This window comes from Aegilops tauschii, chromosome 2 (genome assembly GCF_002575655.3).
Source record: "Aegilops tauschii subsp. strangulata cultivar AL8/78 chromosome 2, Aet v6.0, whole genome shotgun sequence".
In the NCBI taxonomy this organism is placed as follows: domain Eukaryota; kingdom Viridiplantae; phylum Streptophyta; class Magnoliopsida; order Poales; family Poaceae; genus Aegilops; species Aegilops tauschii.
The window spans coordinates 13,168,266-13,240,354 of NC_053036.3; the positions used below are offsets into that span (position 1 = coordinate 13,168,266).

General features: G+C 42.5%; 2 protein-coding genes and 1 pseudogene across 2 annotated transcripts; all 3 read right to left on the reverse strand.

Annotated features, from left to right (window-relative positions):
- Positions 1-6,587: 6,587 nt before the first annotated feature.
- Positions 6,588-12,268, reverse strand: LOC120974844 (disease resistance protein RGA5). The gene is made up of 4 exons (XM_073507706.1): positions 11,391-12,268; positions 7,240-9,212; positions 7,050-7,135; positions 6,588-6,872 (listed from the first exon to the last, which is right to left on the reverse strand). The coding sequence occupies exons 1-3, from the start codon at positions 12,215-12,217 to the stop codon at positions 7,077-7,079; spliced, it is 2,859 nt and encodes a 952-aa protein (XP_073363807.1). The 5' UTR covers positions 12,218-12,268; the 3' UTR covers positions 6,588-6,872; positions 7,050-7,076.
- A 13,324-nt stretch (positions 12,269-25,592) lies between these two features.
- Positions 25,593-31,806, reverse strand: LOC141040612 (uncharacterized). Its single transcript, XM_073506725.1, has 3 exons — positions 31,163-31,806; positions 30,658-30,786; positions 25,593-26,333 (listed from the first exon to the last, which is right to left on the reverse strand). Exons 1-3 carry the CDS (start codon positions 31,478-31,480, stop codon positions 25,593-25,595), a joined length of 1,188 nt encoding a protein of 395 aa, XP_073362826.1. The 5' UTR covers positions 31,481-31,806.
- A 20,493-nt stretch (positions 31,807-52,299) lies between these two features.
- LOC109752470 (disease resistance protein RGA5-like) lies at positions 52,300-57,770 on the reverse strand (annotated as a pseudogene).
- Between the last annotated feature and the right edge of the window lie 14,319 nt (positions 57,771-72,089).

Below are 72,089 nucleotides of genomic sequence, written 5' to 3' on the forward strand. Positions count from 1 at the left end.
AACTCGAAACAGGAAATAGCAGTTTTCGCATTTAACCCGATGCCGTAATAATATTTGATGTCACTAATTTCTCCCTGTACAAGAGAGAGTTCTCGTTGGCTAGCATATTATTGATCGGACCTACATGCTCGCCGAAGCTGGAAGGAAATATGTGTTGAACAAGCACACAATCAACACCCTCGACACATCGTTCTGCGTCACCACTCTATGCTCCGTGCTCTTGATCGCAATCTTAGAGTTCTTGTTTCGGTCGGCGGTGACAATGTTGATTTGGTTGCTTCAACTCAAAAAATATTACCCTTCGTCTCTACGAGGGTGAGAAGGCCTTTCATGTACACCTGGTCAGAGAGCAATTGCTCATGTCTTGGCGCCAACTCTCTCCGGAAGAGAACCGTCTGGATATCTGAAAGCGCCATACGTTGATCAAAACCGTCGTATGTAATCCCTTTTGCCTGTTCACGAGGATTTGATTTTGCAACCATTGTACGATTACTTGGTGGTCATGACCAGGAAATCTTCCGAATTTCCAAGGTCTCAATAACATATGCAAGTGCTGCTTTGGTTTAGCTGATGGCGGCCCAACAAACAAGACGATGCATTTGTATATGGCAGTAGGTAAACCCATGCATTGTGATGCCAGCCAAGCTTGCTGCTGTCCGCATGATGCTCGTCGATTTTATTTGACATTGCTCATCGAGCCATGTGTTCTGCCTTTTGCCAGAAGTACCTTGAGATGAATTAGTTAATACGACTCAGCTGCACAAAGACTTTGTGTTGCTTTGACTGAATAGAAAACCAGGACTCTGTGTTGGTCTTGAAAATATACAGGCACTTGGCAGTATAAAAACGTTCCACTGCTTAATAACTACTCAATTATGCAAGCCCGCTGTGTTTGTACTGACTGGTGATGGAACTGGGAAGTGTTTTTCAATACAGACCGAACGATTACAAAACAATCAACATGTTGTTGGACAAATTCTCCACCGAATACAAAATCGTACGGGTATTAATGAGCAGCACTGCCCCATGCTCTTGAAGGGTAATAGATCATCTAATCAAATTAGGCTCGGATACTAAGAAATACGCACCAATATTTGTTCATACATATCAATTGAGATCATTGCATACGTAGCCTAGCATACGTAGCCTTAACTCGTCACACACCTAAAAGGTCACATCTCAGTGTGTGAAACAAATGGGCGAAGCTGTCCCTTTTCAAAAAGGACACATATCTATTTGAATAAAGATATATTAAAAGTATAAAGTACCTCAACTATAATTAAAATCACATAGAGGGCTATGTACCATCGAATGATCACTGCGGTCGCCACAACAAACTGCTGACGCCCCACTATCGCCACTCTTATACTAGAGCCGGGTTGACCTTGTCGATGACATCCGGGAAGTCTTCGTGCACGCACTCCTAAGAACCAGCACCCTGGAGTCACAGCCGTCACCGTTGAATCCTTGAACTGATCTGTAGAACCTGACATCAAATCTTGCTGTCACGTACGCACAGGGAAAAATCATACCCTCGCTGCCCCAAGGAGCTGGCAGGAATCTACGTCGGAGCTCCACCTAATCGGCTTGTTCAAGCCGAGGCTTTTTCAGCAAGGATCATCCTGGATTCCGGTGTACCCACCTTCTAGGACAAAGTAAAAAAAATTATATTCTTAAGCTTTATTTAAAAAAAATCAAGTACATAGGTATTATTAACAAACATGCCCATGCCAATTTTTGTAAAATAATATGACCATATGTAGCCTGCACAAAGATGAGAAATCAAAGAGTCAAGTTTCAAAAGCTTTAGTTTTGCATAATATTTTTTATAACAAACGAAAGCATTTCTCTTTGAATATGTGGCCTTGTGTGCGTCCAGATCCAAGGGAGAGTGATCTGGTGGTCGTCGGATTTCCAAGCAAGCCCCTGGCCAGATCTGATGCCCGTTGGGCAGGACCTTTCTTTGGAGTTTGACTAGCAGTTTTTAGGGGTGTTTGACTAGTAGGTTTTCTTTTCTTTTTTTTGATGGAAATTTGACTAGTAGGTAGGCACATTAATCTTGAGGTAGTATGGGCTGGAGTGTCACGGACATGTCGAATCTGTGAGGCTACCTGGCAAGGGGGCGTGGCATGAGGCTTCTTATACTACACTCTTTGTGTCGAATTGTCATCCTATCGCATAAGCGGGAGCGACCGGGCAGGCCCATTGAGCTCCATTTAGTGCGTAGGCTCTAAATGTTTATGCCGTACCCATTAAACACTATAGCGACTCGGAACACTGCAGCAGGCTGGACACCGCATCACACTGTTTTTTCGGTTGGCTTTGGAAAATTTCTTTGAAAGTACGAACATTTGTCTTATCAAATGGAAACATTTTATAAATTTCTAAAAGCATGATTTTTTTGAAATTCCAATCATTTTTAGAAAATACAATCTTTTATAAAGGAAGGACACCATATTTTGAACGGTGAATAATTTTTTAAATTTCTAAACATTTTATAAAAAAGACGAACATTTTTTGAAACTGTGAGCAGTTTTAGAAAATGTGGCATTTGATGTATATATTTTTAAAACAGGAACACTTTTATATAAGAAGGACATTTTTAAAATTTCTTGAATTTTTTTTACGAAACATGAGCACTTTTGGAAAATGTGAACAGTTTTTGCAATCCCTTACTTTTATTGGACACCAAGATTTTTTTAATAAAAGGCAAACATTTTTCAAACGATAGCATTTTTCTAAAATTCCACATTTCTGAAAAATGAAATATCTTTTATGATTTGAATAATTTATGAATTTTTAACATTTTCCAAAAACGAAATCATTTTTTAAAAGGTGAACATTATAAAAAAAAGGAAATCAAATTTTGAAATTTCTTTTTTATTCTAAACATATTTTGAAAACACAAACATTTTTGTAAAAGGCAGGCATTTTTTGAAAATATGAATATTGTTTTAAAAATGCAAAGAAGTTTTGAAAATATGAATATTGGTGTGCAGGGTCCATGGCGCGCTTATTGTCGTGTCTATTTACATGAGGAATCTGCTCGTTCGCCAAAAAGAAAAGAAAATGGGGAACCTGCTGGTACGACGAAACAGAGGTCCTGTCATTGAGCACCTACATTAAAATTTAATAACATGATTTACCCATATAAAATTAATTAGCAGCACTCAGATACACGATCACTTCAGTAAGCAAGTTTTTTGTTTTCAGTTGGTTCCTTCAAATGCCACGAGGTCCAGCTGATTTTATCACTCGACTTATGCAACTGTGCTCTTTCAGGAAGCATAATTAAGCTCAACTTTTGAAAGATGGAAACTTTAGTTACTTATTCCGCTAAGCTGGAAGATCTGTGAATGCATGCGTCTATATACCACATTTGATATCGAAAGTTTGCATGTCATAACTGGAGAAGAAAATGTGCTGTCATCGGGTTAAAGGATGAGTGGTTCTATATTACCTTAGAATCTGTCAAATGAGAATATATAGTAATAAGTGGAAAGAGTTCCACAAGCGATGGAACAAATACAGATCCTGTGAAAACAGAGGAAGTCCCTGATTGTGGAAACTCTACTGTAGCAGAGCCTTCCTCTGTTTCCACTGTTTGTACAAACTCCTCCTCTGTTCAATACAGATCCTGTCACTACCAGAAACTGCACTTTTCCCCGCGGCCAGAAACCCACACGTGAAAACTCTTCACTATAGCAGAGCCTTCTCTGTTTCCACAGTTTGTAAAAGCTCCTCCTTTTAACAGTAATTAAGTGGAAAGAGTTTTATCAAACGATTGAATATATACAGATTCCATGAAGAATTTTCGAGTCTACTACTTGTTCTGATATAGTAAAATGCACCAGGACACCAAACTAGTGCACTCCTGTAGTACCATTTAGGTCTGCATTCAATATTCTGGTACTTGTACTGCCATTTTACTGTCACTTTTCTTAGCATTTCAAACTGCTCGACTATACATGATCCAGCTAGACTGGTATAGTCTATAATATGCTACCAGTACACAAACTCTACTTCACAATTCACAACCGGAAACCAGTTACAATGAAGGGTTTCCATCAGACAACAAGTCCTTGATCAGACCATACAACCAGATCAAGGCCGGGTGGAAATGTGTGTGAAAGAAGCATGTGATTGAGACCCTCGGCGCACAGTTCTTCGCCACCACCCTATGCTTCACGCTCTTCAACCCATCACTGGAAATCAGATGAATTTTCTTTTTTAAAGAGCCCAGCTGAATTTTTTGAACAAAACAATGAGTTTAGAATAATCAAGGATGCAAAAAAAAAAACACTTTGGGAGAATCGCAATGTATGTACCTATAAGGGATCACTGATGTTCACGATGAATGGCGTGACGTCTACCCATCAGTCCTCATGGAGGATTCGGAGGCCTCTGGTTTCATCTTGAAGAAGTATGCTGGCTTGTCCCAATGGAGACATTCAGGCTGGGGCAGGGATGGCAGTAATGGCAGTCTGTTCTGTTCTTGGTTGCACTCTATATTTCAAGTATCTTGATCTGAGCCCAAGAGCTTCCGAGGGCTGCTCGAACAAAGTGTTCCGAAAATTCCTAACTTGTCCAACGTATACAAACAGCCCATCGCTACAAATCAGCATGTTAGCACAGACTGGGTTTTTTCTGCAACAGGTGATTTAAGTACCCTTTCTGAAACTTCACAACAACGAAAATCCTATAGAAAGTAATTTCACTGCTAGTTCCTTTCATGTTATCATTAACCAAGGAAGAATTTACACTAATAGTACACACTCCATGTAGCTATAAATTATACAATTAGTACTAATTATGCATTGCTCGATTTGTAAAAGGGCACAGAAAGAGAGCAGCTGACATTGTTGTGGCAAGAGAAAAACATTTGCCCATCGACTCTATCATTTAGAAAACAGAGAATAGATAATTCTTAGTAAATAAATCAGTAATCCTTTTTTATGCTTATAAATCAGTAATATCATTACCCTGCTATGGATGAACAAGAAGTAATTTCATTTCAACAAGAAATAGCATACTCCAATGGAAATCTCACACTCTGTTCAACACTGTTCTTAAGAATATAAAGGTGGTTCCACTCCAACCATGAAAATCATACCAACATCAGTAGATCAGTACTAACTATAAATCAAACAATGCATCACTGCAATTCAACATATTAGCGCTGAGTGAGTTTCTTTGGAACATGTTTCACCTTTACTGAAAATTCACAACAAAAAGAAGGTCCTGTAGAAATACTTTCACTGCACAATTTAAATTTGCCGATTTTGTTAATAGCCAAGGAAGAACTTACACTAACACTACATACACCATATAGGTATAAATTAACCATTTGTAAAAAACCATGGAAGGTAATCAATTGACATCTGTTGCGGCATGAGAAATAAATTTGCACATAGCCTGTCTCCCACACTAATGAAAACAGAGAATGGACAATTAATAGTAAATCTCATTAAAGTATTATGTCTCAGCAATAATAAGTTATTTAATGTCAATAAGAAACACTCAAATAAATAGCACGGTCGAATGAAATAATTGCTATAGATACTATAAGGCGCGCGCGCACACACCGAGTTAACTTGCATAATTCAACTGTGCTGGGGAAATTACAGTCAGAGAACCAGCGGAGCACTCACCAGGCAGCTGTCCGGTAGGTCGCCGGAGGCAGGCGCCATGCGAAGGGTCGAAGTTGCAGTGGTACTTCATCGCCCTCGCCGGCTCGCCCGGGTAGAGCCTGGCCTGGTCTCTTCCCTCGCCGCCGCCGACCTCGTGGAATCCTAACATGTATCCGTTGCCTCGGACACCGGAGATGGTGGCCTCGAGCATGCGGAGCTCAGCCGTGCGGACATAGGCGCCAGTCATGGCAGACGCCATCGAGGTGTTGTTATCTTTTCTCTTGGTGTGGCAGGCAATGCGGCCAAAGACGGCTTGCAAGTTTGCAACCGTCTCCACTGCTCTGCTCTACTCTTCCTCAGCAATTTCTCTCTAGTATAAGATTTTTCAAACTTTGATTGTTTATCTTCTACAGTGAAGTTATAAAATGCTTCAAGAAAAAAATATATTCCTAGTCCTGCAAAACTATACAAATGACGGACTAGCAATGTAAAACCGAACAAATTTGGTGCCTTGAAACATTATGATGGAGATGTGTGTCAATGTAATGACAACCCCATCAAAACAGAAATGAGCAATATGATAAGAAAAAAAGGACATTATTAAAGAGTCATGATTTTTTTGTAAACATAAAGTTTATACGGTTGGACCCTCCTCCTTTATCCGGGCTTGGGACCGGCTATGAGTAATTTTATTAAGCATAAGCTTAGCATCAACATCATAGGCGGAGTTCCCCCACCTCCCACACCCCTAAAAATCCACCCACAGGCAAAAACCCAAACAAAAATAAAACTACAAATTGCATAAAAGCTCAAACCTGTTTTTTTTGGATTTTCTTTGCTTGAAGCAATATGACACCAGGCGTTACAAAGCAAAAAATACATTTTGGTTTAAAAGATATTTAAAAAACAATCAATAATAATTGAGAAAAATAAAATAGATAGACGCATAAGTTCTGGAAAAAGCAAGCCCCTCTTAAGCGAGAGAAAAAAGCACACGTAGAGCTATAAATTGTTTTTTTTTGGATTTTCATACACTCCCCGCACCCCTCCCACTGCCTTTTTTTGGTGTAAGACAAATAGTGCGTGATTTTTTTTTGTAATTTTCCTTTTTTTTGTCTTTTTCTTTTCTTTTGTCCCTCTAAGCCAAGAAAGAAGCTCAAGGAATAGCGAGTGTCGTCGATCCATGTTGCCATCGGCCATATTCCAGACGCGCCGCAAGTCGCCAGTAAACAATGACAGAGCCTACAAAAGAAGACGTCACAAAGTATAAGCATGGTTTTATGAATAAGAGAGGGAAACACATTCTTTGCATGTGGTGTATATATACATAGTCTGGTATCTTTTTCTTTTTGCGGGAACATAGTCTGGTATCTTTAAATTAGTTCTTTCCTAACGGGAAAATAAACTGTATGTAACAACCTGCAGGCTGGTTCTTCAGTCTGACACTCACTCCTCGCCGTCCCAGCCGTCGTCAGACTCTGACTCCCCGCCATCACTCTCTAAGTCTTGGGAAGAAAGAAAGAGGGAGTAAATGTCGATCAGTATATGAAGACAAGCATTAAAGGTAAATAAGGAAAGACAAGTATCATGGCACTCAGTAGTTACGTACCTGCTGCTGCGTAGACCTCGAGGCAGTGGATGCGAATGTTGGGACGCTTAGGATGGTCGTCGAGGGCGTTCTCCAGCGCATCCTCCGCTTGCTTGGCCTCCCCGACCGTCACTCCCGAACGGAAGAAGATGACACTGACATCCTGAAGGGACGGCAGGTTCTCCATGCCCAGGTCAAACCAATCGCCACCGTTGCCACCTGCTTCCTCTTTTGCTGCCCGCAAACCGATAAAGAGAAGAACTCGTTCGGCCTTGGGAAAAGCTCCTGGCTTGAACAATATTTTGCTCGGTGATTTGGAATGGAAGGTGACTGTTTCTAAACAACGGAATCCCTCGGCGCCGACGAGTAGCGACCTCTGGTTGTCGCTCTTTAACTCGAGAATCCGAAGAGCCGGTAACCTTCCAAGGAATCCCAGATCCTCCTGACGCATTTCCCCAACATATATTTCTAACCTGAAGAGCTGTGACAAATGATAGGGATTCCATGACGGCAGAGTAGATAATCTGACGCCTTTGTGCATGATAAACTCCCGGAGACTTGCAGGGGACTCCCAACGTTCCCCCGAGTGATCCATTGAAACTTCAAGCTCACACTTGGAACTGATTACAACATGCTGGATCTTTCGCATTTTCCCTAGTGACTCCACAAAAGCTTTCACAGGATCCGAGCTCTCAAACTGAATATTAAGCTCGCTCAGTCTGTCCATGTTGCCCAACTCTTTTGCAATGCTTACAGAGCCAACTTTGATCTTACTCAATACTTCCACTAATCTCAGGTTTCCAACACCATCTGGAGGTGGGAACCTCCCACCATTAATCAGTAGGCACATCAATCTTGTGAGCTTAATCACAGTCGCCGGCAGTCTTGTACCTCCAGGCAAATCCAACACCTGCAAAAACTGCAACTTTCCAATCTCTTTCGGCAACTCACCAATTCTTCTTCCAGATAGACGTAGGTACCTCAAGTGAAGCAAACTCCCCAACTCTTGAAGGTTGAGATGGTCCTCCTTAGTACCCCTATATGCATACAACTCCAAATCTAATACACGCAAAACAACAAAGCTCGAGAATGGTGGCATTAGATCAATAGCAGGTTCAAATGTAACAACAGACCTCACTTGTCTTATACTCTCAGATATGTGAGGCCTGGTTCGATCTTCTTCTTTTATACCATTTTGGAGGGATAACCTGCGCACATTGCCCTGAGAAGACATGTTATCGCTAGTACCATTCACTATAGTAACAAAGTTCTCTTCACTTGACAAGGAGCAAATTAGATCAAGTATACTATCGTGTACACGACAAGCATATACAAAGCCATAATAACCATATACCGGCTGTATCAAGCTTCTGTTCACAAGCTCATGGAAGTAAGTTTCTCCAACCTCAAAGAGACTAGTATTTGCTTTTCCACTTGGGACAAAGCTTTCAGCAATCCACATCCATATCAACCGATCTTTCATGATCTCGCTATCTTCCGGAAACATGCTTAGATATAATAAGCATGTCTTCATAGGGGAAGGCAGGTCATAATAGCTAAATGATAGTATCCTTATCATCTCCTTGGCAGTATGGTTTTCAGTAAGTCCACGACCAATAGAGTCTAGCAAAACATGCCACTCTTTCTTTGGTTTTACCCGCTGACCACTAGCCAAAAGACTAGCTATGGTAATGATGGCTAATGGAACACCACCACATTTCTTCAATATATCTCTAGATACTTCTTCAAAGTCAGGAGGACATCCACTCTCTAGAGAAAATATCCGTTTATAAAACAGCCTTTTCGAATCATCATCACTAAGAGGTTCCATTGTGTAAATTGAATCATTAGTAGACGAGCTGCATGATTCAGATACACTGACTATACGAGTTGTCGTGATTAACCGACTGCCAAATTTGTTACTACTAGAGAATGCACACTTGATAATTGTCCACAGTTTTTCATCCCATATATCATCAATTACAATGAGGTACCTACATTTAGTTATGTGATGATTAATGGAATGCCTGAAGATATGATTCTAAAAAAACTAAGTTTAATTAAACCGCAAGGGGCAAACAATAAGATGGTACAAATTGCTGGAAGATCATGTTTCAACCAAAGTACATTTATGTACACATCCTATATATACGTAAATAGTTTATCCCTACTACTTCTATTTATCTCAACATTCAGAAATCCCACTTCACCACACATGTACATCACCAACCTCACAATTTCTATTTCTCTCAACACGCATGGGAAATGCTATTTATACTATTTCTCCCAAATGCACATCTCACTTCATCAACCCTGCCATTTTATTTTGATCAACATGCACGAGAAATACTACTTACATTATGTAAATAGTTTATAACTATATAATAACCAAATACAATAAATCATATGTATTTTAAACCTTCATTCTCACCACCTCATCAACCTCACAATTCCTATTTCTCTCAACGTTCATGGAAAATGCCATTTAAACTGTCTCTCTGAGCATGCACACATTCTACTTCATCAACGTGAATGTTAAAAATCTGAAGTCGGATTTTTAAGCATGACAGATCTGATGCCCAGGATGAGAATTATGCTGTCGTGAGCATCACATTTCTTTCAGCACACATGGAAAATCCTGGCAAAATAAAACATGGCAAGGATTTTCCATGCTTACGGAAGTAAATTTTCATGCTCGTGACAACATCGTATGCCATCCCGGGTGTCAAATTTGTCATGATTAAAAATCCGACGTCCAGATTTGTAGCGAAATCCTTACCTCTATCAACACATAATAAATACTACTTAAATTCTACAAATATTTTGAAACTATATAATAATCTAATAAAATAAATCATATGTACTTTTAGTCTCCATTCTGATGTTCAAATTCGAGACAATCAAATTTCATCAAAATACATATTGCAACCAATTTGCGCAGCAACATGTGGGCTACCATCTAGTTTTCTATATGAATTGGAAAGGTGATTACCTTCCACGGTCAAGAAAGGTGTACTACAATAGTGATAAGATGTATAATTCAATAGTGCTAAGATTGAAATGAGATAAAACATTGACCCCATGAACCGTTAGTAAGTCATGTCATTGAATTAAAAACCGCTGCGAACTTTCTCAACGAAAAACATCAAAGATCAGATTATTTTCACTCTCTTGTAAAAAACAAGTCATGGATATTTTATAAATTAATGCAGACAAACACATGTAAATACCATGCCACATATATGTAGTAATATAGATAGATAGATAATTCCTATAAAAATTGTGAATGTAACTATACACGGTAGTAGTCTCCAGGTCTCAAATACTACCGTGTTGTAGTATGTATAGTACTTTATCATTCTCGGTACATGCATATTCTTTTTCTACTTTTGAGATACCACAAGTCCATGTACATGAAGAAAATTGCAAGTGAGACCATGCTCAGGACATTGTCATATTTTTTAATACCTTCGGATTTGTACATAAAAGCATAGCCGGAAAATTTCTCACCATAAGTGTAGTGTTTATAATGACTAGGTGGCCTCATATATTTCATAATACCGCTGCATATTCCTATTTAGATTAGATACTTCATATTGTATGAAATGCATATGTGCCCCGAAATGGTTCCTATATATAAAGTTCTCCCATTTTTTTAAAAAAAGTTGCTACATTTTACCACTTAGTTGTGGTCTTGTGATGGTTTTATCTCATTTTATTATTCTCAGAACTAACAAGACAGACCATTATGATAACGCTACACCTGGCTGGATTGTCAGTCAGGTCTATATACGGTAGGGGTCCATGAGCAGTATAGTGTAGTTGTGGCAATTGAGTTTATTTCATTAAATTGGATAGATTTCGTAAAATTGTCGCTAAGTCGACATAATATGCTAAGTCTGAAAAAACATGAGCTTCTCAGTTTGGAACAAACAATAAAATGAGGTCAAAGTTATCACAGTGCTAGAACAAAGAGTCACAAATGATAATGGGTTTTAAACGCTATATGACCTACCACATACATAGTCACAGTAGGTAGGAAAAAAATGGAAGCTGCTGTACAATATACAATATTTTTTTACCTCATGTTTTACACACTATTCCCCAAATACCAATGAAAAGAAAGTTTGGAGTGAGATAGTGGCCATCAAAAAGTGAGTGACCGGTGATACCTCTTGTTCTTGAGAAATTCCCGGAGTTTGTCGATGAGCAGTTGCTCATTCAACATGATGAGCTCACTTCCATTTATGCCAAGATTAAGAAGGATATTTGTGAAAACCGTCTTTGCCTCAGCCTTTCGACCGACTGGAACAAAAGCCTTGCAGTCGTAATCACCTCCGATCTTCTCATAGACCATTTTGACAAGAGTGGTCTTGCCCAATCCTCCGAATCCGACAACAGAGACAATCTTCAAATTCTTCTTGGACATGTCATCCCCCTCCGAGAGCAACTTCATTACCTCTTGGTCCCTTGTTCCGGCAATTCCAACAAGCCCTGTTGCTTCCGTGTACATAGCCCCAAGGCGAGGATCGATGGAAGTCACAGTAGGGAGGTTAGCGACGGTAATATCGACATTGTACCTTGCACGCCTTTCAGCAACCGCTTGGACTTGCTTATTGATGTCCTTGATCGCATCAGCGATCTCATGGCGAGCCTTCCCCTTGGTGAACAAGCTGGCCATCTTCTTCGTGAGCCGCTTGAGCTTATTAGAGTTTGCTGCAGGCTCAGAACCCTCGTCCACATGCACCAGGAACTTGTCAACGACGTCCTCCATGTCGAAGGACAGCTCCCTCACCTCCCCTGCCCAGAGCTTGACCTGCTCGTCAAGCTGCTCCCGTGGCACCTCCGCCACTTTGCGGAGGGCAGCGTACATGCTCCTCATCTCTTTCTCGAGAGACTTGACTCCTTCCCTGACGCCTTTCTGCAGCTTGTACTCCTCGCTGAGGAGCTCCAGCAGCTTGGGGAGCAGGGTGCCCATGGCGCCTGTTGCCAGATCCATGGCTCCCTTGCTAGTAAATTTTGTGTGTGTTGTTTGGTGGACGAGGGCACAGTGGTTGATGTACGTTTGGGTGCGCAGGGTTGCTGTTCTTTATAGGAACTCGGCCGGCCAGCCAAGTTCACATTTTTTAATGCATTTCGTCTACCAGGCCGCTCCGTAACGTGCGGTCATAATATTCAGTTATATAAATCACAATGATCTAGGCGTTAAATGAACATGGCATGACGTGCATTGATTCATGTAAACGCATAGATCAGCGCTGGCTTAACGTGCGTTTGTCTCTTCGTGCAGAATTGTGTAATTGTTAATGTAGAAGAGTACCACTTGGTTAAGGCCAAAAGCCATACATGTTTTGTTAACACCCAACGAGTGATTACTTAGCAGCGGGATAAGATCAAATCAATTTCTTTTACATGTTATTGTCAGATAAAATAAATCCACGCCTACTACTCCAGCATGATAAGGACATGGCGCGCCACAGCGGATATTCAAGTGCAATATATCTTTGCATCAAAATTCCACATAAAAAAATCAATAAAGCTGCACATATATTGAAACTTTTTGATACGATAAAATTTTCCCTTTCTCTGCTAGATAATTTGCCCACATGATAATAATAGATTTCAGTTTTAGTGCACTCCTCCCACTCACCGCTCCTTCATCCTGAATTTTACTGTGTGGTCCTGCTTTCCAACTAGATGATGTTGCATCAACCCGTAGTGTCAGCCAAACCCGTAAGTGTAGCACTACCCTTCGTTTAACCACTGAAAAAACAGCATGCTATAGCATCGCTAATAGCACGCCTATAGCATGCTATGCCGTACTGAGAATTGCCTCATTAAATATATTAGTGTACAACGTCTCGCTAATAGCATTGCTATTAGTGTGATATAGCATGCTAATAACATATTTTGATGTCGGCACTATTTTGGTATAGCGCTCTATTTTTCTCCTTGTGTTTAACTACCGACATGCTCAAACTTCTTCCTTCCTTCAGCTCTCTCTCTCTCTCCATTCTTTGCTTTGGCTACTGTGTGTCTAATGAGCATTTTGTATGAGGGCGCGATGACCTTGGAATACTACTCGATGAAAACCACTGTACATAATCCCTTCCGTTCCCTTTTACGGGTCTTTGGTTTGCCAACCGTTGTGCGATTACTCGGTGATCATCACCAGAAAATGCTCCAATAATTATCCAAGGTCAGAAAAAAAAACATATGCAAGTCTGCTTTAGTTTGGCTGCCGGCCCAACAAACAGGACGATGCATTTGTATACGACAGCAGTAGGTAAACCCACCGTGATGCCAGCCTATATGTTTATTTTGGGAGGCAAGCTGTTAAGCTGTCCACGTGAATAAAAGACCTGGACTCTGCATTGGTCTTCAAAATATACATGCACTTGGTAATATATAAGTGCGCCACTACTAAACAAGTAGTAGTACTCAATTATGCAAGCCTGTTGTGTTGTGTTTGTCGTGCCTCGTGATGCAATTGGGAGGTGTTCTTCGATACAAATCGAACGAGTGTAAAATAATCAACGTACCAAGATCTTTTCTTACGTACCAAGATCTGTATATTCATACATAGTCTTGATTCGTAGACACACCTAGAAGGCGACGTTTCAATGTGTGAAACAAATAAGCGAAGATGTCTGGCCTAGCAAGGAAACTGACTAGTTCAAGTGTAGAGACTTCTTCCCAAAATAATAGCATAATCCTGGACTCCGGTGTTGCCATTTTCCATAACACTAGTAAGATGCCCGTGCATTGCACGGAACACCAAGATACATTTATTTTACAAAACAATTGTTGTGACTGACCCATACGGCAGTAATTTCATGTGTAAAAACTAACAATATCTCAAGAAAGATGAGAGATAAGGTAAGGAGTTGGGCGTGGTGGTGATCGGTGGTCGGACTGAGCGGAGGCATGGGGATGGACGCCGATAGCGGCCACCATGCCAGATTGTTCTGCAGGCTTTCTTTTTTAATTACTCAACAATGGGGTTGTGAGAGATAAGGATGAACGAGGGAAGGCCTTATCTGTAAATGTGAAGAGAGGTGTGGGTATCTTATTGTAAAATTGTCATAATTTGTTGTCTATCCGTCAGATACAGATCGGATGGTCTATATTACAGGATGGCAGGCACATCATCATCATCAACTCGTTTTTTTTATAAGAGTAGAGATAGCGAAAAATATGTTAGTAAGTTTCAAAATTTTAAGAAAAAATAAATTCATGCACTGGTATTGGTTAGAAAGTTGACCATGCTAATTTTGTAGAACAATATGAAACTATATATGTGACTTACATGTGAATGAGACCTACAGTTTGAGTCTAGAAAACATAGATTTTCCATCAAAAATATTACATGGGTAAGTTTCTAACCTATAAATATGCGACGTGATTTTTTTGAATTTCTAAAACTTATAAATATTTTTTCACTATGTTTAAAGGGGTTTCGGTAGCATGTAGGATCCAAAAGTCCGCTCTCCGCTCTTTCTCACATTTTATCTACAAATGATGTCATGGCACGTGATCCTCTAATATGTGGCCTCGTGTCCGTGCAGATCCATGCTAGAGCGGCCTCGTGGTCGTCGGATTTCCAATCAAAGCCCCTGTCCAGATCCGATGATCGTCATAGTGTCGAAAGTCATGTTCTGCTCCCAAGCTCGTTTGAGCTCGGGATGAACAGTAAAATTGAAAAAATTGAAAAACATTTTATAAAATTCTGAATTTCTTTGGGTGGAAACATTGACAAAAGTTCTCACCGCTTGCGAAATTTCATCAAAAAATGACATTCGTACAATTCTTCGCAGAAAAAAACAAAATCAGTATTCCAAAATGTTTTTGGAAATAACATTTTTGGAGCATCAATTTTGTTTCTTTTGGTGCGACTTCCACGAATATTATTTTCTGATGAGATTTTGCGAGCATTGAGAACTTTTGTTAATGTTTGCACCCAAAAAAATCAGAATTTTTTTGAATTTTTCATATTGTTTTTGGGGTTACTGTTCACCCGAGCTCATTTGAGCTCGGGCTCAAATACATCACGTCCTCATAGTGTGCTAATCGTAGGCGGGTTGGTATATGGTTGTTGGCTGTGTTGATCCAAAGGTGGTATGGATATAGCAGGCCATTCAAGGTGGTGTTCAACAGGGTTGCCGCGCTGACAAGTCAAATCCTTGAGGCATTGGTTGGCCTGGCACGGTGACCACGCCGGGAGCGCCTATGTGTCGCTTATTGCGACAAGATGGCGACCAATCACACATACGCCACAACTGGGCACTCCGATTTGACGCTCTCCAGCAGTAGAGAGCCTTTGAGTGAATTATATTAGTTTTCTACCGTTTGATTTCTATTTGACATTGTTATCAATCGGTTTTTCATATGGTTTAAAAACAAACATTTCTATTTAGTTCTATAAAAATGATTATTTTATAAAATTTAATTTTTCTGGGAAGATGTGAACACATTTTAAGAACTTTTTCTAAAAAAATGAACATTTTTTGGATTTAATGAACATTTTCAAAACTTTGGTGAGTTATTTTAACTAAAATTTTAAATATTTTTTACTTTTTAAAAATGTAGAGATTTTTATAAATAGTCTAAATTAGTTTGAAATTTCTGGAATATTTGTTAGTTGTCAAAATTTTCATAAATAAAAAAATCATATACTTTAAAACTTTTTTGAACATTTTCCAAAATACTCGATATTTTGACGCAGTCCTCCCACTAGAGCGCGTCAAACTTCCTTTCTCACATTTCTAAAAAAAATTACTGTGTGGATCAAAATTCTGTTTTGACGAAAGGGAATATTTTCTACAAGATATTTTGCCCACATGATAATAATAGATTTCTATTTGACGCACTCATCCCACTCGGCCCCCCCTTCATCCTGAATTTTACTGTGTCGAAAAACTTCCTTTCTTCCTTCAACTCCCTCTTTTCTTTTCCTTCGTCTCCATTCTTTGCTCTAGATATTGTGTGTCTAATTAATGACCATCTCCTGTATGAGGGCGCGAAGACCTTGGAATCAGTACACTACTCGATGAAAACCAACGTACATAATCCCTTCCGTTCCCTTTCAAGGGCTTTGGTTTGCCAACCGTTGTGCGATAACTCAGTGATCATGAGCAGAAAATGCTCCAATAATTATCCAAGATCAGAAAAACATATGCAAGTCTGCTTTAGTTTGGCTGACTGCCCAATAAACAGGACGATGCATTTGTATACGACAGCAGTAGGTAAACCCAGCGTGATGCCACCCGCAAAAAAAGAAAAAGAAAAAAAAACCAAGACCAAGACTCTGCATTGTTCTTCAAAATATACATGCACTTGGTAATATAAAAGCACGCCACTACTACTCAATTATGCAAGTTCGTTGTGTTGTGTTTGTCGTGGCTCCTGACGCAATTGGGAAGTGTTTGTCAATAACAAATCGAACGAGTGTAAAATAATCAAAGTGCCAAGATCTTTTCTTACGTAGAAAGATCTGTATATTCATACATAGTCTTATAATTCGTAGAGACACCCAGAAGGCGACGTTTCAGTGTGTGAACTAAATAAACGAAGATGTCTTAACCTAGCTGGCAAGCTGACTCGTTCAAGTGGAGCTGGATTCTTCTTCCCAAAATACTGGCATATACCTGGATTCCGGTGTAGCCATTTTTTCCAGAACATAGTGAAAATTTTATCAGTAAGTCTTGAAAATTTAAGTGATAATAATCAAGCAAGTCTCACGCATATGAACAGCTCGGGTGGTAGACTGACTGGACCTGCTCCTCCCTCCCCACGGGTGGGTCAACTGACGACCTTCCCACCATGCATGTAAACCAAGCTGCAGTTTACGTATTGGCGAACTCAGAGGTTTCTCTCTGCATATTGGCCGAGTGCCCGCTAACAAGAATTCGGCAAATGAAAACATTGTCGATGTTTTCCCTGTCGAGTATGGAATTTGGCAAACACATTGTTGAGTTTGTTTGGCCCTTTGCCGAATGCTGCTAGTACTCGGCAAAGGGAGCAGCATTCGGGAAAGGGCCAAACAAACTCAACGTGTGTACATCTAGAAATGTCCGTCCATCGATTTCTCGCAAAGAAAAAAAAAAGAAATCTCCGTCGATGCCTCATTGGCACCTCTCGGAAGCTGACCATGGTCTGGCGACGCCTCGTTTGCTTTCCAAGAGGAGGACAAAACAAAGGTTTGTCCATGAAAACCTGCATCAAAATCTTATAACATGATCTATTTTCAAACGTACACCAGCATGATAAGGACATGTGAATTGAGCCTGAATTTTACTGTGTGGCTCAAACTTCCTTTATTCCTTCAGCTCTCTCTTTTTACCTTCATCTCCATTCTTTGCTCTGGCTACTGTGTGTCTAATAACCATTCTGTATGAGGGCGCGAAGACCTTGGAATTAGTACACTACTTGATGATAACTAACGTGCATAATCCCTTCGGTTCCCTTTCACGGGGCTTTGGTTTGGCCACCGTTGTGCGATTACTTGGTGATCATGCCCAGAAAATGCTCCAATGATTACCGAAGATCAGAAAAATATATGCAAGTCAGCAGTAGGTAAACCCATCGTGATGCCAGCCTATTTGTTTATTTTGGGAGGCAAGTTGTTAAGCTGTCCACGTGAATAAAAGACCAGGACTCTGCATTGGTCTTCAAAATATACATGCAGTTGGTTATAAAAGCACGCCACTACTAAACAGGTATAGTAGTAGTACTCAATTATGCAAGCCCGTTGTGTTGTGTTTGTCGTGACTCGTGATGCAATTGGGAAGCATTCTTCAATACAAATCAAACGAGTGTAGAATAATCAATGTAGCAAGATCTTTTCATACGTAGCAAGATCTGTATATTCATACATGGTCTTAATTCGTAGACATGCCCAGAAGGCGACGTTTCAGTGTGTGAAACAAATAAGCAAAGATGTCTGACCTAGCAAGGAAACTGAGTTGTTCAAGTGTAGAGACTTCTTCCCTAAATACGAACTTGTACTAAGGGTACATAAATTAATTTGGATCAGAGGGAGTAGCATAATCCTGGATTCCGGTGTTGCCATTTTCCAGAATTGATGAAAATAATTCAATTTTTTGATTTTTTTCCAAAATCGATGAACTTTTTATTCATATCCATGAACTTTTTTGAAAGTTGATGACCTTTTTTTCAAAATCAATGATTTTTTTCAATTTTGATGAATTTTCTTTAAAAATTCATGAACTTTTTTCCAAATTTAATGAAGTTATTTACAAAATTGATGAAATTTTATTCAATATCGATAAACATTTTTTCAAATTCTTGACTTTTATAAAAATCATGGACTTGTTTCAAAATTTGTTGAACTATTTTTCAATGTCGATGAACTTTTTATAATTTTCATAAACGTTTTTATGCACTGAACTTCTTCCAATTTTAGAAATTTGTGATCTTATTGTCAAAGTTGTGAACTTTTTCAAATTCACACTTTTTAAAATTGGTGATCGTTTTTCACATTTGCAAACTTCTTGAATTTATGAACTTTTTCAAATTTATTTTTTTATTGTCATGATCTTTTTTTTGGAAAATCAACAGTTTAACTGGTCAATGGGTCAACAGCAGAGAGCCGATCGAGCGAGTCAACCGAGCGAGCGAGCATGGAGCCAGCGACGAACCGATTGAGCGAAAATGATCTAGTTCGTGTCCCGGTCCATGCTAGCAGCACATGAGCGCCAGTTGGCTAGTATGGCGCTTAAGGCACTGATTAGGGACTCGCATTGCTTATTGCGATAAGATGGCAAGCAATCACACAAACGCCACAACTGGGCCCTCCAATTTGACGCTCGGGAGCTGTAACAAGCCTTTGAGTGGATTATATTAGTTTTCTAACATTTTTTTTCTGTTTTACATGGCTACCAAACAGTTTTTTCATATGGTTAAAAAAATATTTATATTTATTTCCTTCAAAAATGATCATTTCAAAATGTTATTTTTATGGAAAAACGTGAATATGTTTTCAAAACTTTTTTCTAAAAATAAATATTTTTAAAATTTTATGAACTTATTTCAAAACTTTAGTGAGATTTCTAAATGAAAATTTTATAATGTATTAATTTTAATATTTGTAAATATATTACCACAAAAAATATTTTTTTAAATATGAAGAGCTTTTTAGATAGTTTAAACTTTTTTCGGCAATTTCAGGAATAAATTTTAATTGAGTACATTTTCCGAAAGATAAAGCAAACATTTTAGATATTTTGTGGACATTTTTTTTCCAGAATTCAGGATATTTTTTGAAATTTATGAACATTTTCTAAATGGTATAAACTTTTTTCGAAGTTTAGGAATGTCATTTAAAAATTGTGAACATTTCTGAAAGCAAAAGCAAACGTTTTTAGAACTTTTGTAAACCTTACCAAAACTGTTTGTGTTGTACTGTAGTAATCTATCGAAAGGTCGATAAACAGGAATCCCCGGCCATGCCTAGGTTGTTTTTCCAAACTGACCTTTCTCGTCCCGTATTCTGTGTAGTTGGATGGACGTTGGATGAAGTTGTGCAAGGTCTCTGCCATTGTTGGCAGATGATGTTCTCTTCTTTCCTCCGACGGGCATGGCAGATCATGAGCCATCTGCATTCGCTTGTCTCTGCGCCTACATGATTCCACCTCCTTGCTATTCTCGTCGTCTTTCCAAGAGGACAAAACGAAGGTCTGTCCCTGGAACCAAGCGCCAATCAGCACCAGCAGACAGCAGCTTAATTGTCCAGGTAGCAAGGGAGATTGTGGTGAGTGTTTGAGTCACAGAGCATATATCATGCTTGTTTCTTTAGGTGTAATCCATCTTAGGAGAGTAATTTGGTTTGGGGGACCTGAGCATAACTCAGATGGTTAGGTTCAAATCCTAAACTTCGCAATGGTGCTAACATTTTTCTGAATTAATTTCTGTTTTTTTTTATGTTCATTCAGTGGGAGACATTCTATTATCTTGGAGATGTGGTGCGTATATGTTAGCATCTACATTGTACCATGTTTCAGAAAAGGAAAATTGGTTTAGCCACCTGTTTGTTGCTAGTACTACTAATTCTTGGATACAATACGGGGGGTAGACTGGCTAGACCTACTCCCTATGGGTGGGTAAACCAACGGCGTTCACACCATGTAACCAAGACACGGACCTCAGGCATCAAAGCCGATGCTTGAACAAATCCCGTAAATTCATCTAGCACTAGTACAACGCCCGCATATCCACTGTCCGTGTCTTCTCCAGTTGCTCCTCCAGATCCAAATTTGGCGATCTTCAAAATTAAACCAAGCAGGCATTTTTTTTAGAAGAGGAGGATGACTCCTATGCATCTGAGCCATGTATGTAGCGACTTTATTAATTATTCATAAAGAACTCTCACATGGGCCCTGTTATGTTATGCTCCAAATTCAAGTATAAAGAGGGAGGCTAACTTATGACGAGCGAGCGGAGCGAGGCCCGTCGCTGGTAGGCTTGGGCTGAAGCATTTGTAACCTCACCCGATATAGTGAAGTTTGGCTAGCTGGCACCCGTGGTTTTTCCCCTTCTCCTTGGAGGGGGTTTCCACGTTAAAATCTCATGTCCCCTGCTTATTCTTTGTTCTTCGTCGAGTTGTTTGCCCGTCGTATCTCTAACAAGTGGCATCAGAGCCTTTTTTTCTGTTTAGGGTTTCGACGACATGGCATCGGTGAAGTACGATCTTCCGTTGTTGGACTACGACACACGGTTTTCCTTGTGGCAGGTGAAGATGCGTGCTGTCCTGGCGCATCCCGATCTGGACGAGGCGCTAGATGGCTTTGGTGGAAAAGAACCGAAGGCCTGGACCGCGGATGAGAAGCGCAGAGATTGTAAGGTTTTGTCTATGATTCATCTTCATCTATCTAACAATATTTTGCAAGAAGTGCTCAAGGAGAAATCTGCAGCAGCTCTCTGGCTGAAACTGGAGTCGATCTGCATGTTCAAGGATCTGACCAGTAAGATGCACATGAAGATGAAGTTGTTGTTGGGGAACGTAGTAATTTAAAAAATTTCTACGCACACACAAGATCATGGTGATGCATAGCAACGAGAGGGGAGAGTGTGTCCACGTACCCTCGTAGACCGAAAGCGGAAGCGTTAGCACAACGCGGTTGATGTAGTCGTACGTCTTCACGATCCGACCGATCAAGTACCGAACACACGGCACCTCCGAGTTCTGCACACGTTCAACTCGATGACGTCCCTCGAACTCCGATCCAGCCGAGCTTTGAGGGAGAGTTTCGTCAGCACGACGGCGTGGTGACGATGATGATGTTCTACTGACGCAGGGCTTCGCCTAAGCACCGCTACGATATAATCGAGGTGGATTATGGTGGAGGGGGCACCGCACACGGCTAAGAGATCAAAAGATCAATTGTTGTGTCTCCAAGGGGTGCCCCCTGCCCCCGTATATAAAGGAGCAAGGGAGGAGGCGGCCGGCCTAGGAGGAGGGTGCGCCAAGGGGGGAGTCCTACTCCCACCGGGAGTAGGACTCCTCCTTTCCTTGTTGGAGTAGGAGAAGGGAAGGGAGAAGGAGAAGGAAGGAAGGGGCACCCCCCTCCCTAGTCCAATTCGGACTAGTCCATGGGGAGGGGTGCGGCCACCCTTTGGAGCCTTTCTCTCCTTTCCCGTATGGCCCATTAGGGCCCAATACGAATTCCCGTAACTCTCCGGTACTCCGAAAAATACCCGAATCACTCGGAACCTTTCCTATGTCCGAATATAGTCGTCCAATATATCGATCTTTACGTCTCAACCATTTCGAGACTCCTCGTCATGTCCTTGATCTCATCCGGGACTCCAAACTCCTTCGGTACATCAAAACACATAAACTCATAATATAACCGTCATCTAACTTTAAGCGTGCGGACCCTACGGGTTCGAGAACTATGTAGACATGACCGAGACACGTCTCCGGTCAATAACCAATAGCGGAACCTGGATGCTCATATTGGCTCCCACATATTCTACGAAGATCTTTATCGGTCAAACCGCATAACAACATACGTTGTTCTCTTTGTCATCGGTATGTTACTTGCCCGAGATTCGATCGTCGGTATCTCAATACCTAGTTCAATCTCGTTACCGGCAAGTCTCTTTACTCGTTCCGTAATACATCATCCCGCAACTAACTCATTAGTTACAATGCTTGAAAGGCTTATAGTGATGTGCATTACCGAGTGGGCCCAGAGATACCTCTCCGACAATCGGAGTGACAAATTCTAATCTCGAAATACGCCAACCCAACAAGTACCTTCGGAGACACCTGTAGAGCACCTTTATAATCACCCAGTTACATTGTGACGTTTGGTAGCACACAAAGTGTTCCTCCGGTAAACGGGAGTTGCATAATCTCATAGTCATAGGAACATGTATAAGTCATGAAGAAAGCAATAGCAGAATACTAAACGATCGTGTGCTAAGCTAACGGAATGGGTCAGGTCAATCACATAATTCTCCTAATGATGTGATCCCGTTAATCAAATGACAACTCATGTCTATGGCTAGGAAACTTAACCATCTTTGATTCAACGAGCTAGTCAAGTAGAGGCATACTAGTGACACTCTTTTTGTCTATGTATTCACACATGTATCAAGTTTCCGGTTAATACAATTCTAGCATGAATAATAAACATTTATCATGAAATAAGGAAATAAATAATAACTTTATTATTGCCTCTAGGGCATATTTCCTTCAGTCTCCCACTTGCACTAGAGTCAATAATCTAGTTCACATCGCCATGTGATTTAACACCAATAGTTCACATCACCATGTGATTAACACCCACAGTTCACATCGTTATGTGACCAACACTCAAAGGGTTTACTAGAGTTAATAATCTAGTTCACATCGCTATGTGATTCACACCCAAAGAGTACTAAGGTGTGATCATGTTTTCCTTGTGAGAGAAGTTTAGTCAACGGGTCTGCCACATTCAGATCCGTATGTATTTTGCAAATTTCTATGTCAACAATGCTCTGCACGGAGCTACTCTAGCTAATTGCTCCCACTTTCAATATGCATCCAGATTGAGACTTAGAGTCATCTGGATCAGTGTCAAAATTTGCATCGACGTAACCCTTTACGACAAACCTTTTGTTACCTCCATAATCGAGAAACATATCCTTATTCCACTAAGGATAATTTTGACCGCTATCCAGTGATCTACTCCTAGATCACTATTGTACTCCCTTTGCCAAACTCAGTGTAGGGTATACAATAGGTCTGGTACACAGCATGGCATACTTTATAGAATCTATGGCTGAGGCATAGGGAATGACTTTCATTCTCTCTCTATTTTCTGCCGTGGTCGGGCTTTGAGTCTTACTCAAATTTCACACCTTATAACACAGGCAACAACTCTTTCTTTGACTGTTCCATTTTGAACTACTTCAAAATCTTGTCAAGGTACATACTCATTGAAAATCTTATCAAGCGTCTTGATCTATCTCTATAGATCTTGATGCACAATATGTAAGCAGCTTCACCGAGGTGTTTCTTTGAAGAACTCCTTTCAAATACTCCTTTATGCTTTCCAGAAAATTCTACATCATTTCTGATCAACAATACGTCATTTACATATACTTTATCAGGAAGGATGTAGTGCTCCCACTCACTTTCTTGTAAATACAGGCTTCACCGCAAGTCTGTATAAAACTATATGCTTTGATCAACTTATCAAAGCGTATATTCCAACTCCGAGATGCTTGCACCAGTCCATAGATGGATCGCTGGAGCTTGCACACTTTGTTAGCATCCTTTGGATCGATAAAACCTTCAGGTTGCATCATATACAACTCTTCTTTCAGAAATCCATTCAGGAATGCAGTCTTTACATCCATTTGCCAGATTTCATAAAATATGGCAATTTGCTAACATGATTCGGACAGACTTAAGCATCGCTACGAGTAGGGCTGGACACGAGCCGAGCCGAGCCGAGCTTGATCCGAGCCTGGCTTTGGCTCGCTCTAGAGCGGCTCGGCTCGGCTCGGCTCACTCAGCCAACGAGCCTACTTCAACCGGCTCGGCTCGCTTTGGCTATGGCTCGGCTCAGACCGAGCCGGCTCGTAAGCCAGTTTCTCCCAGAACCATTTAATAGTACAGACCTCTGTATATAGTGCATATACTTGATTTTTTGCGGCAATTAAACCTATATTTTGGAAAACAAACAGTTTATACTATAAAAATGAACAATCCAGCAGTCTATTGTTTTAAGAAATGGTCATAGTAATGAAAAATAATGTTCTTATATGAATTCTTCTACAAAAATTGTAACAATGGAACACATATGAGAGAAAGAATTGGGCATCATTTCTATTGAATTTTGGACAGCACTTCAATTGAACTTTACACAGGAAAACATCAAATATTGACAGCCAAATAAGGAAATTTTGCATAGCATAACACTTACCACTTTGACATAAAACTGAGAAAATGTTGACAGCCAAACAATGACTAGTGAAAACCACATAATACAAAGTTCATAGTTCATCACAGGTTCACAACAACATTGGTGAAAGTGCATGGTTCATCACAACATCATTCAAGGTCCATAGTTCACCACAACAGCACACATAATTCGAAGTTCATCACAACAAAAGAAATGGCACGAGATGATCACGTTGACCTGAACAATCCACATGAGAAGATCATGTAGACATCCATCTTCAAAATAGCAAGAGCAACACCCACATGGCGAATATCTACATGTAACACAGATTTGTAAACTTGATATTCTCAATATGTCAAGATAGGAAAACTGAGACATGTAAAAACATTAGTTACCAATTGTTGTCACCCCCCACATCAACAATATTGGGCAACTTGATATTCTCAACATCGTCCTCCTCATCTTCATCCCTCTCCTAATTATTTGTAAGTTAGCCACATACAAGAAATAGACAGAAATCATAGAAGAAAAAGATAGGAATCATACCACCACATTGAAGTCCTTGTGAGAACCTTTGATATAACTAGCACCGCACAACAAGGCTTCCACCATTTCTGGTTTCAAAGAACTCCTGTAGTCATCTAAAACCGCACAAGTAGACATATCTAAGTTCAAGCATAGGATGACAAGTTGACAAGCTAACATCCAATGTAACAAGTAGACATAGCTAAAACTCTTCCACCCGTGCTGAAAGTTGATTTCGAAGACACGGCGGTAGCCGGCACAGTCAAGAACCTCTTTGCCATCATTGCCAATACGGGGTATCTAGGTGCATTCACCCTCCACCAATCAAGAAGATTGAACATAGGATCCATTGCCTCATTCAAGTCATCTAGATAGTTTCTAAGCTCACTTTTTGATGGTGTTGATGAAGTGGCTGATAAGAAGGACTGAAACTCACAAATCGGTTGTCAGACTAATGAAGTCCACATCCTTTAGGGCAACTTGAAGCAACTCCCTTTCTTTCTTGAAAACCCTCATGCATTCAGCTCTTATTGCCTTCCTTCCAATGGGTTGATAGTTTGGATTCAAGCACTTCATGAGAATGTTGAACCATTTATGTTCAACCATTCTAAATGAGTACTCATGGACGCAAATCATCTTTGCCATGACCTCCTTGATGAGGTCCTTATCATACTCAATGCACCGGACTGCTGGACCACTTGTTGTTGCATTGGTTTTTCTAAAAAATAGAGTAGCTTGGATGAGATCCCTATTAACCTTGTCCTTGTAATTCTTGCATGTGTCCATATGTCTTCCCATGGATGAGGTGCTTCCACCTTGGACATATGCATATTGATTGTCACAATAATTACATTGTGCCTTCAACTCCATCAAACCTTCTTTCGATGGCACCTTTACCTTATTAAAGAAGGTCCAAACCGCCGACCTCGACCTTGAAGGAGCTTGACCTCTTCGCTTCTTGGCACTCTTTCGTTGCACTTTTCTTGCTTCATCCTCACCCGAACTAAGAAGTACGGTTTCTTGCTCTTGAGGCGTAGGACCAAGGCCTAGACCATCCTCGGACATGTCATCACCTTGGAAGGCTTCTTCTTCACTATCCACAAACCCATCTGAATCTGATTTGTCACCAACCCCAGGTGGCACCTCAAACAAAGTATCTTTCTCTTCCTCGCACTACTAGGAAAATGGCTATAGATGGAATGGCCACTAATGGCGCACCAGACATGTGGTGCGCCATTGCTATATAGCAATGGCGCACCATGTGCTGGTGCGCCATTAGTGTGAAAAACACTAATGGCGCACCAGACAAACGGTGCGCCATTAGTAACAAATTTTTTATTTTTTTATTTTTCCAAACATACTAATGGCGCACCAGGACACAGTGCGCCATTACTAGTTCTAACTAGTAATGGCGCACTAGCCACATAGTGCGCCACTACTATATATTTTTATTTTTTATTTTTTTGCAAAACTACTAATGGCACACCAGGGAACAGTGCACCATTACTAGCGATCCCCCTCCATCTCGATCGCTATCCCACCTCGCCAGATCCGGCCCCCCTCGCCGCCGAGCAGCCCCGCACCCTCTACCCCGCTCCACCGGGCGCCGCCGCCGACCCCCCGCACCCTCCCCCGCTCCACCGCCGCCGCCGACCCACCGCACCCTTCCCTGCTCCACCGCCGCCGCCGACGACCCACCGCACCCTCCCCCGCTCCACCGCCGCCGACGACCCACCGCACCCTAGCTCCCCTGCTCCACCGCCGCCGATGACCCACCGCACCCTCCCCCGCTCCACCGCCGCCGAGCACCCCCCGCACCCTGTTTTTATAAAAATTATTACTGTTTTTATAAAAAATATTACTGTTATGATTTAAACAAGTTTCAACATATTTAAACACAAATAAATATCAAACAGCATTTTAAATGCATTTTTTATAAAAATTATTACTGTTTTTATAAAAAATATATTACTGTTATGATTTAAACAAGTTTGAACATATTTAAACACAAATAAATATCAAACAGTATTTTAAATGCATAAAAAAAATTGGGGAGCCTGGGAATCGAACCCAGGACCTCCTAGTGTGTGTGCTGCGTGCTGACCAGTCGGGCTAGTGGGCGTGTTCTAATGGAGATAGGGTTAGGTGGGATATAACCTGACCAGTCGGGCTAGTAAGTAAAACAAAATTCTAATGGCGCACCAGGGGGAGGTGCGCCATTAGAATCGACGTACTTATGGTGCACCAGGGGGAGGTGCGCCATTAGAATTTTTATACTTGTTCCCCTCACACTGTCGCCTCCCTCCCTCCCTCACTCGCCAGATCCCCCACTCCTCGACCCCAACCGTACGCCGCCGCCCCCTTGCTCCGCCCCCTCCGTCCGCCGCGCCTGCACGCCGGCGAGCGCGGCCCCGACGCGCCCATCCCGCCTGCCCCTGCCGTGCTCCGCCACCGGCCCCTGCTCTCCTTCGACCGCAGCGAGCGAGGACCCGGAAGAGCTCGGATCCCGACCGCGACCCCTTCGCCGACCCCGACCCCGACCCCTCCGGCGACCAGGTACCTCTCCTCCTTCCTCCTTCCTCCCTCTCTCCACCATTCCCCATTCCCTCCCACCTGTCCAGCGCCGACTCCATCACCATGGACTGACTCCCTCGCAGTCGAGATCCGCCCCGTCGACGTCTAGCAGCCCAGCTCGACCTCCAGCCACTCCAGCTCCCTGGTGCGCCAAAAAGGTGGCAGCTCGTAGCCTCGTACATTGCTTTCAGTATGGGTGTAGAATCTCTAGCAAATAGTTCACTAGTATAACAACAATGGTCATTGTTTAGTATTTGGCACTTCTGTTTAGGTTAAAACAATGTTATTTTTTTGTTCTTTTGCAAAGATTAGAGTGCAGCAGCCCTGTAGATTGTGATTAATTACTATATGATTCAGTTCTAAATATTTTGTTTTATGATCCCAGTGCAAAGGAATTCATATTTTAGTTTACATCTGTCTATGTAGTGTGTTGTGAAGGCCAAGTTTGAGAAGTGGTGGTGTCGCAGAGCAATCCTCTCCCTTGACAGGTACAATGTCCACTCTTCCACATGTCTTAGTTTTTTTAATGCAATTGCTTCATTGCCATATTACATCATTAACTGTTATATATTCCAAATCGTGCAAAACTTCAATAGGGCAAACCTTATGTGATGATACAGGTTGTTAGTTGCTACTAGAAAGTGTTGAGAGATATTAAAGCGGTGTAACAATTGCTGTCGGGTTTAGCAACTGATATCTTCTTCATCTCCTTTTGCACTGCTTACATGTAAGGTATTGTAGTTTAGGTGCTTCTTTCACCAGCTGCAAAACAATGCAGCTGGTGCTTGATGCATGTGTTAATGCTAGTAAGCTCCTGTTATGGGTCTCAAGCATGAATGTACCCCAAGATTTCTATTGGAACTGGACATGTGTTAATGCAATTAGGTGCTTCTTTCACCAGCTGCAAAACAATGCAATTTCATACGTTTTCACCAGCTGCAAAACATCATAAAAATACCATTAGGTACTTCCGTAAACACAAAAATAGAAACAATGCAAGACATGGCTTGTCTCTGATCCTTTGTTTTCTTTTTTCATTGGTTGCATTTTGATCCTAAATGTCAATCAATAAGTCTATTATTAGGAATCAGCAAAGTTGATTATCTATTCTACATAATTTCTAATCTGATGTTTGCATTTCCTAACTGTAGCATTTTTTTCTCAGACCAAGGCAAATGAAATCGACTAAAGAAAGAAATAGCATTTACCAATTACCACTAACCATGGCACTAATGTTTCACCTTAGATCATATGTTGTTCTCTGATACACATGTGGGAAACCTTCTAAACAACAACCTATTAATGGTAGTTGTTCTTTGTATTGTGGAATACATCGCATGTTTTATAAATTGGGTCAGATGTATAATTAGTCGATGTATAATCCTGGTACTAATTGGTCTCTTCTGCTGCTTATCAGAGATGGGGGGAAGCAGCCACCGCCGCTCTGCCTCACCGGAGTACGAGTTGGATGCTTTCGAGTTCTTCAGTATCATACTTGGGACTTCAGTATCAGCCACGAGGCAGGTATATAAAACGAGAGATCTCCCCTTCACCCATCTCATTATGATAACTCTGTTGTTTGCTACATCACTCCTTGTCCCAAATTGCAGAGGCTGCCTGACACTTTTATGAACATGCTGGGTGAAGATCCGCCACATAATGTGAAGCTCCGACAGGCCGACAGCGGGGTTCGCAGGCTGTGGGACGTGGAGTTGGTGATCGAGGAGGGCCACATGTACCTGTGCCGTGGCTGGGAGAAGTTCTACAGTGCCTACGACCTACGGACCGGGTACTTTCTTCTCTTCAGGTACGACGATGACGCCACAATGCTCATCGTGAAGGTTTTCAACACGGCTATGTGTCGCATGCGCTACACTGACGACGAAGATGCCAGTGCGTTCTGCCTCTTCTTATTCCTCTACATTTGGCTTTGTCTCACATCGATTGTTAACGGCCATTGTTGCATTTGGACAGGCAATGGGAGCAGCAGCAGCGACACTGGCTACAGCCAAAGCAGCAGCGATTATGGTTGTAGCAAAAGCAACAACGATTCTGGCTTTAGCGAAAGCAGCAGCGATTCTGGCAGCAGCAAAGACAGCAAGAAGGATGATCCGGACTGGAGTGGGGGAGAAGAGGAGCAGAGTGGGCCGCTGCAGGATGACGATGGGCATCAGGCTGAGGATGACCTAGCGCTGGTGGTGGCTGACCAAGGGCAAGATATGGTGGTGGCTGACCATGGGCAAGAGATGGTGGTGGCTGACCATGGGCAAGAGATGGTGGTGGCTGAGGATGACCTAGCGATGGTCGTGCCCGTCCTGCCTGAAGGTGGCCTCGCGATGGTGGTGGTGCCTGACAATGACCACGCACCGGTGGTGGCGCCGGCGATCCCACAGCTGGGCGACATGACCACGCCAATTGTGGTAGAAGACTACATCCCACAGCTGCCTCCACCGCCTCGCCGCTCTTGGCGCATCAGGCTGAGGAAGGAGAAGGAGAAGAACAATGAGAACTGAACTATGTGAAACTTTTGTAATATGGTGTTGGATGGATAACGATGTTGGATGAACAATGTGAAACTTTTGTAATATGTAACGATGGAACTATGTGTTGGCTATGTATGTATATATGATGAAACATGTGTGTTGGATATGATTGTTATATGGATGCTTGTTGTATATATATGTGTTGGATATCTCATATGTGAAATAGTGACCTGAGATTAAGAAAAAAACGATTTTTTTTAAAAAATGCTACTAATGGCGCACTTCCATCTGGTGCGCCATTAGTATACCAGTTACTAATGGCGCACCTGTGGGATACTAATGGCGCACCCGTGGTGCGCCATTAGTATACCAGATACTAATGGCGCACCTGTGGTGCGCCATTACTAAAATATTCTAGTGGCGTGGTGCTAGTGGCGCACCAGTAGTGCGCCATTAGTAGGCAAAACTGGTGCGCCACTAGTAAGCCTTTTTCTAGTAGTGTCGTCCTCCTCCTCATCCTCTTCCACCTCTTCATGATCCTCCTCCGCTTGCTTATCATGCTCCATTGCCTACCACACAAAAACAATACACATGAGCTTGGACACACATATATTTGACTTATGGATAGCAAAAACAGCACACACATGAGCTTGGACACACATATATTTGACTTTTGGATAGCAAAAATAGCAACACACATGAGCTTGCACAAACATATATTTGATATTTAGATACCAAAAAGAGCACACACGTGAGCTTGGACAAACATATATTTGACATTTGGATACCAAAAACAGCACACACATGAGCTTGCACAAACATATATTTGACATTTGGGTACCAAAAACAGCACATATGAGCTTGGGCACACATAAATTTGACTTTCAAAAAGCAAAAACAGCACATACACAAGCTTGCACAAATATATATTTTGCACGTACATACCTGCGAAGATGTAGCCTCCCTCTCATAGTAGTTTGCGGAGCCGGAGGCAACGGCGATTCCGGCACGCACGCCAGCGCCGGTGGGGTCAGGGAGACATCGAGGCGGAGGTTTCTTTTTTACCCTATACAACAACTCAGCGATTGGGACATTGCTGGAATCATTTGTCAGCTTCCTCGGCAGCCGTGTAGTAGCTGCTGCATTGCCCTTCCCATTCCCCTTCTGCATCCCCGAGACCGGCAACTTTCTCTTCATAATGGAGTCCAACGTCCTCTCTTTCTCCTTCTCCTTCCCACTCGCATTCCCCTTTTGCTTGTCCATTGTTGCAACGATAGGCGTCTGCACACATCAGCAAACAACAAACAGTCAATCATCAACAACAGTAAACTAATTAGACATGGAGTCTATGTAATTTTCCAGCAAGTAGATTTTTTTTCAAGCTGCTATGCTACAGCAAGTAGATCATCAACTAGTTCATCAACAACAGAAAACTAATTACACATGGAATCAATGAAAATTTTGATCTATCCATCCATTCTGCCCTACAAGTCCATCCATCCATGATCCATCCATCCGTTGCTGCTGCATCTAGCTGTAACAGACTACAATACATCCATCCATGATCCACCCATCTAGCCCTACATCTACCTGACTACGTCCATCGATCCATCCATCCATCCACCAGATGTGTACTAGTGCAGTGAAGGAAATATGCCCTAGAGGCAATAATAAAGTATTATTTATTTCCTTGTATCATGATAAATGTTTATTATTCATGCTAGAATTGTATTAACCGGAAACATAATACATGTGTGAATATATAGACAAACAGAGTGTCACTAGTATGCCTCTACTTGACTAGCTCATTAATCAAAGATGGTTATGTTTCCTAGCCATAGACATAAGTTGTCATTTGATTAACGAGATCACCTCATTAGGAGAATGACGTGATTGACTTGACCCATTCCGTTAGCTTAGCACTCGATCGTTTAGTATGTTGCTATTGCTTTCTTCATGACTTATACATGTTCCTATGACTATGAGATTATGCAACTCTCGTTTACCGGAGGAACACTTTGTGTGCTACCAAACGTCACAACGTAAATGTGTGATTATAAAGGTGCTCTACAGGTGTCTCCAAAGGTACTTGTTGGGTTGGCGTATTTCGAGATTAGGATTTGTCACTCCAATTCTCGGAGAGGTATCTCTGGGCCCACTCGGTAATGCACATCACTATAAGCCTTGCAAGCATTGTGACTAATGAGTTAGTTGCGGGATGATGTATTACGGAACGAGTAAAGAGACTTGCTGGTAACGAGATTGAACTAGGTATCGAGATACCGACGATCAAATCTCGGGCAAGTAACATACCGGTGACAAAGGGAACAACGTATGTTATTATGCGGTCTGACCGATAAAGATCTTCGTAGAATATGTGGGAGCCAATATGGGCATCCAGGTCCCGCTATTGGTTATTGACCGGAGACGTGTCTCGTTCATGTCTACATGGCTCTCGAACCCGTTGGGTCCGCACGCTTAACGTTACGATGACAGTTTTATTGAGTTTTGATGCACCGAAGGAGTTCGGAGTCCCGGATGAGATCAGGGATATGACGAGGAGTCTCGAAATGGTCGAGACGTAAAAATCGATATATTGGATGACTATATTCGGACTTCGGAAAGGTTCCGAGTGATTCGGATATTTTTCGAAGTACCGGAGAGTTACTGGAATTCGTATTGGGCCTTAATGGGCCATACGGGAAAGGAGAGAAAGGCCTCAAAAGGTGGCTGCACCCCTCCCCATGGTCTGGTCCGAATTGGACTAGGGAAGGGGGGCGCACCCTTCCTTCTTTCTCCTTCCCCCTTCCCTTCTCCTACTCCCATAAGGAAAGGAGGAGTCCTACTCCCGGTGGGAGTAGGACTCCCCCCTATGGCGCGCCTCTCCCCTTGGCCGGCTGCCTCCCCCTTGCTCCTTTATATACGGGGGCAGGGGGGCACCCCAGAGATACAACAATTGATCCTTGAGATCTCTTAGCCGTGTGCGGTGCCCCCCTCCACCATATTACACCTCGATAATACCGTTGCGGAGCTTAGGCAAAGCCCTGCATCGGTGGAACATCATCATCATCACCACGCCGTCGTGCTGACGAAACTCTCCCTCAACACTCGGCTGGATCGGAGTTCGAGGGACGTCATCGAGCTGAACATGTGCTGAAATCGGAGGTGCCGTGCGTTCGGTACTTGATCGGTCGGATCGTGAAGACGTACGACTACATCAACCGCGTTGTGTTAACGCTTCCGCTGTCGGTCTACGAGGGTACGTGGACAACACTCTCCCCTCTCGTTGCTATGCATCACCATGATCTTGCGTGTGCATAGGAAATTTTTGAAATTACTACGTTCTCCATCATGCAGACACCTACGGCTAGGGTTTGGGAAGTTCGAACTACATGACTACATCCATCCATCCATCCATCCATTGATCCATCACATGCGTACTAAGTTCAGAGAGCTGCTGCTAGGGATTGGGATTTGGGAAGGAAGGAAGTACCTGCTCCGGCTCGTCACGTTCCACGAGAAACCAGGGGAGGCGCGTCCGTCTACGTCCGGTGTGGTGAGGAACGGTCGCGCCGCCCGTCGCCGTCGGTGCCGAGTTGGCGAGGAAGCGCGGCGTCGCTCGTCGCCGTCGATCCAGATTTGCGTGGCGAGAGAGAGGCGAGGCGGCGCAGAGCAGAGAAAGGGAGAGACGAGAGACTGGCTGTGGTTGCTCGTGCCCTAATGCGCTAGCTATTGTGATCGATGGTGGAATTGGGCTGTGCCGCAAGCGAGCCACCGAGCTGGACCGGCCGAAACTCGGCTCGGCTCGGTCGCGAAACGAGCCTGTTTTCAGACCTCGGCCCGCTCAATAATCCTATTGAGCCGAGCTGTAACGGGCCGAGCTAGAGCGAGCTTCGGGCCGAGCCGAAAAGCTCGCTCGTACGTCCAGTCCTAGCTACGAGTGAGAAGTTCTCATCGTAGTCAACTCCTTGAACTTTGTCAAAACATTTTTCGACAAGTCTAGCTTTGTAGATAGTAACACTACTATCAGCGTCCGTCTTCCTCTTGAAGATCCATTTATTTTCTATGGCTTGCCGATCATCGGGCAAGTCAACCAGAGTCCACACTTTGTTCTCATACATGGATCCCATCTCAGATTTCATGGCTTCAAGCCATTTTGCGGAATCTGGGCTCATCATCGCTTCCTCATAGTTCGTAGGTTCGTCATGGTCAAGTAACATGAGCTCCAGAACAGGATTACCGTACCACTCTGGTGCAGATCTCACTCTAGTTTACCTACGAGGTTCGGTAGTAACTTGATCTGAAGTTACATGATCATCATCATTAGCTTCCTCACTAATTGGTGTAGTAGTCACAGGAACAGATTTCTGTGATGAACTACTTTCCAATAAGGGAGCAGGTATAGTTAGCTCATCAAGTTCTACTTTCCTCCCACTCACTTCTTTCGAGAGAAACTCCTTCTCTAGAAAGGATCCATTCTTAGCAACAAAGATCTTGCCTTCGGATCTGTGATAGAAGGTGTACCCAATATTTTGGGATCCTATGAAGAAGCACTTCTCCGATTTGGTTTCAAGCTTATCAAGTTGAATCTTTTTCACATAAGCATCGTAGCCCCAAACTTTAAGAAACGACAGCTTAGGTTTCTCGCCAAACCACAGTTCATACGGTGTCATCTCCACGGATTTAGATGGTGCCCTATTTAACGTGAATGTAGCTGTCTCTAATGCATAAACCCCAAAAACGATAGTGGTAGATCGGTAAGAGACATCATAGATCGCACCATATCTAATAAAGTACGGTTACGACGTTCGGACACACCATTACACTGTGGTGTTCCAGGTGGCGTGAGTAGTGAAACTATTTCACATTGTTTTAACTGAAGGCCAACTCGTAACTCAAATATTCGTCTCCGCGATCGAATCGTAGAAACTTCATTTTCTTGTCATGATGATTTTCCACTTCACTCTGAAATTCTTTGAACTTTTCAAATGTTTCAGACTTAGTTTCATCAAGTAGATATACCCATATCTGCTCAAATCATGTGTGTAGGTCAGAAAATAATGATACCTGCCGCGAGCCTCAACACTCATCGGATCTTATACATCAGTATGTGTTATTTCCAATAAGTCAGTCGCTCACTCCATCGTTCCGGAGAACGGAGTCTTAGTCATCTTGCCCATGAGGCATGGTTCGCAAGCATCAAGTGATTCCAAAAGCCCATCAGCATGGAGTTTCTTCATGCGCTTTACACCAATATGACCTAAACGGCAGTGCCACAAATAAGTTGCACTATCATTATTAACTTTGCATCTTTTGGCTTCAATATTATGAAAATCTGTATCACCATGTTCGAGATCCAACAAACCATTTTTATTGGGTGTATGACCATAGAAGGTTTTATTCATGTAAACAGAACAACAATTATTCTCTAACTTACATGAATAACCGTATTGCAATAAATATGATCTAATCATATTCATGCTTCAACGCAAACACTAAATAACATTTATTTTAGGTTCAACACTAATCCCGAAAGTATAGGGAGTGTGCGATGATGATCATATCAATCTTGGAACCACTTCCAATACACATCGTCACTTCACCCTTAACTAGTCTCTGTTCATTCTGCAACTCCCGTTTCGAGTTACTACACTTAGCAACTGAACCAGTACCAAATACCGAGGGGTTGCTATAAACACTAGTAAAGTACACATCAATAACATGTATATCAAATATAGCTTTGTTCACTTTGCCATCCTTCTTATCCACCAAATATTTGGGGCAGTACCACTTCTAGTGATCAGTCCCTTTGTAGTAGGAGCACTCAGTTTCAGGCTTAGGTCTAGACTTGGGATTTTTCACTTGAGCAGCAACTTGCTTGCCGTTCTTCTTGAAGTTCCCCTTTCTTCCCTTTGTCCCTTTACTTGAAACTAGTGGTCTTGTTAACCATCAACACTTGATGCTCTTTCTTGATTTCTACCTTCGTCGATTTCAGCATCGCGAAGAGCTCGGGAATTACTTTCGTCATCCCTTGCATACTATAGTTCATCACGAAGTTCTACTAACTTGGTGATGGTGACTAGAGAATTCTGTCAATTACTATCTTATTTGGAAGATCAACTCCCACTTGATTCAAGCAATTGTAGTACCCACACAATCTGAGCACATGCTCACTGGTTGAGCTATTCTCCTCCATCTTGTAGGCAAAGTACTGTCAGAGGTCTCATACCTCTCGACACGGGCATGAGTATGAAATATCAATTTCAACTCTTGGAACATCTTATATGCCCCGTGGCGTTCAAAACATTTTTGAAGTCCCGGTTCTAAGCCGTAAAGCATGGTGCACTTAACTATCAAGTAGTCATCATACTGAGTTTTAGTCAAAACGTTCATAACGTCTGCATCTGCTCCTGCAATAGGTCTGTCGCCTAGCGGTGCATCAACGACATAATTCTTCTGTGGAGAAATGAGGATAATCCTCAGATCACGGACCCAATCCGCATCATTGCTACTAACATCTTTCAACTTAGTTTTCTTTAGGAACATATCATAAATAAAATAGGGGAGCTAAACGCGAGCTATTGATCTACAACAACATAGATATGCTAATACTATCAAGACTAAGTTCATAATAAATTAAAGTTCAATTAATCAAATTACTTAAGAACTCCCACTTAGATAGACATCCCTCTAATCCTCTAAGTGATCACGTGATCCATATCAACTAAACCATGTCCGATCATCACGTGAGATGGAGTAGTTTCAACGGTGAACATCACTATGTTGATCATATCTACTATATGATTCACGGTCGACCTTTCGGTCTCCGTGTTCCGAGGCCATATCTGTTATATGCTAGGCTCGTCAAGCTTAACCTGAGTATTCCGCGTGTGCAACTGTTTTGCACCCGTTGTATTTGAATGTAGAGCCTATCACACCTGATCATCAAGTGGTGTCTCAGCACGAAGAACTTCCGCAACGGTGCATACTCAGGGAGAACACTTATACTTTGATAATTTAGTGAGGGATCATCTTATAATGCTACCGTCAATCAAAGCAAGATAAGATGCATAAAAGATAAACATCACATGCAATCAATATAAGTGATATGATATGGCCATCATCATCTTGTGCTTGTGATCTCCATCTCCGAAGCACCGTCATGATCACCATCGTCACCGGCGCGACACCTTGATCTTCATCGTAGCATCGTTGTCATCTTGCCAATCTTATACTTCTACGACTATCGCTACCGCTTAGTGAGAAAGTAAAGCATTACAGGGCGATTGCATTGCATACAATAAAGCGACAACCATATGGCTCCTGCCAGTTGCCGATAACTCGGTTACAAAACATGATCATCTCATACAATAAAATTTAGCATCATGTCTTGACCATATCACATCACAACATGCTCTGCAAAAACAAGTTAGACGTCCTCTACTTTGTTGTTGCAATTTTTACGTGGCTGCTACGGGCTTAGCAAGAACCGTTCTTACCTACGCATCAAAACCATAACGATAATTTGTCAAGTTGGTGCTGTTTTAACCTTCGCAAGGACCGGGCGTAGCCACACTCGGTTCAACTAAAGTTGGAGAAACTGACACCCGCCAGCCACCTATGTGCAAAGCACATCGATAGAACCAGTCTCGCGTAAGCGTACGCGTAATGTTGGTCCAGGCCGCTTCATCCAACAATATCGCCGAACCAAAGTATGACATGCTGGTAAGCAGTATGACTTATATCGCCCACAACTCACTTGTGTTCTACTCGTGCATATAACATCAACGCATAAAACCAGGCTCTGATACCACTGTTGGGGAACGTAGTAATTTCAAAATTTTCTACGCACACACGAGATCATGGTGATGCATAGCAACGAGAGGGGAGAGTGTGTCCACGTACCCTTGTAGACCGAAAGCGGAAGCGTTAGCACAACGCGGTTGATGTAGTCGTACATCTTCACGATCCGACCGATCAAGTACCGAACGCACGGCACCTCCGAGTTCTGCACACGTTCAACTCGATGACGTCCCTCGAACTCCGATCCAGTCGAGTTTTGAGGGAGAGTTCCGTCAGCTTGACGGCGTGGTGACGATGATGATGTTCTACCGACGCAGGGCTTCGCCTAAGCACCGCTACGATATAATCGAGGTGGATTATGGTGGAGGGGGGCACCGCACACGGTTAAGAGATCAAGAGATCAATTGTTGTGTCTCCAAGGGGTGCCCCCTGCCCCCATATATAAAGGATCAAGGGGGAAGGCGGACGGCCTAGGAGGAGGGCGCGCCAAGGGGGGAGTCCTACTCCCACCAGGAGTAGGACTCGTCCTTTCCTTGATGGAGTAGGAGAAGGGAAGGGAGAAGGAGAAGGAAGGAAGCCCCCCCTCCCTAGTCCAATTCGGACTAGTCCATGGGGAGGGGTGTGGCCACCCTTTGGGGCCTTTCTCTCCTTTCCCGTATGTCCCATTAAGGCCAAATACAAATTCCCGTAACTCTCCGGTACTCCGAAAAATACCCGAATCACTCGGAACCTTTCCGATGTCCGAATATAGTCGTCCAATATATCGATCTTTACGTCTCGACCATTTCGAGACTCCTCATCATGTCCCTGATCTGATCCGGGACTCCGAACTCCTTCGGTACATCAAAACACATAAACTCATAATATAACCGTCATCTAACTTTAAGCGTGCGTACCCTACGGGTTCGAGAGCTATGTATACATGACCGAGACACGTCTCCGGTCTATAACCAATAGCGGAACCTGGATGCTCATATTGGCTCCCACATATTCTACGAAGATGTTTATCGGTCAAACCGCATAACAACAAACGTTGTTCCCTTTGTCATCGGTATGTTACTTGCCCGAGATTCGATCGTCGGTATCTCAATACCTAGTTCAATCTCGTTACCGCAAGTCACTTTACTCGTTCCGTAATACATCATCCCGCAACTAACTCATTAGTTACAATGCTTGCAAGGCTTATAGTGATGTGCATTATCGAGTGGGCCCAGAGATACCTCTCCGACAATCGGAGTCACAAATCCTAATCTCGAAATACGCCAACCCAACAAGTACCTTCGGAGACACCTGTAGAGCACCTTTATAATCACCCAGTTACGTTGTGACGTTTGGTAGCACAGAAAGTGTTCCTCCGGTAAACAGGAGTTGCATAATCTCATAGTCATAGGAACATGTATAAGTCATGAAGAAAGCAATAGCAGAATACTAAACGATCGTGTGCTAAGCTAATGGAATGGGTCAGGTCAATCACATAATTCTCCTAATGATGTGATCCCGTTAATCAAATGACAACTCATGTCTATGGCTAGGAAACTTAACCATCTTTGATTCAACGAGCTAGTCAAGTAGAGGCATACTAGTGACACTCTTTTTGTCTATGTATTCACACATGTATCAAGTTTCCGGTTAATACAATTCTAGCATGAATAATAAACATTTATCATGAAATAAGGAAATAAATAATAACTTTATTATTGCCTCTAGGGCATATTTCCTTCAGTCTCCCACTTGCACTAGAGTCAATAATCTAGTTCACATCGCCATGTGATTTAACACCAATAGTTCACATCACCATGTGATTAACACCCACAGTTCACATCGTTATGTGACCAACACTCAAAGGGTTTACTAGAGTCAAGGAGATCGTTTCTGACTTACAGTCTATGGACGTAAAGTACGATGATGAAGATTTAGGTCTTCTCCTTTTATGCTCGCTGCCTAGTTCTTTTTCAAACTTTCGAGATACCATATTATATAGCCGTGATGAACTAACTGTTGCTGAAGTATATGAGGCCCTTCAATAGAAGGAAAAGATGAAAGAGATGTTGCAATCTGAGGAATCGTCCTCCAAAGGAGAAGCTTTGCAGGTACGAGGCAGGCCTGAGCAGAAAAAGTACAACAACAACAGAGATAAAAGCAAGAACGACAGAGGTCGTTCGAAAGCCAGAGGATCCGGGAAGGACAAATTCTGCAGGTACTGTAAGAAAGAGGGTCACCTCATTGATGAGTGTTGGAAGTTGGAAAATAAGGAGAAGAGGAACGGTACGTGGAAACCTAAAATTAAATCTGATGGTGATGGTAAGGTCAATGTTACATCTGGTAATAAGTCTGATTCAGATGATGCTTTAGTTGTTTTTGCTGGACGTGTTTCATGTCATGATGAATGGATACTTGATTCTGCCTGTTCGTTTCATATATGCTGTAACAGAGATTGGTTCAGTACTTATGAGTTTGTGCAGAGTGGAGATGTTGTGCGTATGGGAGATGACAACCCACGTGAGATTGTGGGCATTGGTTCTATTTAGATCAGGACTCATGACGGCATGATACGCACGTTGACAGATGTGAGACACATACCAGGCATGGCCAGAAACCGCATCTCGCTGAGTACTCTTGATGTCAAAGGGTACAAGCACTCAGGTTCAGGTGGAGTGTTGAAGGTAACAAAAGGTTCCCTCGTTCATATGATAGGTGACATGAATTTTGCCAAGTTATATGTTCTTAGAGGGAGCACTATTACTAGTACTGCTGTTGCTGCTGTTACTTCTGATAAATCCAGTAAAACTAATATTTGGCATATGCGTCTTGGGCATATGATTAAACTTGGCATGGCAGAATTGACTAGGAGAGAACTTCTGGATGGGTGCAACATAAGTGAGTTGGAGTTTCGTGAGCACTGCATTTTTGGTAAGCACAAGAGGGTAAAGTTCAATATTGCTGTTCATACCACAGAAGGTATATTAGATTATGTACATGCTGATTTGTGGGGACCTTCCCGTAAACCCTCGCTTGTTGGTGCTCGTTATATGCTTACAATTATTGATGATTACTCCAGAAAAGTGTGTCCTTATTTTCTGAAAAATAAATATGATGTGTTTGATGCCTTTAAGGATTGGAAAGTTATGGTAGAAAGGCAAACTGAGAGGAAGGTAAAAATACTTCGTACTGACAATGGTATGGAATTCTGTTCAAAAGCTTTTAACAGTTATTGCAGAAACTTGGGCATCGTCAGGCACCACACCATCCCATACACTCCTCAACAGAATGGTGTGGCTGAGCGTATGAACATAACCATCATCTCCAGGGCTCGTTGCATGTTGTCCAATGCTCACATGGGCAAACGTTTTTGGGCTGAAGCCGCCTCCACCGCCTGCTACCTCATCAATAGGTCACCATCCATTCCACTTAATAAGAAAACTCCCATTGAAGTATGGTCTGGTACACCAGCTGATTATTCGCAGTGGGAGTTTTCGGTTGCACTGCATATGCACACGTTGATAATGGAAAATTTGACCCTAGAGCTATTAAGTGTGTGTTTGTTGGATACGGTTCAGGGGTAAAAGGATACAGGTTATGGAATCCTGAAACTAATAAGGTTTTTCTGAGCAGGAGTGTTGTTTTCAATGAATCTATTATGTATCATGATGATCTGTGCACAGATACTTTTGATGTACAGTCACAACGAGTTACTGTGCATGTGGAGCATTTTGACGAGGAGGAACATGTAATTTCTGATAATGATGTTGCTCCAGGTGCACAGGTGATGGTAATGTTGATGATGGTCCAGATACATAGGTTCACGATGATGATGTTGTGTAACACTCACCCCCAGTTTTGCAGCGACGAGCTCAGTCTCTTGCAGATGGCAGGAGCAAGAGAGTCATTAAGAAAACTAACCGCCTAATTGAAGAGTGTGACATTGTTCATTATGCTTTCAGTTGTGCAGAACAGGTTGAGAACATCCATGAGCCATCCACATACACTGAAGCAGTTGTTTCTGGTGACTGCGAGAAGTGGATTGTTGCTATGCAGGAAGAGATGCAGTCACTTGAGAAAAATGGCACATGGGATGTTGTGAGCTTGCCTAAACATAAGAAGACCGTTCGCTGCAAATGGATCTTCAAAAGAAATGAGGGTTTGTCTCCTAGTGAGCTCGCGAGGTTTAAGGCAAGGTTAGTAGCTAAGGGTTTCAGTCAGATACCAGGTATTGATTATAATGATGTGTTCTCTCCAGTTGTGAAGCATAGTTCCATTCGTGCATTTTTTGGTATTGTTGCTATGCACGATCTTGAGCTTGAGCAGTTAGATGTCAAGACTGCTTTTCTGCATGGTGAACTGGACGAGGAGATTTACATGGACCAACCAGAAGGTTTCATTGTGCCTGGTAAGGAGAAATTTGTCTGCAAGTTAAAGAGGTCCCTATATGGTTTGAAACAGTCTCTGGGACAGTGGTATAAAAGGTTTGATTCATTTATGGTAGCACATGGATTTAAGAGGTCTGCATATGATAGTTGTTTTTACATTAAATTTGTTGATGGATCACCTATATACTTGCTGTTATATGTTGATGATATGTTGATTGCTGCCAAGGGCATGAAAGAAATCACTACTTTAAAGGCACAGTTAAGTAGTGAGTTTGAGATGAAGGATCTTGGTGCTGCTAAGAAAATTCTAGGTATGGAGATTACAAGGGACAGAAATTTTGGTTTGTTATTTCTTAGTCAGCAGAGTTATATTAAGAAAGTTCTTCATCGTTTTAACATGCATGATGCTAAGTCAGTAAGCACTCCCATTGCTCCTCATTTCAAATTATCCTCTTCTCATTGTCCTAGTAATGATGAAGAGTTCGAGTATATGTCAAGAGTTCCATATTCCAGTGCTGTTGGTTCTTTAATGTATGCCATGGTGTGTTCTAGGCCTGATTTGTTATTTGCAATGAGTTTGGTCAGTCGATACACGGCTAACTACTACCTCTTGAGCACTGCGTTGGTTTTCCCTTGAAGAGGAAAGGGTGATGCAGTAAAGTAGCGCAAGTATTTCCCTCAGTTTTTGAGAACCAAGGTATCAATCCAGTAGGAGGCCACGCTCAAGTCCCTCGCAACTACACAAACAAATAAAAACCTCGCAACCAACGCAATAAAGGGGTTGTCAATCCCTTCACGGTCACTTACGAAAGTGAGATCTGATAGATATGATAAGATAATATTTTCGGTATTTTTATAATAAAGATGCAAAGTAAAATAAAAGGCAATAAAAATAGCTAAGTGTTGGAAGATTAATATGATGGAAAATAGACCCGGGGGCCATAGGTTTCACTAGTGGCTTCTCTCAAGAGCATAAGTATTACGGTGGGTGAACAAATTACTGTTGAGCAATTGATAGAATTGAGCATAGTTATGAGAATATCTAGGTATGATCATGTATATAGGCATCACGTCCGTGACATGTAGACTGACTCCTGCCTGCATCTACTACTATTACTCCACACATCGACCACTATCCAGCATGCATCTAGAGTATTAAGTTCAAAAGAACAGAGTAACGCTTTAAGTAAGATGACATGATGTAGAGGGATAAACTCATGCAATATGATATAAACCCCATCTTGTTATCCTCGATGGCAACAATACAATACGTTCCTTGCTGCCCCTGCTGTCACTGGGAAAGGACACCGCAAGATTGAACCCAAAGCTAAGAACTTCTCCCATTGCAAGAAAGATCAATCTAGTAGGCCAAACCAAACTGATAATTCAAAGAGACTCGCAAAGATAACCAATCATACATAAAAGAATTCAGAGGAGATTCAAATATTGTTCATAGATAAACTTGATCATAAACCCATAATTCATCGGTCTCAACAAACACACCACAAAAGAAGATTACATCGAATAGATCTCCACGAGAATCGTGGAGAACTTTGTAGTGAGATCCAAAAAGAGAGAAGAAGCCATCTAGCTAAACAATTGCTATGGTGTTGATGTAGAAGCCCTCCATGATCAATGCCCCCTCCGGCAGGACGCCGAAAAAGGCCCCAAGATGGGATCTCATGGGTACAGAAGGTTGCGGCGGTGGAATTAGGTTTTCGTGGATGCCTCTGTTGGTTTGGGGGTATGTAGGTATATATAGGAGGAAGAAGTATGTCGGTGGAGCAACGTGGGCCCCACGAGGGTGGAGGGCGCGCCCCCTGCCTCGTGCTCTCCTGGTTGATTTCTTGACGTAGACTCCAAGTCTTCTGGATCACGTTTGTTCCGAAAATCACATTCCCGAAGGTTTCATTCCGTTTGGACTCCGTTTGATATTCTTTTTCTGCGAAACTCTGAAATAGGCAAAAAAACAGCAATTTGGGCTGGGCCTCCGGTTAATAGGTTAGTACCAAAAATAATATAAAAGTGTATTAGAAAGCCCGTTAATCATCCAAAAAAGAATATAATATAGCATGAAGCAATAAAAAATTATAGATACGTTGGAGACGTATCAAGCATCCCCAAGCTTAATTCCTGCTCGTCCTCGAGTAGGTAAATGATAAAAAACAGAATTTTTGATGCGGGATGCTACTTGGCACAATTTTTTAATGTAACCCTCTTAATTGTGGTATGAATATTCAGATCCGAAAGATTCAAGATAAAAGTTTAATGTTGACATAAAAGCAATAATACTTCAAGCATACTAACTAAGAAATTGTGTCTTCTCAAAATAACATGGCCAAAGAAAGTTCATCCCTACGAAATCATATAGTTTAGTCATGCTCCATTTTCGTCACACAAGAATGCTCTCATCATGCACAACCCCGATGACAAGCCAAGCAATTGTTTCATACTTTAGTAATCTCAACTTTTTCAACCTTCACGCAATACATGAGCGTGAGCCATGGATATAGTACTATGGGTGGAATAGAATATAATGATGGGGGTTATGTGGAGAAGACAAAAAGGGAGAAAGTCTCACATCAACACGGCTAATCAACGGGCTATGGAGATGCCCATCGATTGATGTTAATGCAAGGAGTAGGGATTGCCATGCAACGGATGCACTAGAGCTATAAATGCATGAAAGCTCAACAAAAGAAACTAAGTGGGTGTGCATCCAACTTGCTTGCTCATGAAGACCTAGGGCATTTGAGGAAGCCCATTGTTGGAATATACAAGCCAAGTTCTATAATGAAAAATTCCCACTAGTATATGAAAGTGACAAAACAAGAAACTCTCTATCATGAAAATCATGGTACTACTTTGAAGCACAAGTGTGGAAAAAAGGATAGTAGAATTGTCCCTTTTTTTGGGGGCCTCCCTTTTTTTATTTGGCCTTTCTCTCTTTTTTTTATTGGGACAATGCTCTATGAATGATGATCATCACACTTCTATTTATTTACAACTCAATGATTACAACTCGATACTAGAACAAGGTATGACTCTATATGAATGCCTCCGACGGTATACCGGGATAGGCAATGAATCAAGAGTGACATGTATGAAAAATTATGAACGGTGGCTTTGCCACAAATACGATGTCAACTACATGATCATGCAAAGCAATATGACAATGATGAACGTGTCATGATAAACGGAATGGTGGAAAGTTGCATGGCAATATATCTCGGAATGGCTATGGAAATGCCATAATAGGTAGGTATGGTGGCTGTTTTGAGGAAGATATAAGGAGGTTTATGTGTGACAGAGCGTATCATATCACGGGGTTTGGATGCACCGGCGAAGTTTACACCAACTCTCAATGTGAGAAAGGGCAATGCACGGTACCGAAGAGGCTAGCAATGATGGAAGGGTAAGAGTGTGTATAATCCATGGACTCAACAATAGTCATAAAGAACTCACATACTTATTGTAAAAATCTACAAGTCATCAAAAACCAAGCACTACGCACATGCTCCTAGGGGGATAGATTGGTAGGAAAAGACCATCGCTCGTCCCCGACCGCCACTCATAAGGAAGACAATCAAAGAACACCTCATGTTTCAAATTTGTTACATAACGTTTACCATACGTGCATGCTACGGGACTTGCAAACTTCAACACAACTATTTCTCAATTTCACAACTACTCAACTAGCACAACTTTAATATCACTACCTCCATATCTCAAAACAATCATCAAGCATCAAACTTCCCTTAGTATTCAGCACACTCATAAGAAAGTTTTTACTAGTCTTGAATACTTAGCATATTAGGATTAATTTTCCTATTTAAGCAAATTACCATGCCGTTTAAGACTCTCAAAATAATATAAGTGAAGCATGAGAGAATAATAGTTTCTATAAAACAAAACCACCGCCGTACTCTAAAAGATATAAGTGAAGCACTAGAGCAAAAACTATATAGCTCAAAAGATATAAGCGAAGCGCATAGAGTATTCTAATAAATTCTGAATCATGTGTGTCTCTCTCAAAAGGTGTGTACAGAAAAGATGATTGTGGTAAACTAAAAAGCAAAGACTCAAATCATACAAGACGCTCCAAGCAAAGCACATATCATGTGGTGAATAAAAATATAGCTCCAAGTAAAGTTACCGATGGAAGTAGACGAAAGAGGGGATACCTTCCGGGGCATCCCCAAGCTTTGGCTTTTTGGTGTACTTAGATTATCTTGGGGTGCCATGGGCATCCCCAAGCTTAGGCTCTTGCCACTCCTTGTTCCATAAACCATCAAATCTTTTACCCAAAACTTGAAAACTTTACAACACAAAACTTAACAGAAAATCTCGTGAGCTCCGTTAGCGAAAGAAAACAAAACACCACTTCAAGGTACTGTAATGAACTCATTATTTATTTATATTAGTGTTAAACCTACTGTATTACAACTTATCTATGGTTTATAAACTATTTTACTAGCCATAGATTCATCAAAATAAGCAAACAACACACGAAAAACAGAATCTGTCAAAAACAGAACAGTCTGTAGTAATCTGTAATTAACGCAAACTTCTGGAACTCCAAAAAATCTACCAAAATAGGGAAGACCTAGAAAAATTTGTTTATTGATCAGCAGCAATTGGAATAAGTATTTTATCACGTTCTGGTGATTTTTAATAATTTTTTTCGTGAACAGAAAGTTTCTGGAATTTTCAGCAAGATCAAATAACTATCATCCAAGAAGATCCTATAGGTTTAACTTGGCACAAACACTAATTAAAACACAAAAACAAATCTAACCAGAGGCTAGATCAAAGATTTATTCCTAAACAGAAGCAAAAAGCAAAAAACTAAAATAAAATTGGGTTGCCTCCCAACAAGCGCTATCGTTTAACGCCCTTAGCTAGGCATTGATAATTTTAATGATGCTCACATGAAAGACAAGAATTGAAGCGCAAAGAGAGCATCATAAAACACGTGACAAACACATCTAAGTCTAACATACTTCCTATGCATAGGCATCTTATAGGCAAACAAATTATCATAGCAAGCAAAAACTAGCATATGCAAGGAAGTGGAAAGAAACAATAGCAATCTCAACATAACGAGAGGTAATTTATTATCATGAAAATTTCTACAACCATATTTTCCTCTCTCGTAATAATTACATGTGGAATCATATTCAAATTCAACAATATAGCTATCACATAACATATTCTCAACACGATCCACATGCATGAAAAATTGACTCTCTTCCAAAATAGTGGGATTATCATTAACTAAAGTCATGACCTCTCCAAACCCACTTTTATCAAAAATACCATAAGATTGAACATTCTCCAAATATGTGGGATCTAAAGTTGACACTCTTCCAAACCCACTTTCAATATTATTGCAAACACTATTATCAATCTCATATTCATCATGGGGCTTAAATAGATTTTTAAGATCATAAGAAGAATCACCCCAATCATGATCATTGCAACAAGTAGTAGACTTAGCAAAACTAGCATCCCCAAGCTTAGGGTTTTGCATATTATTAGCACAATTGACATTAAAAAATTATAGTAAAATTATTGCAATCATGCTTTTCATCGAAGGAACTACCAAGTATGGGTGCAATAGCAACGATCTCATATTTAACATAAGGAACTATATCAAATTCATCATAAATATTGGCATCATGGTCACAAGGATAGCAAGCATCATGTTCATCAAGGGATATTTCAAACAAATCATCGAAACCATAATTATCTATAGATTCGTGCATATCATTATTTTCTTTAGAAGCAACAGTCATTCTTTCAATAAATTCTTTGACATAGACATTATGAGCATAGTTTTCATAGCAATATTCAAGTATGTCCAGATTTTCAGATTCGTAAAGAGTAGTATCATACTTTTCAATCAAAGAAGCAACTTCATAGGAACCCTTAAAAGCAACAAATTCTTGAATTTGTTTGATATCATAGTAGCTATAAACACCCTTTGCATAAGAAGATAAGATTTTATTTTCATTAAACTCACATAGGCAGGGAAGGTGTTTTTTAGGGTTCTTAGAGCAACAAGTAATATCATAAATTTCACAAAGATTCCAAGCATAACACAGCAATTTGTTTATTTGATTCCATAAGAGTTTCCCTTTTTCAGACAAACGGTGACGCACAAAATGAGCATGCTCATCTAAAGATTTCCCATCAACTAGGCTAGTTGGGGTTTCAGCACGAGCGCATAAGGATCGAAGATGATCCAAGTAAAACACTTTAAGTGGATCCATGTCAATAGATTTTTAGCAAGCAAAGATGCAAGCAAATAGAAGGCACGTGGAAACACAAACAAAAAGGCATACGAGAAGAAGGCGAATAAAACGGCAAGGGTGAAGTGGGGGAGAGGAAAACGAGAGGCAAATGACAAATAATGTAATGCGAGAGATAAGAGTTTGTGATGGGTACTTGGTATGTTGACTTTTGCGTAGACTCCCCGGCAACGGCGCCAGAAATCACGGTCACTTACGAAAGTGAGATCTGATAGATATGATAAGATAATATTTTTGGTATTTTTATAATAAAGATGCAAAGTAAAATAAAAGGCAATAAAAATAGCTAAGTGTTGGAAGATTAATATGATGGAAAATATACCCGGGGGCCATAGGTTTCACTAGTGGCTTCTCTCAAGAGCATAAGTATTACGGTGGGTGAACAAATTACTATTGAGCAATTGATAGAATTGAGCATAGTTATGAGAATATCTAGGTATGATCATGTATATAGGCATCACGTCCGTGACAAGTTGACCGACTCCTGCCTGCATCTATTACTATTACTCCACAAATCGACCGCTATCCAGCATGCATCTAGAGTATTAAGTTCAAAAGAACAGAGTAACGCTTTAAGTAAGATGACATGATGTAGAGGGATAAACTCATGCAATATGATATAAACCCCATCTTGTTATCCTCGATGGCAACAATACAATACGTGCCGTGCTGCCCCTGCTGTCACTGGGAAAGGACACCGCAAGATTGAACCCAAAGCTAAGCACTTCTCCCATTGCAAGAAAGATCAATCTAGTAGGCCAAACCAAACCGATAATTCGAAGAGACGTGCAAAGATAACCAATCATACATAAAAGAATTCAGAGGAGATTCAAATATTGTTCATAGATAAACTTGATCATAAACCCACAATTCATAGGTCTCAACAAACACACCGCAAAAGAAGATTACATTGAATAGATCTCCACGAGAATCGTGGAGAACTTTGTATTGAGATCGAAAAAGGGAGAAGAAGCCATCTAGCTCATAACTATGGACCCGAAGGTCTGAGGTAAACTACTCACACATCATCGGAGAGGCTATGGTGTTGATGTAGAAGCTCTCCGTGATCAATGCCCCCTCCGGCAGGACGCCGGAAAAGGCCCCAAGATGGGATCTCACGGGTACGGAAGGTTGCGGCGGTGGAATTAGGTTTTCGTGGATGCCTCTGTTGGTTTGGGGGTACGTAGGTATATATAGGAGGAAGAAGTACGTCGGTGGAGCAACGTGGGCCCCACGAGGGTGGAGGGCGCGCCCCCTATCTCGTGATCTCCTGGTTGATTTCTTGACGTAGACTCCAAGTCCTCTGGATTAGGTTTGTTCCGAAAATCACGTTCCCGAAGGTTTCATTCCGTTTGGACTCCGTTTGATATTTTTTTTCTGCGAAACTCTGAAATAGGCAAAAAAACAGCAATTTGGGCCGGGCCTCCGGTTAATAGGTTAGTCCCAAAAATAATATAAAAGTATATAACAAAGCCCATTAATCATCCAAAACAGAATATAATATAGCATAAAGCAATCAAAAATTATAGATACGTTGGAGACGTATCACTAACCCTGGTAAAGAACGTTGGAAGGCTGTTCAGTGGATTTTCAGGTACCTTCGTGGAACTACCAATGCTTGTTCGAAATTCGGCAGGACTGGTGAGGGACTAGCTGGCTATGTGGATTCAGATTTTGCTTCCAGCGATTTGGACAAGAGGAGGTCCCTTACAGGTTATGTGTTCACTGTTGGTGGTTGTGCGGTAAGTTGGAGGGCAACATTGTAGCCAGTAGTTGCCTAGTCTACCACTGAAGCAGAATACATGGCTATTGCAGAAGCATGGAAAGAATCAGTTTGGCTGAAAGGTTTGTATGCTGAGCTTCATGGAGATAATTCTTGCATTAACTTGTTTTGTGACAGTCAGAGTGCCATTTACCTCACTAAGGATCAGATGTTCCATGAGAGAACAAAGCACATTGATGTCAAATATTATTATGTTCGAGACATTGTTGAGCAAGGTACACTGAAGGTATGCAAGATTAGTACTCATGATAATCCTGCTAATATGTTGACAAAGGCAGTTCCTGTTGCTAAGTTTGAGCTTTGCTCAGACTTAGTTGGTATAAATCATTAGCCCTAGTGGCTGTTTGGCGTCGAACGTGTTTTTCTTTGTTGTTCAGGGAGGAGGTTCTCATTCATGCTACAAGATGGAATTTGTCTCAAGGTGGAGTTTGTTATGTTATGCTCCAAATTCAAGTATAAAGAGGGAGGCTAACGATCAGTATTGACCTAGGTCACCTGTGTTATATATACCTCTTGTAAGCCGCCGCACGGGATAAGTTGATCAGTTCTAAATCCCCGGCGTTTGTAACCTCACCCAATATAGTGAAGTTTGGCTGGCTGGCGCCCGTGTTTTTTTCCCCTTCGCTTTGGAGGGGTTTTCCACGTTAAAATCTCGTGTCCCCTTCTTGTTCTTCGTTCTTCGTCGAGTTGTTTGCCTGTCGTATCTCTGACAGACCCAAGCCTCATCCGTCTACGACCTCCCACCAACAGGCTACATCCCCCTACTATCCGTGGCCAGGGTACAACGAGAGCTTCATCAACGACATCAATGCGCAGCCGATGTACAACGTGAGCTGTGACGGCCGGGAAGATCCAAGGCAGGGACCTGAACTACCCAGGCGGTCATGGTGATGCTTACGCCGGCCACGCTGGAGAGTCTCACCTTCGAGGCGAAGCTCAAGAGAGGCGCCAATGGCACCGCGGAGGGTAGTCTCCGGTGGGTCCGAGGCAAGCACTCCATCCGGAGCCCCCGTCCTCTTGCCTAATTAACTGATTATTAGGACTGTTTGCTCTCTCTTGGTTTGTATGGAGTAGCAAGCTCTTTCACATAGCGCAACGATGCCAGGAAAGATGGCTGCTGATTGAACAATTTGTCAATTCTTATGCTGCTCAACAGCTCAAACCAAATGAATGGCAATCAAGAATTTTTCAGGAAACAGTTCGATGCCCAAAGGGGATCACCAGGAATTCTCGCCTTCCGAACAGCGCCTTCCTCTGCTTTTACACGATCTGACATGAAGCATACTCAAGAGGAAGGTTCTTACAAACGATTGAACAAACTTGAATTTCATTAAGATTTTGTAGTACTCCTACTTACTTATGTTCTAGTATATGATGCACCAGAAAACCAAACCAGTGCACTCATGTACCATTTAGGCCTGTATACAACATTCTGGTACTTGTACTGCCATTTTACTATCACTTTTCTTGGTATTCCGAACTGCTCAACCTGATGTCCAATTTCTCATCTAACAAAATGGGGCAATGATGCTTGATGTAATCTCTCACAAGGGTCTCCCTGTACAACGATGGATTCTCATCAGACCTTGATCAGACCATGGATCCTAGTCGTGGCCAGATGGAAATGCATGCTGAAGAAGTACACGATCAAGATCCTTGGCGCGACATTCTTTCCCACACCGCCCTCCTGAACGCCCTGTTGGAGATAAGCTGAACGTTTTCAACAAAATAATCAGTTCAGAATGATCAGGCATGGTACTTGTGTATCGGAAAATACATTCAGGCTTGGGTGAATCACGGTTTATATACCTGTAAGAGATCACTGATGTTCACGATAAATTCTCCAGGTGTTGGCATGACATCCACCGAATGGAGAGTTCAAGCTGAGGGCAGGGAGGGTAGCAGTGGCAGAGTATGATCTGTCCTTGGTTGCACACTATATCTGTCAGGTAGCAATAAAAGCTTTTTGAGCCCAGGAGATTTTGAGTGCAACTAGAACAAAGTGTTCCCGAAGTTCTCCACTTGTTGGGCATATTCAAACAACGCATCACTGCACATCAACATATTAGTGCCGAGTGATTATTTTTGGAACAAGTGATTTAAGTAACCTTTCCTGAAATTCATGACAAAAAAGAACTAAGTAAATCTATATTCATTGCAAAATTTTGCTCGTCATTTTGTCAATAACCAAGGAAGAACTCACACTAACAATTACATGTATATTGTTCGGAAAAAAATTACATGTGTATTGCTCATGTCATCATGTGGTATAACCGTATAAGCCTGACATTACCACGTGTATTTATAGGAATAACCAAGATATCATGGCTATATATAGGAATATGAGAAGAAAACAAAATCATTGTCTGTAGGTATACATAGTATGGAATCTTTATTTCCAAATGACGGAAACCGTGTGTAACCTGCAGCTTCTTCACCCTGAATCAGTCGTCCGATAGCATGATGTCATCATCACGAGAGCCAAAACCTGATGAAAGAGAGAGTAAAGATCAATCAGTACATCAAAAAGACATGCACGCATAAAAGCATCTTAGTTTTTAATTACCTACCTCAGTAGTTATAGACTGAAGGCTCTGTGTAGATGGAGACATAAACTTTGGGACGATTAGGATGGGCATGGAGTTCGTTTTCCAAAGTAGCCTTCCCTTGCTCGGCCCCGGCGTCGCCGCATATCACTCCCGGCGACAAACGGATTTGGACTGTGACCATCCGAAGGGACTGCAGGTTCTCCAAGCCGAGCTCAAACCAATCACGACCGTTGGCAGCACGGAAATATATCAAGATATCAACATCTTCAGTCTTGGGCAAAGCTTGTGGCTGGAACACAATTCGGTCAGCCCAATTGCAAATCATCTTGAGTCTTGTCAGGCAACGGAAACCGTCAGCACCGACGAGTAACGGATCTTGGCGCATTGTCTCCAAGGAGAGGTCACGGAGGGCCGGTAACCTTCCAAGGAAGTCAAGATCCTCCTGCCGCACTTCGTCGACAATGATATTTAACTTAGTGAGCTGTGAGAGATGCGAGGGGTTCCGCCTTAACCATGTCGGTAGTTTGGTGAAGACGAGCCTGTACACTGCAGAAAATTCGCGAAGACTTTGGGAGGGCGCCCAATCTCCCCCCAGGAGATCCATGAATACGTAATGTTGATAACCAAGGAACCAAATATGTACACTCTGGATGTTGCGTAATTTCCCTAATGACTCCACGAGAGCTTGCTCCAACTCCAAGCTCATAACATTAAAGCAAATATTGAGGTGCCTTAGTCTTTCCACGTTGCCCAAATCTTTCACAGTGCCTGGACAGTCACCACAGATAGAACCGAGATTTTCCATTGATATCAGGTTTCCAATTCCATCTGGTATCCGACTGCAGGAAGAATCAATTTGTAGGCACATCAATCTTCTGAGCTTAATAATTGCCGATGGGAGTTCTGTGATATCATAATTCCCTCTCAAATCCAGCACCTGCAAAAACTGCAACTTTCCAACTTCTTCTGGGACCTCAGAAATTCCTGATTTGTATAGGCCTAGGTACCTCAGCTGAAGTAAACTCCACAACTCCCGAAGGTTAAGATGGTTATGATCACTAACATCACATTCAGTCAAATCCAATACACGCAAAAAAAAGAAACCTTGAGAAAGGAGGCATGAGACCAATATCAACATCATCAAATGTAGCAATAGACCTTGCAGATTTGAGATGTGTATTTTGATGTTCTTCCTTGATACTATTTTGGAGGGATAGCCTACGGACCTTTATTTTAGAAGAAATGCTATCCCGAGTATCATTCAATATAGTAGTAAAGTTCTCTTCACTTGACAAGGAACAAATCAAATCATGAACAATATTGTGTATACGACAAGCAATTACAAACCCATCAAAATATTCCGGCTGGATCAAGCTTCTATTCACAAGCTCACTGAAGTAATTTTCTCCGATCCCAAATAGAGAAGTTTGTGGATCTTCACACTGGATAAAACTTTCAGCAATCCACATCCATATCAATTGATCTTTTGTAATATAGTGATATTCCGGAAACATGCTTAGGTATAGCAAACATGTCTTCAAATGAGAAGGCATGTCATAATAGCTAAGCATTAGTATCCGCAACATCTCCTTTACACTGGGGTCTTTGGTAAGTCCATGACCAATGGAATCTAGCAAAACATGCCACTCATCCTTCGGTTTTACGTGATGATTAATAACCAAGATACCAGCTATAGTAATGATGGCTAATGGTACTCCACCACATTTCTTCAATATATCTATGGACACTTCTTCAAATTCAAGAGGACAACCATTCTCGTGAGAAAATGTCCTTTTATAGAAGAGCCTTTTGGAATCATCATCACTAAGTGGCTCCATTTGATAGATTGAACCGTCAGCACATGGGCAACATAATTTACCTACACTGACTATACGAGTTGTCATGATTAACCGACTACCACAATTGTTGCTATTAGAGAATGCCCCTTTGATTCTTTTCCATAGTTTTTCATCCCTTATATCATCGATTACAATGAGGTACCTATATCAATTATGAAATCATTAGCAAAATGCAGGTGCAGATGATAATATAATCTAGCATTATGACCAAGAGATAAGATTCTTGAGAAAACAATTAAGTATAATTAAATTGCAAGGAGTAAACATGGACCGGTTTTGTGGTTATTAGGGCATGTACAATCGTGCTACATTAGGAGTGCCACGTAGGATAAATGTCGAGGTGGAGGAACGAGAAACCTGAGAAAAAGCTTGCCTGGTTCTAATTAAATGATGATATCTTAACAACAATATCTCTCACACATATTTAGGGATATTTGGGTAGTAGAGATAACCCATTATACATCATGTTTTTGGTTCCATCTCTACATTACGTGGAAGATTTAAGATACAACTATCTTATCAACCACTAATACATCCTTAATGATCCTGTTTTAATCAGAGTGCCTTTATGCACTCATTTTCTTATTTCTATATATCTATCTACATGAATTGGTAGAGTACATGCCTTTTTCCGTTAAAAAAAGTATACTATAGAGATGACATGAAGTACTCCTTCCGTTTTCATAATGTAGTGCATTTTTCAGAAGTCAAACTTTGCAAAGTTTGACCAAGTTTATAGACAAAATTATTGGTACCTACAATACCAAACATTCACAATATAAAAATAATTATCAAGATGTATCTAATGAACCCCTATGTATATATGGTAGTGGTACTCCGTACCTAATTAATACACACTGTTACAAAATTGCCGAACCAAAGACGACGAACTTTAGGTTATTATATTTTTCTTCTAAACCATTTCAATATTTGAAAACTTTATGGATTTAAAAATATATAAATATTCTACCAATTATCAATATTAAAACTGTAGATAGATAATCTCTATATCCTATATCTAAGTTGGTGATCCCATTTTCAAGGAGATGCAAGGCCTCCACATCATCAAGTATATGCAAATCATCCACTTTTTATTTTTCAGAATATTGCAAGCCCTTCAAATCAGCAAGCACATGCAAGCACTCAAAATTATAAATTTTTATTTCCATTTTTTCAATAACAAATAATTTAACCATAGTAAAAATCACACAACACTATGAAATGTTCATTCAATGCTAGGTCTTTTTCCATTCATACAACGAGAATGTGAAGGAGTCTTATTCTCATATATTAGGTTATCTTCGCAATTTTATTAGTATAAATTCCCATAGGAACGCATGGGGGTATTATCTACTTATATTAAACACACATGTGTAATTACACCTGGTAGTAGCCCAAGAAATATACTCCCATGGGCTTGTATTTATCATTGTGAGTATTCTGAGTACATGCATATACTCTTTTAATACAAAGATACCACAAATAATATACCACAAAGCGAATAAGATGAAACAATTGCAAGTAAGTCCATATTTTAGCATATTTTCAAAATGACATCATATTTTAAAAAGTAGTATTCCACATATATATGTGTATAATACCTAGGTGGCCTCATATTCCTATTTATGATAGATACTTCCTAGAATGCATCCAATGTAGTTGGAAGTAGCAAGAATGGTTCCTATATATATGATGCTATTTTGCTCTACATGCGGCCACCCTATATCATTGTTACACTCCCTAGCTTTTTTTGCTGGTGAAAAAAAATACACAATATAAAATGCGGTGATTTTTTTAACATGATATAACATATCACACTATAGTGTTAGCGTGATATGTCATATCGTTCTTAGAAATAGAATCACATTTTATACTGTGTCCATGACCTATCACAATTTACAAATTATACCATAACATATATATACACGTACCTCGTGTTTTCGAGAGTTTCCTTGAGTTTGTTGATTAGTTGTCTTACATCCAACATGGTGATCAGACCTACATACGTGTCAAGATCACAAAGAATGTTCAGGAGAATCTTCTTTGCATCAGCATTTCGACCGACGGGAACAAATGCACTGCAATCGAAATCTTCCTTGATCTTGTCATAAACCATTTTGACAAGAGTGGTCTTGCCCAATCCTCCAGATCCGACAACAGAGATAATCTTCAACTTTTTCTTGGACACATTGTCTCCCTCCGAGAGCAACTTCATTAGATCTTGATCCCTTTTTCCAGCAATGCCAACAAGATCTGTTACTTCTGTGTACAAAGCCCCAAGACGAGGATCGATGGGCGCCACCGCTGCAGGAGTAGTGACAATATTGTCATTGGGGTACCTTCCGTGCATGTTGGCAACCTCTTGGACTTGCTTATTGATGTCCTCGATCGCGTCAATGATCTCATGGTGATCCTTCCCTTTGGTGAACAAGCCCACCATCATCTTCGTGAGCTGTTTGAGCTTCTTCGAGTTGGGTGCAGGCTTGGAGGTGTCATCGACGACACGCACCAGGAACTTGTCGACAACGTCCTCCATGTCAAAGGAAACCTCCCTCACCTCCCCCGCCCAGAGCTTGACCTTCTCGTCAAGCTGGTCCCGCGGCACCTCCGCCACCTTGCGGAGAGCAGCGTGCATGCTCCTCATCTCTCTCTCAAGAGACAGGACGCCTTCCCTGACATTCTCCTTCAGCTTGTACTCCCCCTTGAGGAGCTCGACCAGCTTGGGGAGCAGGTCGCCAATGGCGCCGGTTGCCAGATCCATTGATATGGCTTGAGTAGTATAGTTGCTTTGTTGCTTGGTTGTGGGGCGAACAGTGGATGATGTACGTTTGGGTGCTTGCACGAGCATGTATAGAACCGGCGCAAGTTCAAGGGAAAATCAGGGTTACACGAGCATGTATGTACTACATCTGGTTTTGCCGTGCCATCTGAATGCAAGTCAAAGTCATCGGCCGCGGGGTAACGTGCACTGATAATACACTATTCAGCAATAGTACAATCGCACTGATCTAGGCGTTGAACGCACATGGGTTCCTGTAATCACATGCACTTTGATCGGGGCCGGCGTTATGTGCGGTTGGCTCTCTGTGCAAAACTTTTATACAGAGATAAGAGGGAGTTACGACTTGGTCATAGTCTAAAAGCCATTATCAAACGATCAAGTGACTGGTGATATTGGACTCTAAAAACGAGCGACCTAACCATTTGATTTTGACTATCACGATAAAGAGGTAATAAAGTTCTTCATTTTTGTTTTGTTTTTGCAGTCATCATCTAGATGCCTGAGCGTGAAACCCTGGCTAGCTAGCCAGGCAAGTTCACAATCATCTGCATGCAGTGTATGCATTCAAACTTCAAAGTGGTCGGCCGGGGTACGCGGAGCTTGCAGGGATAATATCCAGTTATATAATCGCACTGATCTAGGCGTTGAATGCACATGGAATAACGTGCGATGATTCCAGAAATCACATACTCCCTCCTTCCTTTTACTCCGTATATTAGATTTATGTCAAGTCAAACTTTACAAGTTTGACCAAATTTATATTGAAAATTATCAACATCTACAACACCAAATATATATACTATGGAACTATATTTTATAACGAATCTAACAATATTGATTTGGCATTGTGAATATTGATACTTTTTTCTATAAATTTGGTCAAAGTAAAGATAGTTTGACTTCAAACAAAACTTATATGCAGACTAAAAAGGACCGAAGGGAATACTAGTAGATCAGGGCCAGCTCACGGTGAACTTTAAAATAATGCTTACATCACACCATGATGACTTGCCATACATTCAAAATAATATCAACCACTGCAATGACTGATTAATTAGCAACGAGACGGAATAAATCAATTTTGTTTGGAGCCAGTTATTGTCCGAGAATAGAAGTACACTTCTACTCTAACATGACAATGACGTGTCAATCTACTGTATTTAAGAGACTAATCTTTGTTATGTATGTCACAGCTGCGTATGAGTGGTTAGAATTATGATTATTATATAACATGATTTTTGTTATCGTAGATAGAGTGAAGGGCGCAAGAGATATACTAGCCTTAACAGGTCATTGCCCTAGTGATTTCTTGGTCGTGTTTGAGTAGCAACCTGACCTGCAGGGATTAACGTTTTGTTTTCTGCAATCAATTCGCACCTTACGAAGATTCGTGAAATCAAAATTAAAATAAGTGAACTCATGTGCGGTCATCTAAATGTTTTCAGGAGAATAAATGACTCTCTCTACTTTTTTCTTCTTTTCGGGTTGTGGTGTCGATTGAAAATCAGCGTCATCTGCATCAGCAAGCCTCTATGTCTAATCACCCTCTCTTCTTTTTTCTTCATTTTCGGTTGTCGTGTCTGATTGTCGATGTGTTTTCGGGATGTTGTGCTCCATGAGCCGGGGGTTGTGCTTGTAGCGGGTAGGGCTGCAAGAAAAGCTCGAGGCTCGTGAGCCGCTCGAGATCGAATAGTTTTTTGACTCGACTCGAGATCGACTTGAAAAGAAACGGGCTGAGTTTGAACACTTTATGTAGCTCGACCAAGAAACGAGCCGATCTTGAGCCAATGTTGGCTCGCTCGATTTTAGCTCGATAGCTCGAAGAATATCATTATGTGTTAAATGATCATGCCATATATGAAATGGAAATAAGATAATTTATTACCATATATGTTGTCCATAATTTTTCTCCATTTTATTTAGCAACAAACATGGAAACTTAATTAAGTGCAGAGAAGATTTAGGCCTAATTATGACACGTGGTCGACTATGTGTTAAATATACTATACTTTTGGCAAAGGTTCCCAACATATTCACCTTAATTTTTTTTCATCCATAGATTTATAATTTTTACCATCTCATTTAGCTCGAAACTAGCTCGAGATCGACTCGAGATTGTTACAAGCTGAGCACGAGTCATGTTCTACAGCTCGATCATGAGCTTCACTCAGTTTGAGCTCGCTTGAATTTTCATATGAGTTGAGCTGAGCCAAATCCAACTCGCTCGAGCTCGACTCGTTTGCAGCCCTAGTAGCGGGTTGGGGGTGTTTGTCGTCGGCTGGTGTGGTTGTGGAGATTCATGCTTTGAGAGTAGTCCATAAGTGGTCATGTTTTATTGGTTTTCGTCCGATTAACTGGGCAATTCTCTTCTACTTAATTAATCTATGAGGAATATCTTTTGCTTCTATTTTGAAGAAATAAATCATCCTCTCACGAACTGCTAACGGCATGTGGTTTATGATTTTGAAGAGGAATTCTCGCTGGGCCATCCTAGCATTCGCATGTCCTCTATGGTTTGTTACCCACCCACCACGCTAGAGATGAGAGGCCTCGAGCTTGTCTTGGAATAAGCAATGGTCCCTTCATAGAAGTGGGATTTAAGGAGTCTGGAGAAGTGTTATGCTCCGCATTTGCTACGACTCGGCTCCGTTCCAGTCGTCGTTCCCAAGGACTTCAACATTATTGTACATCTGCATTTAGGTTAGGATCTAGCTCGCCTCTGAAGAACACGCGTACCTTAGGTCATCTCTAGTTGAACCCCCAAAATTTAGAGGAGTAAACAGCTGAGTATCCTTTAGAGGACTATTTTCACTCCACTAAAAATGATCGTTTCTAGCTGATTTTCTGAACTTCGGCTTGTGTATTTCGTCGAACATTTACTATGCAGCACACGAAACACAGCGAAGCACCGGAATCTCAACACGCACCGGAGCACAGGCCACTTCCAGCCGGCGTAGTCCTGTACCCTCCGTCCCATTGTCTCAAATTCAGGAAACTAATCAAATTGTCGGACGTGTATAAGACGTCGCAGTCGGGCCAGCTCACAGCATGAGACGACGGGCGGTCGGCTTCTTGCGCAGGCCGATGAGCTTGGTGTCGTCGATGATGGGCCCGCAGAGGGTGCTGTGCTGTTGGCCTTCATTTTTTTTTAGAACTTGCTGTTGGCCTTCATGTGGTAGAAGTCTGGAACACATGTGGTGGAAGTCTGGAACTAGATGGCAGGAAGGATACCATCTAGTTCGCTGAACCGGGTGTGTCACTCGAAAAATAAAGGGGGCCTTGGGGTTAAAGACCTGAGAAAACAGAATATTAGTTTGTTGGTCAAGTGGTGGTGGAAACTTGACACGCAACAGGGCCTATGGCAAGATGTGGTGAAAGCTAAATAGCTAAAAAGGATACTATAGTCTCGGTTAGTAGTAAGTTCAACGATTCCCCTATTTGGAAGGCCATAATGAAAGTAAAAGATTACTATATGTCTAGTAGGACAATTCTGTTAACATTGTCACGTTACAAGTCTCACCGTAGCCTTGTACCTCAAGATATTGGAGTAGTTAGGAAGATCTTTTTATCTTTATCTCTTGATGTAATCTTCCCTTATCTCTCCATGTATCTCTCAACCATATGTGTATGCCTCATGCGAGATCAGGCCTCGCCAATATCAATATATACATGCGGGCTCCTGTGTATAGGAGTTGAGACGCTTTGATCTATTATCTCACATGGTATATAGAGCTACCCTCTTCCCCTTCGTCTAGCCATCCCTCGCATCCCCTCCTTCCACCTTCAAACTCGACTATGTCGACATCCACCGCGGTAGTTTCCTCTGGCCTCAACAACAATGTCTCCGAACCCCTCCCACGATCCAACTATGTTCTCTGGCGTGCTCAAGCTCGCTCCCAGATCATGGGGGCCGTCCTCTTTGGGTACGTCGACAAAACCCTAGAACAACCATCCAAAACCATCACCAGCAAGAATGCCGAGGGCAAAGATCAGGTGGCTGTGAACCCTACTTATGCGCCCTGGCTCATCCAAGATCAGCAAATCGTTGCGTATCTTCTTCGCAATCTCTCCAAAGAAGTCCTAGTTCAAGTTGCATCTCTTGAAACCTCCCATGGCATCTGGGCCGCCCTCGCCAATATGTTCTCTACCCAATCCCGCTCCCGCTGCAACCACATCCGCATCGCTCTCACCACCGCCCAGAAGGGAACCCAGTCGGCTGCTGCATACTTCGGCTATATGCGGGGTCTTGCCGATGAGATCGCAGCAGCAGGGAAACCCATAGATGAGAACAAGCTCCTCTCCCACATCATCTCCGGGCTTGACATGGAATACCAGCCCATCATCAGTGCCTTGGACGTGCGTCCTGAGCCAACCACGGTCAACGAGCTCTTCGGCATGGTATCCACCTTTGACCAGCGAGTCGAGATGTTCCAGGGCACAGGCGGCCAAGCCTTCAAGTCTTCGGCCAACGCCGCTTCTCGCGGTCGGGGTGGATCCTCCAAAGGCTACCGTGGCGGTGGCGGCGGCCCTCGTCGCGGTGGACATGACAGCAGCGGTGGTGGTGGCCACTATGGCAGTGGTGGCGGCGGCCACTACTCCAACCCTCATGGTGGTGGCAGCGGCGGCCACTATGGTGATGGTGGCAGCAACCATGGTGGTGGCTATGGCGGCCACTACTCCAACTCCGGCGGCAGCAGAGGAAACAACTACAACCACAACGCCGGTCGCCCCTTATACAACAACAACAGGGGAGGCCAAAACAACTACAGCAACAATTTCAGAGGGTATGATGAATATGAAGGCAAGTGTCAGATTTGCAAGAAAACTAATCATATTGCAAAAGAATGCAAGTGGCGCTATGCAGATGATAATTCCCAGAAGAAAAAGGTTGCTGCAGCAGCAAACAAGTCATATGGTGTAGATACCAACTGGTATGTGGACTCTGGTGCAACCGACCACATCACCCATGAGTTGGAAAAAGTCACCATGCATGAAAGATATCATGGACATGATCAAGTCCACAATGCAGATGGTACAGGTATGGAGATAAGCAACATTGGCCATTCAATTATTCATTCCCCACATAGAGATATTCATCTAAATAATATTCATCATTGTCCTAGTTCATCCAAAAATCTCCTTTCAGCTCATCGCATTGCTCTTGATAATCATGTCTTTCTAGAATTTCACCCATTCTTCTTTTTGATCAAGGATCAGGTCACGAGGCAGGTTCTCTACCGAGGTAGATGTGTGGATGGACTTTACCCGTTGATTCCCCAAGTTAGCAGATTCAATAAACAAGTGTGTAGTGCCATTAGACTCTCACTTGAGCGATGGCATGCTCGTTTAGGCCATCCCTCTTTTCCTATTGTTAAGCAAGTTCTTAGCAAAAATAAATTGTCATTTGTTAGAGAGCACAATCCTGAAACAGTGTGTGATTCTTGTCAAAAAGCAAAAAGTCATCAGTTGCCATACCCTATATCAACTAGTGTTTCTACCAAACCGCTACTGTTGGGGATCGTAGCAGAATTTAAAAAAAAATTCCTACGCATCACCAAGATCCATCTATGGAGTATACTAGCAACGGGGGGAAAGGAGTGCATCTACATACCCTTGTAGATCGCGAGCGGAAGCGTTCTAATGAACGGGGTTGATGGAGTCGTACTCGCCGTGATCCAAATCACCGATGACCGAGTGCCGAACGGACGGCACCTCCGCGTTCAACACACGTACGGAGCAGCGACGTCTCCTCCTTCTTGATCTAGCAAGGGGTAAGGAGAGGTTGATGGAGATCCAGCAGCACGACGGCGTGGTGGTGGATGTAGCGGGATCTCGGCAGGGCTTCGCCAAGCTTCTGCGAGAGGGAGAGGTGTTGCAGGGGGAGAGGGAGGCGCCAGGGGCTGTGGTACTGCTGCCCTCCCTCCCCCCCACTATATATAGGCCCCCTGGGAGGGGGGGCGCCGGCCTGGATCCCATCTGAAGGGGGGCGGCGGCCAGGGGGGAAACTTGCCCCCCAAGGCAAGTGGGGCGCCCCCCCCCCCACCCCAGGGTTTCCAACCCTAGGCGCAGGGGGGAGGCCCATCGGGGGCGCCCCAGCCCACTAAGGGCTGGTTCCCTTCCCACTTCAGCCCATGGGGCCCTCCGGGATAGGTGGCCCCACCCGGTGGACCCCCGGGTCCCTTCCGGTGGTCCCGGTACAATACTAATAACCCCCGAAACTTTCCCGGTGGCCGAAACTGGACTTCCTATATATAATTCTTCACATCCGGACCATTCCGGAACTCCTCGTGACGTCCGGGATCTCATCCGGGACACCGAACAACTTTCGGGTTTCCGCATACTCATATCTCTACAACCCTAGCGTCACCGAACCTTAAGTGTGTAGACCCTACGGGTTCGGGAGACATGCAGACATGACCGAGACGCCTCTCCGGTCAATAACCAACAGCGGGATCAGGATACCCATGTTGGCTCCCACATGTTCCACTATGATTTCATCAGATGAACCACGATGTCGAGGATTCGATCAATCCCGTATGCAATTCCCTTTGTCAATCGGTATGTTACTTGCCCGAGATTCGATCGTCGGTATCCCAATACCTTGTTCAATCTCGTTACCGGCAAGTCTCTTTACTCGTACCGTAATGCATGATCCCGTGGCTAACTCTTTAGTCACATTGAGCTCATTATGATGATGCATTACCGAGTGGGCCCAGAGATACCTCTCCGTCACACGGAGTGACAAATCCCAGTCTCGATCCATGCCAACCCAACAAACACTTTCGGAGATACCCGTAGTGTACCTTTATAGTCACCCAGTTACGTTGTGACGTTTGGTGCACCCAAAGCACTCCTACGGTATCCGGGAGTTGCACGATCTCATGGTCTAAGGAAATGATACTTGACATTGGAAAAGCTCTAGCAAACGAACTACACGATCTTTTGTGCTATGCTTAGGATTGGGTCTTGTCCATCACATCATTCTCCTAATGATGTGATCCCGTTATCAACGACATCCAATGTCCATAGTCAGGAAACCATGACTATCTGTTGATCAACAAGCTAGTCAACTAGAGGCTCACTAGGGACATGTTGTGGCCTATGTATTCACACATGTATTACGATTTCCGGATAACACAATTATAGCATGAACAATAGACAATTATCATGAACAAAGAAATATAATAATAACCATTTATTATTGCCTCTAGGGCATATTTCCAACAGTCTCCCACTTGCACTAGTCAATAATCTAGTTACATTGTGATGAATCGAACACCCATAGCGTTCTGGTGTTGATCATGTTTTGCTCTAGGGAGAGGTTTAGTCAACGGATCTGCTACATTCAGGTCTGTATGTACTTTACAAATATCTATGTCTCCATTTTGAACACTTTCACGAAAGGAGTTTAAGCGACGCTTGATATGCCTGGTCTTCCTGTGAAATCTGGGCTCCTTGGCAAGGGCAATAGCTCCAGTGTTGTCACAGAAGAGAGTCATCGGGCCCGACGCATTGGGAATCACCCCTAGGTCGGTAATAAACTCCTTTATCCAGACTGCTTCCTGTGCTGCCTCTGAGGCTGCCATGTACTCCGCTTCACATGTAGATCCCGCCACGACGCTTTGCTTGCAACTGCACCAGCTTACTGCCCCTCCATTCAAAATATACACGTATCCGGTTTGTGACTTCGAGTCATCCTGATCTGTGTCGAAGCTAGCGTCGACGTAACCCTTTACGACGAGCTCTTCGTCACCTTCATATACGAGAAACATATCCTTAGTCCTCTTCGGGTACTTCAGGATATTCTTGACCGCTGTCCAGTGTTCCATGCCGGGATTACTTTGGTACCTTCCTACCAAACTTATGGCAAGGTTTACATCAGGTCTGGTACACAGCATGGCATACATAATAGACCCTATGGCCGAGGCATAGGGGATGACACTCATCTTTTCTCTATCTTCTGCCGTGGTCGGGCATTGAGCCGTGCTCAATTGCACACCTTGCAATACAGGCAAGAACCCCTTCTTGGACTGATCCATATTGAACTTCTTCAATATCTTGTCAAGGTACGTACTCTGTGAAAGACCAATGAGGCGTCTTGATCTATCTCTATAGATCTTGATGCCTAATATATAAGCAGCTTCCCCAAGGTCCTTCATTGAAAAACACTTATTCAAATAGGCCTTTATACTTTCCAAGAATTCTATATCATTTCCCATCAATAGTATGTCATCCACATATAATAAGAGAAATGCTACAGAGCTCCCACTCACTTTCTTGTAAACACAGGCTTCTCCATAAGTCTGTGTAAACCCAAACGCTTTGATCATCTCATCAAATCGAATGTTCCAACTCCGAGATGCTTGCACCAGCCCATCGATGGAGCGCTGGAGCTTGCATACCTTGTTAGCATTCTTAGGATCAACAAAACCTTCCGGCTGCATCATATACAATTCTTCCTTAAGGAAGCCATTAAGGAATGCCGTTTTGACGTCCATTTGCCATATCTCATAATCATAGAATGCGGCAATTGCTAACATGATTCGGACGGACTTCAGCTTCGCTACGGGTGAGAAAGTCTCATCGTAGTCAACCCCTTGAACTTATCGATAACCCTTAGCGACAAGTCGAGCCTTATAGATGGTCACATTACCATGCGCGTCTGTCTTCTTCTTAAAGATCCATTTATTTTCTATGGCTCACCGATCATCGGGCAAGTCAGTCAAAGTCCATATTTCTTTTTCATACATGGATCCTATCTCGGATTTCATGGCTTCTAGCCATTTGTCGGAATCCGGGCCCGCCATCGCTTCTTCATAGTTCGAAGGTTCACCGTTGTCTAACAACATGATTTCCAGGACAGGGTTGCCGTACCACTCTGGTGCGGAACGTGTCCTTGTGGACCTTCGAAGTTCAGCAGTAACTTGATCCGAAGCTTCATGATCATCATCATTAACTTCCTCCCCAGTCGGTGTAGGCACCACAGGAACATCTTCCCGCGCTGTGCTACTTTCCGGTTCGGAAGGGGTGACTATCACCTCATCAAGTTCCACTTTCCTCCCACTTAATTCTTTCGAGAGAAACTCTTTCTCTAGAAAGGACCCGTTCTTGGCAACAAAGATCTTGCCTTCGGATCTGAGGTAGAAGGTATACCCAATGGTTTCCTTAGGGTATCCTATGAAGACGCATTTTTCCGACTTGGGTTCGAGCTTTTCAGGTTGAAGTTTCTTGACATAAGCATCGCCTCCCCAAACTTTTAGAAACGACAGCTTAGGTTTCTTCCCAAACCATAATTCATACGGTGTCGTCTCAACGGATTTCGACGGTGCCCTATTTAAAGTGAATGCGGCAGTCTCTAAAGCATAGCCCCAAAATGAGAGCGGTAGATCGGTAAGAGACATCATAGATCGCACCATATCCAATAGAGTGCGATTACGACGTTCGGACACACCATTTCGCTGAGGTGTTCCAGGCGGCGTGAGTTGTGAAACGATTCCACATTTCTTTAAGTGCGTCCAAATTCGTGACTTAAATATTCTCCACCACGATCTGATCGTAAGAACTTTATTTTCCTGTCACGTTGATTCTCAACCTCACTCTGAAATTCCTTGAACTTTTGAAAGGTTTCAGACTTGTGTTTCATTAGGTAGACATACCCATATCTACTTAAGTCATCAGTGAGAGTGAGAACATAACGATATCCTCCGCGAGCCTCAACACTCATTGGACCGCACACATCGGTATGTACGATTTCCAATAAGTTGGTTGCTCGCTCCATTGTTCCGGAGAACGGAGTCTTGGTCATCTTACCCATGAGGCATGGTTCGCACGTGTCAAATGATTCGTAATCAAGAGACTCCAAAACTCCATCTGCATGGAGCTTCTTCATGCGCTTGACACCAATGTGACCAAGGCGGCAGTGCCACAAGTATGTGGGACTATCGTTATCAACTTTACATCTTTTGGTATCCACACTATGAATATGTGTAACATCACGTTCGAGATTCATCAAGAATAAACCATTGACCAGCGGGGCATGACCATAAAACATATCTCTCATATAAATAGAACAACCATTATTCTCGGATTTAAATGAGTAGCCATCTCGAATTAAACGAGATCTTCATGCTCAAAACTGGCACTAAATAACAATTATTGAGGTTTAAAACTAATCCCGTAGGTAAATGTAGAGGTAGCGTGCCGACGGCGATCACATCGACCTTGGAACCATTCCCGACGCGCATCGTCACCTCGTCCTTCGCCAGTCTCCGCTTATTCCGCAGCTCCTGTTTTGAGTTACAAATATGAGCAACCGCACCGGTATCAAATACCCAGGAGCTACTACGAGTACTGGTAAGGTACACATCAATTACATGTATATCACATATACCTTTGGTATTGCCGGCCTTCTTATCCGCTAAGTATTTGGGACAGTTCCGCTTCCAGTGACCACTTCCCTTGCAATAAAATCACTCAGTTTTAGGCTTGGGTCCATTCTTTGGCTTCCTCCCGGCAACTGGCTTACCGGGCGCGGCAACTCCCTTGCCGTCCTTCTTGAAGTTCTTCTTACCCTTGCCTTTCTTGAACTTAGTGGTTTTATTCACCATCAACACTTGATGTTCCTTTCTGATCTCCACCTCCGCTGATTTCATCATTGAATATACCTCGGGAATGGTCTTTTCCATCCCCTGCATATTGAAGTTCATCACAAAGCTCTTGTAGCTTGGTGGAAGCGACTGAAGGATTCTGTCAATGACCGCGTCATCCGGGAGATTAACTCCCAGCTGAGACAAGCGGATGTGTAACCCAGACATTCTGAGTATGTGCTCACTAACAGAACTATTTTCCTCCATTTTACAGCTGAAGAACTTGTTGGAGACTTCATATCTCTCGACCCGGGCATGAGCTTGGAAAACCATTTTCAGCTCTTCGAACATCTCATATGCTCCATGCTTCTCAAAACGCTTTTGGAGCCCCGGTTCTAAGCTGTAAAGCATGCCGCACTGAACGAGGGAGTAATCATCAGCACGTGATTGCCAAGCGTTCATAACGTCTTGGTTCTCTGGGATGGGTGCTTCACCTAGCGGTGCTTCTAGGATATAATCTTTCTTGGCAGCTATGAGGATGATCCTCAGGTTCCGGACCCAGTCCGTATAGTTGCTGCCATCATCTTTCAGCTTGGTTTTCTCTAGGAACGCGTTGAAGTTGAGGACAACGTGGGCCATTTGATCTACAAGACATATTGTAAAGATTTTAGACTAAGTTCATGATAATTAAGTTCATATAATCAAATTATTCAATGAACTCCCACTCAGATAGACATCCCTCTAGTCATCTAAGTGAAACATGATCCGAGTTAACTAGGCCGTGTTCGATCATCACGTGAGATGGACTAGTCAAGATCGGTGAACATCTCCATGTTGATCGTATCTTCTATATGACTCATGCTTGACCTTTCGGTCCTCCGTGTTCCAAGGCCATGTCTGTACATGCTAGGCTCGTCAAGTCAACCTAAGTGTATTGCGTGTGTTCCGAGGCCATGTCTGTACATGCTAGGCTCGTCAACACCCGTTGTATGCGAACGTTAGAATCTATCACACCCGATCATCAAGTGGTGCTTCGAAACAATGAACCTTCGCAATGGTGCACAGTTAGGGGGAACACTTTCTTGAAATTATTGTAAGGGATCATCTTACTTACTATCGTCGTTCTAAGCAAATAAGATGCAAAACATGATAAACATCACATGCAATCAAATAGTGACATGATATGGCCAATATCATTTTGCTCCTTTGATCTCCATCTTCGGGGCACCATGATCATCTTTGTCACCGGCATGACACCATGATCTCCATCATCATGATCTCCATCATTGTGTCTTCATGAAGTTGTCACGCCAACGACTACTTCTACTTCTATGGCTAACGCGTTTAGCAACAAAGTAAAGTAATTTACATGGCGTTATTCAATGACACGCAGGTCATAGAAAATAATAAAGACAACTCCTATGGCTCCTGCCGGTTGTCATACTCATCGACATGCAAGTCGTGATTCCTATTACAAGAATATGATCAATCTCATACATCACATATATCATTCATCACATCTTCTGGCCATATCACATCACAAGGCACATGCTGCAAAAACAAGTTAGACGTCCTCTAATTGTTGTTGCAAGTTTTTACGTGGCTTGTATAGGTTTCTAGCAAGAACGTTTCTTACCTACGTAAAACCACAACGTGATATGCCAATTTCTATTTACCCTTCATAAGGACCCTTTTCATCAAATCCGTTCCGACTAAAGTGGGAGAGACAGACACCCGCTAGCCACCTTATGCAACTAGTGCATGTCAGTCGGTGGAACCTGTCTCACGTAAGCGTACGTGTAAGGTCGGTCCGGGCCGCTTCATCCCACAATACCGCCGAAACAAGATAAGACTAGTAGTGGCAAGAAAAATTGACAACATCTAAGCCCACAACTGCTTTGTGTTCTACTCGTGCATAGTAACTACGCATAGCCCTGGCTCATGATGCCACTGTTGGGGATCGTAGCAGAATTTAAAAAAAAAATTCCTACGCATCACCAAGATCCATCTATGGAGTATACTAGCAACGGGGGGAAAGGAGTGCATCTACATACCCTTGTAGATCACGAGCGGAAGCGTTCTAATGAACAGGCCGGGGTTGATGGAGTCGTACTCGCCGTGATCCAAATCACCGATGACCGAGTGCCGAACGGACGGCACCTCCGCGTTCAACACACGTATGGAGCAGCGACGTCTCCTCCTTCTTGATCCAGCAAGGGGGAAGGAGAGGTTGATGGAGATCCAGCAGCACGACGGCGTGGTGGTGGATGTAGCGGGATCTCGGCAGGGCTTCGCCAAGCTTCTGCGAGAGGGAGAGGTCTTGCAGGGGGAGAGGGAGGCGCCAGGGGCTGTGGTACTACTGCCCTCCCTCCCCCCACTATATATAGGCTCCCTGGGAGGGGGGGGGGCGCCGGCCTGGATCCCATCTGAAGGGGGGAGGGCGGCGGCCAGGGGGGAAACTTGCCCCCCAAGGCAAGTGGGGCGCCCCCCCACCCCAGGGTTTCCAACCCTAGGCGCAGGGGGGAGGCCCATGGGGGGCGCCCCAGCCCACTAAGGGCTGGTTCCCTTCCCACTTCAGCCCATGGGGCCCTCCGGGATAGGTGGCCCCACCCGGTGGACCCCCGGGTCCCTTCAGGTGGTCCCGGTACAATACCGATAACCCCCGAAACTTTCCCGGTGGCCGAAACTGGACTTCCTATATATAATTCTTCACCTCCGGACCATTCCGGAACTCCTCGTGACGTCCGGGATCTCATCCGGGACTCCGAACAACTTTCGGGTTTCCGCATACTCATTTCTCTACAACCCTAGCGTCACCGAACCTTAAGTGTGTAGACCCTACGGGTTCGGGAGACATGCATACATGACCGAGACGCCTCTCCGGTCAATAACCAACAGTGGGATCTGGATACCCATGTTGGCTCCCACATGTTCCACGATGATTTCATCGGATGAACCACGATGTCGAGGATTCGATCAATCCCGTATGCAATTCCCTTTGTCAATCGGTATGTTACTTGCCCGAGATTCGATCGTCGGTATCCCAATACCTTGTTCAATCTCGTTACCGGCAAGTCTCTTTACTCGTACCGTAATGCATGATCCCGTGGCTAACTCCTTAGTCACATTGAGCTCATTATGATGATGCATTACCGAGTGGGCCCAGAGATACCTCTCCGTCACACGGAGTGACAAATCCCAGTCTCGATCCGTGCCAACCCAACAGACACTTTCGGAGATACCCGTAGTGTACCTTTATAGTCACCCAGTTACGTTGTGACGTTTGGTGCACCCAAAGCACTCCTACGGTATCCGGGAGTTGCACGATCTCATGGTCTAAGGAAATGATACTTGACATTGGAAAAGCTCTAGCAAACGAACTACACGATCTTTTGTGCTATGCTTAGGATTGGGTCTTGTCCATCACATCATTCTCCTAATGATGTGATCCCGTTATCAAGGACATCCAATGTCCATAGTCAGGAAACCATGACTATCTGTTGATCAACAAGCTAGTCAACTAGAGGCTCACTAGGGACATGTTGTGGCCTATGTATTCACACATGTATTACGATTTCCGGATAACACAATTATAGCATGAACAATAGACAATTATCATGAACAAAGAAATATAATAATAACCATTTATTATTTCCTCTAGGGCATATTTCCAACAGCTACAACTTATATTTTCTGATGTATGGGGGCCTTCTCCTCTTTCTGTTGGTAGACATGCTTATTCTGTTAGCTTTATTGATGATTTTAGCAAATATACATGGATATATCTCCTCAAAAAGCGATCTGATGTCTTTCAAGTCTTTCTCAACTT

Excerpts from the sequence above, each read along its gene's own strand:
- LOC120974844 (XM_073507706.1), bottom strand. The coding sequence starts at position 12,217 with ATGGATCTGGCAACAGGCGCCATGGGCACCCTGCTCCCCAAGCTGCTG. Across the intron at positions 9,213-11,390 it reads GAATTTCTCAAGAACAAGAG|GTACCTCATTGTAATTGATG; the intron begins GTATCACCGGTC and ends AACTAAATGTAG. Across the intron at positions 7,136-7,239 it reads CGAGGTCTACGCAGCAGCAG|ACTTAGAGAGTGATGGCGGG; the intron begins GTACGTAACTAC and ends TTTCTTCCCAAG.
- LOC141040612 (XM_073506725.1), bottom strand. The coding sequence starts at position 31,480 with ATGGACAAGCAAAAGGGGAATGCGAGTGGGAAGGAGAAGGAGAAAGAG. Across the intron at positions 30,787-31,162 it reads GGGAGGCTACATCTTCGCAG|GCAATGGAGCATGATAAGCA; the intron begins GTATGTACGTGC and ends TTTGTGTGGTAG. Across the intron at positions 26,334-30,657 it reads CTACTAATGGCGCACTACTG|TGCGAGGAAGAGAAAGATAC; the intron begins GTGCGCCACTAG and ends TTTTCCTAGTAG.